We start from the raw sequence: 72,089 nt of genomic DNA, 5'->3' as shown, positions 1-72,089 counted from the left end.
GTGCTTATAGACAAAAACAAATAAGAGACAAAATTCAATTTATTATTCAACTAAACTGCAAATATATGAATTTTTTTTAACATTTATGAAACACTTCTTTAAATAAATAACAGTAAATTCTGAAATAGAACTATGTTTTAACTGTTGCATGTGCTACACAAAGCCATAGGGTCACTGACCCTAAAGAGATTCCCTCCTTGGTACAGTGATCTATTCAACAATTCAGTGTTACACCCAAAACTATGATACATACACTTTTCTTTCCTTTATATTTGACATCCTTGACCATGAAAACATAGCACTAGAACTTGGAATCACTTTTATGTCTTTATTAGTTCAAAAGTTATTGTATAAAAATGATTTTTTGGTAATGGCGGTTTTCTTCTGGATCTAGCTCCATAACATTTGAAGCTCAATCAAATCCGATGACACCTTACTGAATCAGTACAGATTCAGCTACAATTTGGTGTTAGTTGTGCATCTCTAGCTTCATTTGTCACCTCACACTGACACATTTTCTATTTTCCCTATATTTTTGCATATTCTGGATCACCAGATCTGAAATCCGGATGCGATCATCACCAAACTTTGTTGTTTGATAGAACATTTCACTATGTTACACCCTAATTTTTTTCAAGCCTTTCTGCCTTATTTTTGTGGAGTTAGAAACTAGAATGTCAAAATTCCCCCTATCCCGCAATGGTGAAGAATCCTTTAAAAAATTCCTGGATTCGGATCGTGATCTGGAGCACCACTAAAATTTAATCACTTGTTCCTCTTGTCATTTCCAACCACTCCACAAAATTTCATCAAAATCCGTTCAAAACGTTTTGAGTTATCCTGCTGACAAACAGACAGACAGACAGACAGACAAACAAACTCGACCGAAAACATAACCTCCTTGGTGATCTGGATCACCACTAAAATTTAATCACTTGTTCCTCTTGTCATTTCCAATCACTCCACAAAATTTCATCAAAATCCGTTCAAAACGTTTTGAGTTATCCTGCTGACAAACAGACAGACAGACAAACAAACTCGACCGAAAACATAACCTCCTTGGTGGAGGTAATAATTACTGAGTGACAGAAAACTAATGGCATTATTCCAACAACATTTCTGGACCACTCTTTTTTTTCCTAGCCACGAGAAACACTAAATAAGAATAGGTGAATGTGGAGATGTCCTCTATAATCACTTGTGCACACCATTCCAAAGGAATCTGTTAGTACGAAGGGTTCTTGCACGAGGCCCAACATGTGGCTTCTCTGTATGCATTCACAATTCTTGCAAGCAAAATGGGTGCAGCACTGAAATGCCTGTTTTTGTGTTGTTTCCATTCATTTTAATACTTATACAACACATAATAGAAAAACGTGAGAGAATTACATTAAATAAGTGTAACATCTATTTATTTATTTTTTTATCAGCCCTTCTATTTTACTTTTCATAGTAGAATTGCTGTTAACATGCACAGGCATCATCAAGTGTCTATCCAATTAGTGTATGTTGTTGTGGGGACAGTGTACATTTGTACATGTCATGTAAGTGTATTTTTCTCTTTGTGCACAGCATGCATGTGTGCACGTGCTCATCCTGTGTCATTCGACACCCACACAAGTGGGAGACCTGCGGTGTCATGCACGTTGTGGTGACAGAAACAGAAGTCATCTATTATGAAGAGAATAACAATTGCTTGAGTCATGAAATTTGCTGCTTCCCTGTAGGAGACAGGAGCATGAAGGTAAACAGTAGCACAGGCCAATATATACAGCCAAAGACCACAAAACAAGCAGAAACTGCTTGGTACTTCAATTGTGCAGATCAAGCAAACAAACAATATTGGTAAGGTTTAAGGTTGTACTGTGTTGGTCAAAATTATTGGCCCACATGATTTTTGAATACAGAGTTTAACATATGTTCACAAACAAATGCCATTTTAAATATTTGGTATCATAAAAATATTTAATAAAATGTAGAAATTTACTGAACAACAAGAAAAAAAAGCAACAGCAGTATTCCCTATTGTGAAATAAAACATACCATGCCATCCATCAAATACAGTTACAAAAATTTAACAGTTGGGTTGGCAGTCAGGCAAGTCAGGGGATGGACACATGAAGATTTCCACATCACTGAATATGTCTTGGACTTCATTTACGTCAGTCATTAAGAAATACAAATTTATGGTGCTGCATGGAAAAACTGTCTGGAGTAGCAGAAATAAGTCCTATATGGCCTTGAGGCTACTTCTCCTGTATGGGACGCCAGTCTGACACAGGTTACTTCCCCAGCCAAGACCAGCACCCATGGTGGACTGAGACCAGTGGTGGGCACAGATAACCAAAAAAATTAACTTCAATAACAGATAATCAGATAACTGAAAAGTTATCTTCAATAAAGATAAGACAATAAACCACCCAAAAATGTATCGGAAGTTACAGATAACCGATAAATTCCAATATTATCTCTGGCACATTTACAACTACTAGTAAAACAAATTTAATAGCTTATAATAATATTAAAAGTAACAACAGACACAAACAATGAGACCACACTTTTTCTTTCAACATTCTGCCCCTGCTGGAAGCTCTTGTTTACTACAGCACTCCCAGCACAGAGGCACCCCGAGAGCAGCCATAAGGCCAGCTCTCTACCAATTTCAATGCTCCGGTCAGGCGGAGGTCTTGAAAAATAAAGTCATGCTGAGTTATGGTTTTGATTTATAAATAACATTAATACCGATAGAATAACTCCATTAATGTTAATTCTGTCATTTGTACGAAGTTAAAATATAACATATATCTTTTAATGTTGAATAATGCACTAATTCTGAGGTTTTGTAACAAACAGACAGATCGCAAAGGATTCTGTTAAACACTGATTGGTTCAGGCATTCATTATGTAAACCAACACGTTAATGTGACATCTGTCATGGGTTGGTGTTTAAAGATAAATGTGCTTTTGTAAAATATTCAATTTTTTTTAATTTGTAAAAACAGGCATTTTTATGGAGCCCTGCAAGTGTCATCGCAAAATGTTTTGCATGTGGAGAGAATGTGCGCACGTTTTGTGATGTTGTAAAACGTGCTTTACACTGTGCGAGATGATTTTTCATGCAGGAATTTTTTGGACCAAGTTTCAGGTTAATCGTGCGTCCTGCATCGTGTAGTGTACATGGAGCAGTGATTTTCAACCTTTTTTGAGCCGCGGCACCCTTTTTATATTTACAAAATCCTGCGGCACACCACCAACCAAAATAATATTATAATTCTATTACCTCTGGCCACCAACCAAAATAATATTATAATTCTATTACCTCTGGTTTTGCGCAAAACCCAATTATCGCAATAGAAAATCGATACAGAAAACACTGCATTTCAAAAATCCTCAAGCATTTTGCGCTCTGATCTCAAATGTTTTTTTTAGACGTGTCGACACTTTTATTCACAATAATCTGCCACTCTAATATTCACGGAGCGCAGAGGCTGCCTTCAGCGAACCCAGTTGTGAGCGAGAAGGCCCAAGTCTGACCATGGTGACATCAAAGGAGGTCAGGCCGCCTTCCCTGCACACCTCCACAGCCAATGCGGTTTCTCCTTCCCCAGAGGAGCCATGCTCCGTGAGCAGCTGAGATTCACGCTGTAGTCAGCAACCCGTAACCATGGAGACGCACAACGCTATGTGCAAGTATGTCTATTATACTGTAGTACAGCGCTTTGCTGCCATCTACTGGAATAAAAGAGCATTACATCATCTGCCACACTATTACAGCACATACACCCGATAATGGTGATATTTGATAATTGCCCACGGCACCCCTGACGATCGATCACGGCACCCTAGGGTGCCGCAGCACCCCGGTTGAGAATCACTGACATGGAGTATCAAGCTGGGGTCAACATCTGACGACCACATCCTGATCGTCGATCATATGGTCAAATGAGAATCAAGCCTGTTTGATATTATTGTGCTGAAAAGCTACAAGCATCCAAACGCTTGCACTGTGCCTGTGCAAACACTGCAGAGCTGTCTTGTAATGTTATTATTATTATTTTGCTGTTGTTTTGTTTTGTTTTTAAACTTCATTTGTAAAAAAAAAAAAGCCATTTGCAAAGCCAAAAAGTTGATTTGACAATCATCTGATATAACCGGGGTCAAAATAAATAGAACACTGCCATCTACTGGTTCCCAGATGCTTAGTACTTAGGGCGAATACTGCCATGAACACTACTGGCCAGTAGATGGCAGTAGAGGCCTTGAAAACAAAATTCCAGATAATCCCTGTCTGCTACATTTAAAATGCGTGGAATTTAACAAACGCAAATATAAAACCAACTGTTGTATGGCTGGGGGGGCCTGGCTGCCTTTTTGTTTCTGTCTTTTGTTTTTCCTTCCAGGTGGCTTGCATTTGGGACTGAGTGGCTGTGTAGCTGAGTTTATCAGGACCTCACCCTGATCACCTGAGGCTGATCACCTGCGGCTCGTCAGGACTCACAGCTGTGGTGCATCTACATGGATTGGAACATGGTGGCATTTAAGACTGGAGTACACAGTGTGTATTTGCCAGAGGCTCGACCTTGTGACCAGACGGGTGAGATCGTCGTCTCAAGAGCCGTCTCATCATCAGTGGATGCAGAGAACGTCCAGGTTTGATGCATGGTCTGTGAAAGAGGAGGGGGTGAGGTCTCACGCTCGTCAGCACACTTCCTGAGGTACGTTAGATTTTGTGACTAACATTTATACAGTCAGTAAATGTGGTGTCCCTCACACCTTTATTATATTGAGCTGTATGTTGGTCGTTTAAATCAGCTTCCACTGCAGTGGAGTTTTGTGAACAGGGTGTTCTATGCCTGCAGGGTGGGAAGCTGATTTGCAATTAAGCCAGGAAGTGTTTGCTGTTTGTACACCTTTGAGTGGTCTCTCTGTGTGTTGAGTGTGGACTCACATAAGGATTCTTTCTTTCACAGACTCGGTTTGTCGCGGCCACCTGGGGGGTGTCGGCGGGGTCCTTGGGTCCGAACTGGTTCTGGCTCCGGACCGTTTTGTGCTGCTGGGAGCACACCGCAAATCCGCCACGCCAGACCGCGCACTTATTTGTTTGTATTTTTTCACAGCACTGTTATGTTCATTAAACTCTGTTATCCTTTGTACCGTGCTCTGCTTATTTTACTGGGTCCTTCAAACGCTGGTCGGTTCTCCGGGCTGCGTCCGACACATAACAGTAGTCTCTGGCCAAACATCACGGACCCAGCGGTAGCAGAGACGGTAACGCGCCGGGAAGGCGGCAGCAGATGTTCAGAAGTTATCCGGATCAGTTGCGGGTGCTCTCCGCCCGGATGGTGCGCGTTGGAGAACCCATTACTGAATACTGATTTGAGCGCTCGTGCAGCCATGTTCCTGTGTTTGTGCCTTATCCGAGGGTCGTGGTGTAGTGTGACTGGCGACGGCTTCGTGTCACACTTCGACCGGATAAGAGGTTTGAACGGGAGCTGCAGGAGTGGGTCTGTAATGGGTGAACGCGCACGGCGGAGCTCTGTGGCACGGGTCGCGGTGCTTCCTGTGTTACAGTCGTAGCCCCGTTTCTCCGGGTAATGATAGCTACTGCATCTGTTGTGTCAGCTCCAGTGTTATTTAGTTGAATCACATTTTTGGTTGTGTGTTACACGGCTCTCCTCTGATTCCAGCCGGGTGAGCCGTAGAGTCGGCGTTGCTGGAGTGGTGCAGTTTGGTTATGCTGGGCGTTTCCCAGGTAACCTCTGCACCCGGGAGGGGAGGGGGGGGGTTTGGGGTATTTTCTTTTTGTTCCCTCTCTTCTCCTCTGGCTCCAGCCGTGTGAGCCGTAGTGTCGGCGTTGCTGGAGTGGTGCAGTTTGGTTATGCTGGGCGTTTCCCAGGTAACCTCTGCAATCGGGAGGGGAGGGGGGGTTTGGGGTATTTTCTTTTTGTTCCCTCTCTTCTCCTCTGGCTCCAGCCGTGTGAGCCGTAGTGTCGGCATTGCTGGAGTGGTGCAGTTTGGTTATGCTGGGCGTTTCCCAGGTAACCTCTGCACCTGGGGGGGGGGTGTTTTTGTTTGTTGATTCCCTATTCCACCTCCGGCTTCAGCGCGCCTTTGAGCCGTCTGCCATCGGTGTGGCTGAGGTTTGGGGCAGTGGGATATACCCGCAGCTGGTGGCTGGTTTGGAAGTCGGAGGAGTGGCGCCGTTTTGTGCCGTCTGCCATAACCGCTGTTCCACTCCTCCCGGTTGGTTTCTGGGGTATAGTCACGGTTGGTGACACTGGACGTGCTTCCAGTTTCCACTGCGCCAAGGGGGTGGGGTTGGGGTTGTTTTGTTTGTATGTTTTTTTTTTTCTCTTTTTGTTTTCCCCCCAGTTTCCGCCCTCAGGGTTTGACTGTGGTGTCCTCTGGGGGGGAAAGGGCTGTGGGTCCATCTAGCCATGGACGGCCGGGGCTGGGTCCGCTGGTCATGAGGGGAGGCGTCTCCTGGGGTTGATGGAATGGTCCTCTGGGAGGCGCTGGGAGTCCCCGTGGGTGACATTGGATCCCAGAGGGACCTCGGCTGTGGTTATTACTCCTGGAGCTGGCGGGATGTCCTCTGGGGGGTGTTGGTCCCTACATGTCGTTAGGGAGGGGGGGTGTTGGTGTTTTTATTTGCTAGCTTGGGTTTGGGTTTTTCTTTTCTCCCCTTCCCGGGGTTTGGTGGAACGGTCCTCTGGGGAGGGGGGGGTGTTGGCTTTTTTATTTGTAAGCTTAAGTTTGGGTTGTGTTTTTCTTTTCTCCTCTTCCCGGGGTTTGATGGGACGGTCCCCTGGGGAGGGGGGGGTGTTTTGGTTGTTTGTGTTTGTCTTTTTTGTTTTATGACTAATCAGACTGTGAACATGGTTGGACAAAGGCTGACCGCACAGGTTCAAGAACTCCTGGCCACACCTGTGCTAATTGACTGATAGAAACAAGGGCAAAGATGCAGCCAGAGGAGAAGACATCTACCATTCTGTTAGATGAAGATTCTGTTGGAAGATGAATGCGGATACGGTTTCCAGCCATGGTCCCTGGAGGGGGGTGTTTCTCCTGGGCCAGGTTTGTGTGGTCGCCGGGAGGCTTCCCGTGAGGGTGGGTACTGTGTATGGCTGGGGGGGCCTGGCTGCCTTTTTGTTTCTGTCTTTTGTTTTTCCTTCCAGGTGGCTTGCATTTGGGACTGAGTGGCTGTGTAGCTGAGTTTATCAGGACCTCACCCTGATCACCTGAGGCTGATCACCTGCGGCTTGTCAGGACTCACAGCTGTGGTGCATCTACATGGATTGGAACATGGTGGCATTTAAGACTGGAGTACACAGTGTGTATTTGCCAGAGACTCGACCTTGTGACCAGACGGGTGAGATCGTCGTCTCAAGAGCCATCTCATCATCAGTGGATGCAGAGAACGTCCAGGTTTGATGCATGGTCTGTGAAAGAGGAGGGGGTGAGGTCTCACGCTCGTCAGCACACTTCCTGAGGTACGTTAGATTTTGTGACTAACATTTATACAGTCAGTAAATGTGGTGTCCCTCACACCTTTATTATATTGAGCTGTATGTTTGGTCGTTTAAATCAGCTTCCCACTGCAGTGGAGTTTTGTGAACAGGGTGTTCTATGCCTGCAGGGTGGGAAGCTGATTTGCAATTAAGCCAGGAAGTGTTTGCTGTTTGTACACCTTTGAGTGGTCTCTCTGTGTGTTGAGTGTGGACTCACATAAGGATTCCTTCTTTCACAGACTCGGTTTGTCGCGGCCACCTGGGGGGTGTCGGCGGGGTCCTTGGGTCCGAACTGGTTCTGGCTCCGGACCGTTTTGTGCTGCTGGGAGCACACCGCAAATCCGCCACACCAGACCGCGCACTTATTTGTTTGTATTTTTTCACAGCACTGTTATGTTCATTAAACTCTGTTATCCTTTGTACCATGCTCTGCTTATTTTATACTGGGTCCTTCAAACGCTGGTCGGTTCTCCGGGCTGCGTCCGACACATAACACCAACGTCTATAAATGCAGAGAATATATTCAAGAGAGTTTTAGGCACTAGAGTTTAATGCTGTTGTCCGTGGAGCCTGAACAGAGTGTCTGAAATGCATTTGTCCTGTCCTGACGTACTGAGATTACATCATCGTACCCATAATGCACTGCCGGGCATAGCATGTGCTCACAAAACCTTAAAAAATTAGCACATTACTTTAAAACTAAAACATATATCTGATATTTTGTTGTGAAAGTGTAGTGACACAGACCCACAACAGGGGGCGCAAATGACGGCCAATAGATGAGCCAAAAAGTAACAATTTAATGTTGTGAAACGTGCACAACGAATATACAGACAATCTCAGAATATAATTACAGTCAAATCACAAAGGTGACATGTGGGCAGGCTCGAGGATAGAAGACGTCTGTCCTGAGATGAACCGGAACCACACGATTTCCTCTGCCACCGAACCCAGAGAATACTGGAGCCGCCAAGTCCCGAATTCCCAGGTGATCACCGTCCCCGACTGTCGGATCTGGTACTGCTGGCGAGAACAAAGACAGTCAAGTGTAGGTGTGTGTACACCCAGTAACAACAACGGTGGGAATGCCACCTCCACCTCTCACTCAATATGCTGATGTGTTTGCAGTGATCCCTCAGAGAAAAAGAGTGCCGTCCTGCACTCACTCAGCTTCCACAAAACAAGGGACCGGTACGCCTGCAAACACTCACAATGTACAGATTACAGATAAACACAAAAAGGCTGAGGATATTACCTACAATGAAGTACGATATCTCGGCAACGAGGTGGAGATGACGTCTGGTCTTTATGGAGTGTGATGATGAAGAATGTGTGACAGCTGTCAGGAATTAATGAGTGACAGCTGTCACTCCCGGCTGTGTCCGTGGCGGCAGCGCCCTCTCGTGCCTGAAGCCCGCACTTCAGGCAGGGCGCCCTTGGTGGTGGGCCAGCAGTACCTCTTCTGGCGGCCCACACAACAATTTTCACTTTATAAAACTTCACACATGACTAATTTTAAATAACTTATCCAAAATGAGTTTGTTAAAATTGAACCATAAGTTAAAAATGTATGCCTCTGGATGACTTAGGTGATATTGCCAGCATATCAGTATGGTGTTAAAGGAAACTTTTTTGGGGGGGGCCATTTCTCCTTTGTCTGCAGAGGATTGAGATGCTTTTCATACAAGCAGTTTTCTTCTGTTAGCAGAGAGTATAACTGTGCATCTGTTACAAAACTTTTAACAGGTGGGTGCTGAACTGGTTTTCAATTTTAAAAATGCTTGTCACTGTTCGGCTTTGTTTATCGGTTTAAAAGTTATCGGACAAAAATTAATCATAAGATAATTGGTCTGATAATGGTTTTTAAAGTTATCTAAAAAGATAATCCAATAATGAAAACATTATCTTCGATAATTATCTGTTATCAGATTATCGGAAGTGTGCCCACCACTGACTGAGACAATGTGGATTAAATGTCTTGTCTTCTTGTTGGCAGGCTAGCTGCTTCTCAACTCAGCTACCTGCTCTAGAGCGCCTTGCTCTATTTGGTGTAGATGATTCTCAAAAGCAGAGTGACTGATAAAGAAGAGTGAGGGAAGCCACCAAGACACCTCTGACAACTCTAAAAGAGATGTAGGCTTCTGTCTATGTAATTGGAGATATTGAAAATAGAGCAGTGTTTGTCTGTTGTATCAACAGCTAAACAGTTTCATGGTGGGTGGAACAGAGAACAGTTGGCTTAAATTGGTGTCCAGAAATTTGCCAGTAGGAGAAGTGAAGGGCTTAAATACACAGGTGATGTAATCAGGGGAACAAGATGCATGTGTGTAAGAATGTTCTAGTGGTCAGGTGAATCCAAGAGGAGGGAAGAGATGCAAGAGAGAGAGGGAGTCATCATAGCAGACAGAGACAAAGGTGAAACAGGCAGGTCCAAAAGAGAGTGAGTGTACGGATGAAGCAGATGGAGACAAAAATGAGACAGGCAGGTGCAAGAGTGTAAGTGAACATATGGGGGAAACAGAGACAAAGAAGAGACAGACAGTTGCAAGAGTGTAAGTGAAATAAATACAAACAGTGACCACAGTCAGTGACTAATAAGATAACTAAACTCAACGCATGGCTAAAAGTCTTAAAGAAAATAAACAAAACAAGGTAACTGATAAACAGCATAACAGAAAACAAAACCTAAGACAACCGTATAATGTGCAGAACAAAAAAAAGGAATGAAACAAATAGACTACATTATAAAAAGCAGAAGATAAAACCAGAAGCAAAAGCATAACACAATGAGGAAAAAAACAAAAACAAAAACAAAAAAAAAAAAAACAATAACTGGACAGAAACTACAACTGAATAAACCACACGACTAAGGTAATACAAAATAAACAGAAAACAAAACCAGAGACTACAAAATACTGAACAGAAAATAAATGATGAACTCAGACTAACACCTAATGACTACAACATCGAACCATAGAAAGGGGAAACAAGTGAAACACCACCCCGGGACTGAAACCTGATAGTAGATACACAGGAGAGTTAACTTTACTGTACATTGTGTGTGTTTTCTTCTGTACTTAACTGGTAAGGTTCGACCTTACTCCTGTGAAGCACCTTGTTGTGATTTGGCACTATACAAATGAAATAAATTGTATTCTGTAAAGATCTATTTTCTGCCATTCAGTCAGTTTTCCACCTTGGTGGACGATAACACTGGTCAGCATTTTTTTTTTTTTTTTTGGATGGACTTTGAGAACTGATTTATGGTAATTCTGGGGTGCTGAAACCGAAAATGATCTCAGAGTTCCTCTATCACATGATGTTTCTTTGCAATCTGCATGTTCCATATTGAGGGACTATGTAAAAGTTGTTCATTTACTCATGAGTTTGACACCATTAATGCACAAAAGCAGCTTAAAAAGCAAAGTTTTTAAACCAGGTTTGCGAAATGTGAATAAGAGCCATAATATTGTTTATGGCACCGAACACGAATGCAAGACTACAGCTTTTGCTTCAATGCTTGATACAAGAAATATGTTTTCATATCTCAGAAACATATGACTGGCAAAAACTAACACCAGATTCTGATCCAGTACCCCCAAAATTACCTAAAAACCATTGAAAAACTCCATGTAAGAAAACTTTAATAATTCTATTCTATTGTATGTATTTTTTAATTTAACTGTGCTGTTGAATGTTTTTCTTGTTGTTCAGTGGTTTGGGCATTTAAAAAATATTCCAGTTACATTAACTTGTTTATTTGCTTTTATTTGTGAACATATTTTTGTTGTGTACTTAAAATTCTGAGATGCTGTGTCTGTCTTTGTGTACGTGCATTAAGTGCAGTAGTGTACAACCCCAATTCCAATGAAGTCAAGACGTTGTGTAAAATGTAAATAAAAACAGAATACAATGATTTGCAAATCCTCTTCACCCTATATTCAACTGAATACACCACAAAGACAAGATATTTAATGTTCAAACTGATACACTTTGTTGTTTTTGTACAAATATTTGCTCATTTTGAAATCGATGCCTACAACACATTCCAAAAAAGTTGGGACAGGGCAACAAAAGACTGGGAAAGTTGTTGAATGTTAAAAGAACACCTAACTGGAAAAATGTGAGTGTCATGATTGGGTATAAAATGAGCATCCCCAAAAGACTCAGCCATTCACAAGCAAAGATGGGGTGATGATCACCACTTTGTGAACAGCTGCATGAAAAAAGTAGTCTAACAGTTTAAGAATAATGTTTCTCAATGTTCAGTTGGAAGGAGTTTAGGGATTCAATCATCTACAGTCCATAATATAATCAGAAGATTCAGAGAATCTGGAGAACTTTCTACACGTAAGCGGCAAGGCCAAAAACCAACATTGAATGCCCGTGATCTTTGATCCCTCATTTGGCACTGCATTAAAAACCAACATCATTGTGTAAAGAATCTTACCACATGGGCTCAGCAACACTTCAGAAAACCATTGTCAGTTAACACAGTTCATCGCTGCATCCACAAGTGCAAGTTAAAACTCTACCATGCAAAGCAAAAGTCATACATCAACAACATCCAGAAATGCCGCCGTCTTCTCTGGGCCGGAGCTCATTTTAAATGGACAGATGCAAAGTGGAGAAGTGTGCTGTGGAATGATGAGTCCATGTTTCACATTGTTTTTGGAAATCATGGATGTTGTGTCCTCTGGACAAAAGAGGAAAAAGACCATCCAGATTGTTACCAGCGCAAAGTTCAAAAGCCAGATTCTGTGATGGTGGCCATGGCATGGGCAACTTACACATCTGTGGTGGCACGAACAATTCTGAAAGGTACATCCAGGTTTTGGAGCAACACAGGATGTCATCCAAGCAACATCTTTTTCAGGGACGTCCCTGCTTATTTCAGCCAGACAATGCCAAGCCACATTCTGCATGTGTTACAACAGCATGGCTTTGTAGTAAAAGAGTGCAGGTACTAGACTGGCCTGCCTGCAGTCCAGACCTGTTGCCCATTGAGTGCAAAATACGACAATGGAAACCCCAGACTGTTGAACAACTGAAGTCGTACATCAAGCAGTAATGGGAAAGAATTCCACCTGCAAAGCTTCATCAATTAGTTTCCTCAGTTCCCAAATGCTTATTGAGTGTTGTTAGAAGGAAAGGTGATGTAACACAGTGGTAAATATACCACTGTCCCAGCTTTTTTGAAATGTGTTGCAGGCATCCACTTCAAAATGAGCAAATATTTGCACAAAAACAATAGTTTATCAGTTTGAACATTAAATATCTTGTCTTTGCAGAGTATTCAATTGAATATAGGTTGAAGAGGATTTTTAAATCACTGTATTCTGTTTTTATTTGCATTTTTCACAACGTCCCAACTTCATTGGAATTGGAGTTGTAATATGACTAGCCTATAAAAATATATACTTTTATTTATTTATTTGGTAATATTTCTTTTACCTTAACCCCCCCCCCACCCAAAAAAAACAAAACAAAAAAAAAAACTGCCTTTGGTGGTGTCATTGTTTTTTTGTTTTTTTTTTTTTATTTATTTTGTTTTTTCATCTATACGTTTCTCAGAGACTGAGCAAGTGCACCTTGAGGCTTGTGTTTACTCATACCATCACTTACATCGGGAAGCTATTAAAAGATGTAAATTAGGCGGGGATACCTGCCTGAGGTGATGGCGGTTTGATGCATTACATAATGTGTAGAGCTGAAGAATCCAGTATTTGTCCCTACTTAAATAAAAACCTGCAGAACACAACCAACTACAAAAATGTCTATTAGTCTTTTTTCAGCATAATGATGCCAGGAAAGTAGCTCATTCCCTCCCTTAGTCAGAAGCATTTATTTACAGGACAGTCATAATGCTGTGGTTTTACCATGGCACCGATGTACTGGAGAACATGTACCTTTGGCTGGGGTATTTTATATTCAAATAACTCACAAATAAATTACATATCATGATGTAAAATGCAAAGAAACCCAACCAACCACAATCTAGAAAAGAATCTGGAGGAGATATAAGACACTACAACAAAAATCACACAGTGAAAATTACCTACACCAAATAGTGATTTTTTTTTTTTTAATACAAATATATATAAAAGGAGTGATGCCTTCTATCAGAACCAAGTCATTGCCATGGGCTCTGTCTGGCAAAGAATTACATTTCTCTGACTGGTCCACCTTTCTTACTGTGAGATTTTTTAGCACAGCACCAACTGTGCAGCATTTTGGTGTCAAGGATGGTTGAGAGGGCTCCCAGAGGTTCCTGCAAACCAATAACCCCGTGGCTGGTTTTGATTGTGCTCGAAAGAGCAGAGCAGAACAGCAGACACAAACCACAGGAGGTCTGTAAAGACCAGCCGCTGTTAGCGGTAAATTACACTTGGAACAAAAGTAGTCAGGCAGCACAGTGGATGTCTGATGTTTTGTTGTTAACAGGAAGCCATGCCCAAGAGTTTAACAGCCACCTTGGGAACAACACCTTTATTTATTTATTTTTTTGCATCTTACCATATAGTTTCTCCCAAACGTCTGCCTTTGAGATCCCTGTCTTCCCCTCTCATCACCTCCTACAAGCTGACTCCTCGCTCCTTAAAACAACCCGATTTTCCACACGATGCATTTTTCTTTTGTTCCGCGTCACTGCTGACAAAGATCACGCACCAACATCTTAAAATTTCTCTCCTGTTTTCACCTCTTACATGCCTCCATACACATGTTAATCTCTGTAGATCAAATCCACGAGAAGGAGTGATGGCATCACAGTCTGCTGACAGTTGTACAATATTAAAACACCTTGCCATACATCTGTCACCTGCAGTCCTTTGCGAGTTTCACATTATAATTGGTGTGTTGTGCCTGACTTGATTTGCATAATAAATCAGATGCAGAATTGGGGAAAATACCTGTTAACAGCTGTGTTGTTTCAAATTTGTCAGCTAACAAATTTTGTAAAAGTATATGTAAAAAGTTCAAGCTTTTTTGTGGCGTGAAACACAAGAGAAAATATTAATACTATATACTGTTATTAACAATAACAAGGTAATGTAGCAAAGTACTCAAAATGATTAAAGTAAGATAGTATAATTGAAGTGTAAAATTGTTATAATGTTATATTACATTATATTACATTATTATGTATTTATTTATTATTATTATATTACATTTTTTTTTAAAAATCGGTAATTTTTTTTTAATTCAACTCAGTGTCATGAAATGCAATGCACACAATTTATATGTCGAGCCAACTTTAAAAAGAAAAGTTGCTCTCTTTTCATTTTCTGGTAAGCAGCCTTTGTGTGGGACGTGTGTTGTGTGCTCGGCGTTTTTTCATTCTAAGGAAAAAGACGGAATGACTGGAGCATTCAGATTCAGATGGCTTTCAGTGACGATCCTATGGGCATCACACAGATTAAGGAGTGGTACAACCGGTTTAAAGACAGCCGCACAATGGTGGAAAGCGAGCCACGCTCCAGTCGACCATCAACATGCTGAAATGACTAGATCATTTCCAAAGTGAATGCTGTGGTGATGCGGGACCATTGTGTGACTATCCGAGAAATTGCGGAAGAGGAGGACATCAGCACTTTTTCGGTACATTCCACTGTGACAGAAGATTTGGCCATGAAAAGAGTGGCTGTGAAATTCGTGCCGAAGCTTCTGACAGCGGAGCAAAGTGCCTCTGTGATGAAGTCTCACAAGACATGTTGTGACATCCCACCTCTTCCACAATTTCTCGGATAGTCACATGACTGAAAAGTCACCGAAAGCCGTCTGAATCATCCGAATGTTTTCCACCTGGCTGTTGCCCAGTTTCTGGCAAAATTAGATGCAGCACTGCTCCAGTCGTTCCGTCTTTTTCCTTGGAATGAAAAAACGCCGACACACGTCCCACACAAAGGCTGCTTACGAGAAAATGAAGCAATCGACAGGCGTGGAAAAGTTCACGCATGCGCACGAAGGTTCAAGGTTTGCTCATGCAAGCACACATGATTCAAATCCATCAGTTTTTTTTTTTTTTTTTTTTAAAAAGGTCTGATACTTTTCTAACAGACCTCGTAATGAATCTTCACTGGAGCAATCCAGTTTGCACATTAAAAAACAAGATCAATCAGACATTTCTGACATCCTCCAATCCAGATCTGGATAACCTCCAAAATTCAGTGGAGTCTGCCATGCCCTAATATTTATCTGTGTTGAAATTTGGTGAGAATCCATGAAGTAGTTTTGACATAATCCTTTAAAGTGTATATAAAGTGAAATATTGATCCAGAATCCAGATTCGGATCCGGATCACCTCCAAAATTTAATGGAGTCTTCCATCTGTATTAAAAAAAACAAAAAAACATCAAAATCAGTGAAGTAGTTTTGACTTGATCATGCTAACAGTAATCCGTCAATGTGTATATAAAGTGAAACTTGATCCAGAATCCAGATCTGAATCACCTCCAAAATTTAAAAAAATTCTTCATTGATCTAATATCTATCTGTAGTGAAAATTTCGTCAACATCCGTGCAGTAGTAAATGGTGCATGGACTGCATTCATATAGCACTTTTCCATCTGCATCAGTCGCTCAAAGCACTTTACAATTATGCCTCACATTTACCCTGATGTCAGGGTGCTGCCATGCAAGTCTCTAACTACACACCGGGAGCAATAGAGGATTAAAGGCCTAGCCCAAGGGCCCTTAGTGATTTTCCAGTCAGGTGGGGATTTGAACCCATGATCTTCTGGACTCAAGCCCAACACCTTAACCACTAGACCATCACCTCCCCTAATCCTTATGGATTAGGGGAGGTGATGGCATTTAATCTAAAAACAAAAAACAAAACAAAACAAACAAACAAACAAAAAAAATCCGGAAATCACAATGTATGATTTTTTTTATTTTTTTTTTTTATATAATTTATTTGTATGTCATTGCTGCAAATAAGTATTTGATCCCCTACCAACCAGCAAGAATTCTGGCTCACCAGACCTGTTAATTATTTTTTAAGAAGTCCTCTTAAGGCCCTGTCCCACTGGCGTTTAGGAGGATTTGCGTATGAAATGAGGAGACAAAGGCTGAGCGTCCACAACAAAGGTGGGCGGAAATGACAAATGTCCCGGGGTGGATCAGCGAATACATGAGGAAGAAAAGCGGATATAACAGGGAACAGAAGCGAAGGCGACCATGGAGGCGTCCCCATGAGGGGCACAGCAGCCGTGATGCACTCGCTCCATCCGTGCCCACTCTGTCTGCATGCGTGACATACCATTTGCGACCGTGATGTGGCCATGCTGGGCACGCGTCATATCTGTTTTGCACGCTGTCCCGGTCCACCGTCAAGCCACGCCAACCCGTCGGTTGCGGATATCAGTGGATGACAGGGGATATACGGCGCTTTGGTTGTGTATGTCCTGCATATGTCTTCAGTATGTGTTCAGGCAGTGATGCGGATCTCATCCGCAGCAGGATTTTTGAGCCGCTCAAAAATCCTGGCTGCGGACATACGTGCCTCTGCGGATGATCACGGACGTGTTCGGATGGCGGCCGACTCATACAGGAATGTTACACGGTTATTGCAGTTGTTTGGCGGATGTGGGCCAGTTTTGTGCGCATTCCATCCGCAAATCCTCCTAAACGCCAGTGGGACAGGCCCCTTATTCTGCACTCTGTATCAACTGCACCTGTTTGAACTTGTTACCTGTATAAAAGACACCTGTTCACACACTCCACACACACATCACACTCCTACCTGTCCACCATAGCCAAGACCAAAGAGCTGTCTAAGGACACCAGGGGAAAAACTGTAGACCTGCACAAGGCTGGCATGGACTACAGGACAACAGGCAAGCAGCTTGGTAGAAGACAACAACTGTTATGATTATTTATTAGAAAGTGGAAGAAACACAAGATGACTGTCAATCTCCCTCAGTCTGGGATTCTATGCAAGATCTCACTTTGTGGGGTAAAGATGATTTTGAGAAAGCCCAGAACTACACAGGCGGACCTGGTCAATGACCTGAAGAAAGCTGGGACCACAATAACAAAGATTACATTAGTAACACATGATGCTGTCATGGTTTAAAATCCTGCAGGGCAACAAGGTCCCCCTGCTCAAGCCAACACATTTCCAGGCCTGTTTGAAGTTCACCAGTGACCATCTGGATGATCCAGAGGAGGCATGGGAGAAGGTCATGTGGTCAGATGAGACCAGAATAGAGCTTTTTGGAATCAACTCCATTTACCATGTTTAGAGGGTGAGAACAACCCCAAGAAAATCATCCCAACCATGAAGCATGGGGGTGGAAACATCATACTCTGGGGGTGCTCTTCTGCAAAGGGAACAGGATGACTGCACCGTATTAAAGGGAGGATGGATAGGGTCATGTATTGTGAGAGTTTGGCAAACAACCTCCTTCCCTCAGTAAGAGCATTGAATATGGGTCATGGCTGGGTCTTCCAGCATGACAATGACCCTAAACACGCAACTAAGGAGGGGCTCCGTAAGAAGCATTTCAAGGTCCTGGAGTGGCCTGGCCAGTCTCCAGACCTCAACTCAATAGAAAATCTTTGGAGGGAGCTGAAAATCCAAACCTGAAAGATTTGGAGAAGATCTGTATGGAGGAGTGGACCAAAATCCCTGCTGCAGTGTGTGCAAACCTGGTGAAAAACTACAGAAAATGTTTGACCGCTGTAAATATAAACAAAGGCTACTGTACCAAATATTTACTTTGATTTTCACTGGTGTAAAATACTTATTTGCAGCAGTAACATACAAATACATTATTAAAAAATCATACATTGTGATTTCCGGATTTTTTTTTTTGTTGTTTTTTTTAGATTATGTCTCTCACAGTGGACATGCACCTAAGATGAAAATTTCAGACCCCTCCATGGTTTCTAATTGGGAGAACCTGCAAAATCGCAGGGTGTTGAAATACTTATTTTCCTCACCGTATATAATAAATATATTTATGAATAACAACAGTTAATGCACAGAGTCCATTACTGCAGTAAGCCAGTTATTGCACTGGGTGCTGGTGCTGTGACTTCTGCATCCTGTCCACAGCTCTGGGGGAAAAACTGTTTCACAACCAGTTTGTGTGTGTGCTGAGTTCTCAGTCTACCTCAGATGAGGGTGGTGAAGTGCGGGTTTCCAGGGTTTCAGGGATACAGTAAGATGCCTGTGGCCCATTTTAGGAGATGGCTGGAGTGGCTGTCACTCAGCTTTAGAAGGGGACAGCCGACAATCCTCTCAGCCATCTTCATGACCCGCTGTCTTTTGTGTTTGCAGCAGTGCAGCTGGAGTGCCACACAGTAGACGTAGGTGTAGTGCCAATGTGTTGCATCTCAAAATGTTCAGAACAACTTCAGCTTTCTGAATATGAGACATATATTTGTCCAGACCACTGAGTAAATATGATGTATTAATAGAAATATGATTCAAAGTTGACCAGGATGTAACACAGTGTAGTTGTGTGCTAAAACTCAAATCAAAGAAGAAACGGCTTTTATGAATGATGCCAAAGCAGACACTTCTTCCTTCTCTCTCTTTCTCTCAACATGCAATTTGATGTTACATGAAATTAGGTAGTTTTGCAATTTCTTTTTCATTTCCAAAGCCTAGGTCTGGGGGCCATCAGGGCCACTGCTGCATGTTTCATAATGCCAATGGGCAAGAGGTGGGGTGCAGTCTGGAGAGGACAGGATGCCAGTTCTTTCATGAAGCACATATAGAAAAGCACCTACGGTCAATTTAAAGTTTGCAATTCACCTAACCTGCATCTCTTTGGATGTGGATGAAAGCCTGGAGCACCAGAAGGGAACCCAAGCAAACACAGGGACGATATGCAAACTCCACACAGAAAGGCCCCAAGTGGGAAGCGATCCCATGACCTTGTTGCTGACAGGCAACAGTGCAAATCATGAAGACACCATGCTGCCCATGTTTCATAACGCTTTATTATTATTTAGAACACTTTCCCATGAGAAAGTAGCTTGCTAAGATATATATGCTGCATGATAGTACAGCATTACCCATCTCAGCTCCTGACCAAAATGTTCATTTCAAATCACTTGGTGTCACAACAGGCTACTTGGTTTCCCATTTACAGTAAACATTCCACTATGCATATAATGTGTAACCAAGCAATGCATGTTCCTGCACACCCAAATTCAATTGGCAGTTTTTTTTTTTTATGTTAAATGTTTCTTTCCCACAGACAGGAAGAGAGAAACATTTGTGATGGACTATTGAAAAGTAAATTCTTTGGTATACTAAAAAAAAAAAAAAATGAATATTTACTTGAAAAACCTAAAAAAAACAAAACAAAAAAACAATTTCACTCAGGAATTCCAAGTAAGGTTTACAAGGAGAATTCTTCAATTGTTAACTGAATATTTTTATTGAATTTTACTCTGCCTTTATTCATAAAAAAGTTAAAATTTTCAGCTGTTCCCCTTGTTTTCACAGAAGATCCAATTTGCATCTGCATGTTGATTTGGAACAAATTCTACTCTGGATGCCCTTCCTGATGGACCTCCACATTACATGGTGAAATGTGGCAGGGGTGGGGTTTGAACTGGGAAACTTTTGCACTGCAACCAGGTGCACTAACCACTTAGCCACACCTCTGCCTACTATGGATTATTAAAAATACTTAAATTTGTCCTACAGTGAGACAAAAGAAATTCTGTTTAGAAAAAAGATGCATCAAGATGCATCGATGGTTGTTTTATAATGAACACGTTCATGAACTAACGATCCAAGATCTGCTGTGGTGCTGAGTGAAAACAAGGGTGTTGGGAAAGTGTAGTGACACGGACCCACAACAGGGGGCGTAAATGAACTGACAATGGGTGAGCCAAAAATACAACACTTTACTGTTGTGAAATGTGCACAACGAAATACAGACAAATGCAGAATTTGGATTATAGTCAAATATACGAAGGTGACGTGTGGGCAGGCTCGAGGATAGGAGACAACCATCCAGAGAAGAGCCGGGTCCCACACGATTTCCACCGCCACCGGATCTGGAGCACACTGGAGCCGCCAAGTCCCGAGTCCCCAGGTGGCCACCGTCTCCAGCTGTCAGATCTGGTACTGCTGGCAGAAGGCAGAGACAGTTAATGGTGGGTGTGTGAAAACACACCCAGTAAACAGTCAGCAAACGTCCTCTCCTGTCGGTAGGTGGGAAACACACCTCCACCTCCTGATCACAATTACATGCAGCGTCTGTGTGAGTTACTTATCCGGTGAGGAGCGAAATCTGTCATCTCCTCCACAGTTCCACCAACTCAGCCTCCAGCTGCAGATAAACTCTACGTACGCCTGCAAGCAATCTCAAGAATAACATGTATATGTTGGAATACTGAATTACTGCTGAAAGTTTACCTATTGGTTGTAGATATCTCAGCAGCGAGGTGGAGTTGCTGCCCGGCTTTTATGGTGATGTGGCTGTGGTGAAGATGAGTGACAGCTGGTGCTGTTGATGACAGCTGTCACTCCCGGTTGCTCCGGCGCCCTCTCATGCCTGAAGCCCGCACTTCAGGCAGGGCACCCTCTGGTGGTGGGCCAGCAGTACCTTGAGTGAAAACAAGGGGAACAGCTGAAAAGTTTAACTTTTTATGAATAAAGACAGGGTAAATTTCAATGAAAATATTCAATTGATAATTGCTAGTAAATGTTACTTGAGTTATTCTTTTAGATAAACTAATATATGCAAGTAAAATTTACTTAAGAATTCTCCTTGTAAATTTTACTTGGAATTTCTGAGTGAAAAAAAAAAAACTCGCCTAGTTTTTTCTAGTAAATATCACTCCAATTTTTTGTCAGTGTATTTATGGGTGAAAGTCATTGTGGTTGAACTTTTTTTCTCAGAGTGAAAGCAGAATTACAGCCTTTTGAGCTACATGTTTTTTTTTTTTTTTATCGTTTTAGTTTGCCTTTATTATTATCCAGAGCATCTACAAACACATTCTGTACATTATCTCCAAGAAGAGTTACTTACCATTTAGATGAAATCGAGACTGCACCAATAGATTGTTGAACAGGTCAGGACGAGTCTGGTCTAGGAGCATGTGCTGGTGTTGTACTTTGCCACATCCACAACGCCTTCCTCAATATCTTCCTGAATACAAAGAGTCACCAGTCCTGCTTTAGAGATCCCCTCAAACACACGCTCAAACTGCACATACTACCCTAGACTCAGCATCTTAAGTGCAGTAACCAGGGCAGGGTATCCACTGGTTCCCCAAACAAACACATTAAAATGTACTTACTCAGGTATTCACTTACAATGTGGCACAGCCAGATGTCACAATTTTGTTTTTAAGTTGAAAGGAAGAAGGCCAAGTTGCAGTAGCCTGAAATTTTCTCAAGCATAATTACTGCTATGGCACTGCTGACTCAGGGAACAGCCATGTGGACAGTGGTAATGCATAAACGTTGCCCTTTAATGACTGCAGGCATATAACCCCAGACTTTTACAGCTGAGTAACTATTTAGGACTGCAGCTGTACTGGGCTGCTGCCAGATCTGATGTGAGCAGTGTTAGCCAAAGTTTCCTGTGAAAAGAACATGTTCAGCAAAGCTTCCTTGGTTTAATAAAAGTTGAATTGGCTTTACAGCTCTGAAGATTATTGCTGTTGGAGGTCTGACAGCCATCTCCTTTCTGACAAAGTAAAGCAAATTATCTCTGGACAAAGGCTCATAAATGAGATCTCGAGATAGTTGCTTGTTACAACTCCAGGCGGATGTTGTTTCAGCACCGTGGACAGTGCTACCGTCTGCACACAGTATTAGGACCATGGACAGAGGCAGAGTTCCACCACATTGATGCTGCTCATTCTTTTTGTGCTTCCCTTCCTCCAGTTCAATGAGATGATCACAGATCATTTTTTGTATCAGAGCCCAGCCATGTGAATCACAGATTTTATTTACTTATAAGGCATTGAGTTACAAGAGAAATAAAGCAATTTCCTTTGACATATGACATTTAGCGATATTGTCTTGTCAGACAAATCTTCTTGAAAGCCTTATATTATTTTGAGATTACGTTGGGTCAGTGATAGAATGCGTGGTGCTGCTTACACTATACCATGAACCACACAATGAACTCCCTTTGGTCCTGGATGACAACCAACCAGGCAGACAACCTGTCCATCCCCACCTCTCAAAAGTAACTACCAATCTGCAGCATGGGTGTCCCCGTGGCCTTCTACAGTGGATGGGTTCTTCAACACTGAGGCACCAGCATGCTGGATCATGCACACATCGATGAATCACATTTAGGGTGCATGGATCACAAAACTCAGAACATGATTGCTAGTCATGCATCATAATTTGGATAAGGCAAAGGAAAATGGGACAAAGATAACTTTGATTTACATCTATGAAAGAACTTGAAATGAAAATAAGGAACATTTCTCCATGGTTCTAATGGAAAACAATTTGTCCAATGTTTAATTTATATTATTAAATAAAATACTCAACTGTTATATTAAACTGCATTACAAGCAATACTAGTGCATAAAAATAGTCTGTCAAAATAACAAAAAACAAACTAAACTAAAAACAGAAATATAATAACACAGACCTGAGTTTCTTCACTGGATGGTGAAAGGTTAATAATATTAATAATAATAATTTATGTGCAGTTCATATACATGCTGAATCATGCAGGGTGGTCCATACAAATCACCAATCACCTGTGTCATAGATTATTATTATTATTATTATTATTATTATTATTTCTGTATTTATTTATGTAATTAGTTCATTTATGTCGCACTTTCAAGTATTAAAAAAAAATTATGACATACTCTGCAGTAGGGGTATTCAACACATTCCAGAAAAGGCAGAGAGGGTGCAGGTTTTCTTTACAACCACCCACTCTGCTATGTGATTTCAGAGATTAACATCACTTTGAGCTGATGGAATCAGTTTATTAGTGAATTCACCTCATGGAGTCAGTGGTTGCAAAGAAAACCTGCACCCTCTCGGTCCTTTCTGGTACGAGTTGAATACCCCTGCTCCACAGAATAAAACATCATAACAATAAAATTTAAACAGGCCGTTAAGAAAATACAAACCAGCTGATTTCACTAGTTATTTCAGTTTCTTCACTTCTTTCCCCACTTGGGGTCACCACAGCAGATCCAATATGAATTTAGCACAGGTTTCATGCCAGATGTCCTTTCTGACCAACCCAGTTTCACGGCAGTTCGTGGGACTGGGTTACGAAAAGTATGGATTTGTGACAGGGGTACGAAAATGGGCCGTTATTTGTAATGGGAGCAAAAATTAATTTTGTGACAGAACACACAAAATGTGATTTTCCAGTCTGGCTGGGCTTCAAACCAGAGGATCATCAGTTCAAAACCCAGCCAGCATGGAAAAATCACTAAGGGCTCTTTGGCAAGATCCTTAAATCCCCTAGTTGCTCCCGGTGTGTAGTGAGTGCCTTGCATGGCAGCACCCTGACATTGTTGTGTCTGTGAATGGGTGAATGTGAGGCATAATTATAAAGCACTTTGAGCTTCTGATGAATATGGACAAAGCATTATATAAATGCAGTCTATTTACCATTACTTGCTGCTCCATCTCATTTATCCTCCTCCTCTGCTGCTACAGCAACTCCTGCTGAGTGTCAACACTTTCATTCAGCTCCTTCAGATATTCTGCTGCCCTGCCAGTGGTTTCTGTCTGACTTTCCATCTCTCCCCGACTGTTTCCCCCTCAAAACCAAACCACAACTTGAGTTTAACCACAATACAGAGGACAGGTGTGCCGTTTGCACCTTGCCATCAGTTTCACTCAGGTGATTCCTGCAAAAAGAAGTTCTTAAAACACAAACCTCTTAATGTCAGATGTATTTGAAATATCAGTAAATGAGGAGTGACAGAGTCCACACTGTGCGTGCTGCCAGCGGCGGTGACATATGCTGCCGTTGCCCATCACCCCATGCTGTCCCCGAGACTTTTCTTAAACACACGCTGGCTTTCTTCACAGTGCAAGTGATATTCCTGATCTTTGTTTCCCTAAGTAACCATTCATTTGAAACAAACTCATTCCACTGGCAGCCAAAATCCCTACAGTAAGAAATAGGGATGTTCACAAAAATCTATTTATATCAGAATTGGGATTCTTATCCTGAATGATTCAAAATCAATCAACTTTCAAAAATCAGTTATTAAAAAAGTGCTGTGTCCATTTTGATTCGGTTTCTTGTCACTGCCGTAAATGTAGAGTTACTGTTGCGCTTCCTTCTCAGCTTTCATACAAAGCTGAAAAGGTGCAATGGCAACACAAGGAGCTAAGCAGCGCACACTGCACCATGTTAGCCAGTTCTGATCAAGCAAAAATAATAACTAATGCCATAGCATCCTGACCCCATGAACCGCAATCAAATCAAACTGTGAGATATGAAAGATTCACACCCCTAGTAAGAAAGTATTTGGACCCGGCATCGGCATCACCAAACCACTCCGTCTAGTGACCTCATGTCTCCATAAGCTCGTCCCGGGTGCCTCTTGATGTCAAAGGATGAGGATCCAGAGAAAAGAACATTACTGTTGAGATAAATTACATTTTGACAACAAATAAGCCATTTTGATAAACCCTTGAGTGATTAGACTTGTGTGGGTGAAATACAAACAGAACACCCTAAGGCTCCTGTATTACATACTGTTTTACATCATTTACACAGCTTAATGGCTTTAGGGGAAAAGTTCATAATGGACTGCTTGAGAAATCCTCCAGAGTGTGCCTATTACACTGACGTATGATTGCAGTGCATCACTCAAACTGCCTGACCGTATGCCCCCCTCCTGTCCTGCCCCATGCCGAGCCCTGGGGCGCATTCTACTCCCTCGCAATATGGCCGCCCGGTGCGCTGGGAACACATGAACATCAATTAGAAAAAGGTTACCTTGCACTGCTGCTGGCTGCTTCTCTCCCTGGCTCCAAAAGAGTCAGGGAGTGAAAATGTGAGGAGAAGAGAGGACTTTTGTGGGCAATTTAACTCCACCCTCTTGACCACAATCTGCCGCACTGCCATCACAATTACATGCTCTCACTCTACATTTTCCTATTCCAGCCAACTGTTTTGTTTTCTGAAGGTCACCTTCCCACACCTTTGCTGCATCTCGGCTACCCCTTGAATAAAGAAACTGTGGATGTAGCATGGCACAGGTTAGATGTAAATATTTACTTGGGAACTACGGGGGAGCTGTGGCTTGTACAAAATGCAAAGAAGTAGATCTGAGTAATGGACTGCCAGGGGTTTCTATGGTATGATTTAATTAAGGATGCTGGGTTCAGGTTCAATTTTCATTCTACAGAGGAGTTGTGTTTATGCCATGGGATATTTACTATAAAAGTGGAGGTTAAAATCTTGAGCGTGGCTTCTTTGTTCATCAGATTAAAATTCTGTTCCGCCACCACCACAGGCAACTGGTAAAACCGGCATCAAAGTATTCATTACAGAAACTATCTTAGCAAGGTTAGGAGGAATAAACGTGGGTGCATCAAAGTGTGAGTGTGCATTTATGTTTATTCCTGTGAGCACATGTACATCTGTCATCCTGTTTTCAACCATCAGTGAGTTCTTTCAGATTAGATTAGATTAAGATAGAACTGTATTGATCCCTTGGGAAGACTCCCTGAGGGAAATTAAGCTTCCAGCAGCACTGTATAGCAGCACACAGGGTAAGAAGCACACAGTATCAAAAGTGAAAGTTAAAAAAGAAAATCAACACATTTTGGGGAAGGAAGAAGATCATATCTCCCTAATCTATAAAGCAATTAGCAGTGAGTGTGGCTGTATGTGTGGATACTTCATGTGTTACTATGGATTCAAAGGGGTCATAGTGTACACCTTTTTATCAAGTTACTGTACACTCACCAGCCACTTGATAACGCGCACCTGTTCAATTGCATGTTAACACAAATAGCCAATCAACTGATCACATGGCAGCAACTTAATGCATTTAGGCATCTAGACGTGGTGAAGATGACTTGCTGAAGTTCTAACTGAGCATCAGAATGGGGAGGAAAGGGGATTTAAGTAACTTTGAAGGTGACATGTTTGCTGGTGTCAGATGGACTGGTCTGAGTATTTCAGAAACTGCTGATCTATTGAGATTTTCCCAAAAACTGTCTCTAGGGTTTACAGAGAATGGTTGAAAAAAGAAGCTATCCAGTGAATGGCAGTTGTGGGGACAAAAATGCTTTGTTGATGTCAGACGTCAGAAGAAAATGGCTGAATGGGCAACTGCATGATGCTATCATGTCAATATAGACCAACATCTCTGAGAAATATTTGCAGCACCTTGTTGAATCTATGCCACAAAGAAATAAGGCAGTTCTGAATGCAAAAGGGGGTCCAACCCAGTACTCACAATGTGTACTTAATGAAGTGGCTGTTGAGTGTAAGTCGCAAGAATTTTTAAAAACAGATATTAAAGTCTGGAGCAAAAATTATCTATAGAAAAAATGTGTCACATCCAAAAAAGAAACATTTTGTAACTTTCCAAGAAACAACCTGTTTTGGGACCTGTTTGTTTAAGTGGAAATGAGCTGCTTCTCAATGTAGCCCCTTTGCTCTTGACAAAGTATTTTTTCTATTTCATACCCATATGTGAGCATGTCACATAAGTTTCACACAGGTCAGTATGTGTGTCTCCCACAGCAAGAAAGAGTCCACCTGTGCATGGAGAGTACTTTTGCTATGTTGCAAAAAGTATACAATTACCATATGATCTCGTAAAAAGGCGTGGATGCCCACAGTAACTATATTCAAGCTCTGTTGTTGTCTTTCCAAGGAACACATAAATAAGTTATTACAGCTTCTTGCTGTGGGTAAGATAGAAAATGGCTCAGATAACTCATAGTATCAGTTATGGGAGAGATCTTTGTAAAAACTGTAATGCTGGCAACTTTACTGATATCTATAAAGAATGTGAACATATCACAAAAGTAAATGATTTGTTAAAACTAACTAAATGGCATTTGTCATGTCAGTATATCAACAGCCATAATGGAGGATGCCATGACTGTAGTTGTGAGAGAGTCAGATACACCAAAGCAGCAGCTATACTATGAAATGGAACGAAATGGAGCCTGATCATCATGAAATGGTGGTAAAATGTAACGAAATGGAGGAGACTGACTCCAAATATGATTAAATATGATTCAATGAAGTACTTTTATTTAATTATTTTTAAGCAAAATGGAGTGAAATGCAGACTGATATTAACAAAACGTGGGTAAAACATATCAAAATGGTGCAGACTGACCCATTGACTGAAGTTTCATCTCTTGAACGCCATCTCACAAGAAATGAAAAAATAAAAAAACAAACGAAAAATCTTGTAAGCGCATCTCACAAGAAATGAAAACCAAACAATTAAATAAAACTACTTATTCTGAGTCAGTCTGGTTCACTCTGCTCCATTTCATTACATTTTACCCCGATTTCATGATGATCAGTCCCCATTTCGCTCCATTTTGTATTTTAGTACAGCCCCCAAAACACTATTATTCAATATTTTTATCCATCCATCCATCCATTTTCTTCCGCTTTACGCGGGCTCGGGTCAGCTCAAGCAAAGCCGCCCAGACCTCCCTATCCACACACACCTCCCCCAGCTCCTCCGGGGGAACCCCAAGGCATTCCCAAGCCAGGCGAGAGATGTAGTCCCTCCAGCATGTCCTGGGTCTTCCCCGGGGCCTCCTCCCAATGGGACGTGCCCGGAACACCTCTCCAGCAAGGTGTCCAGGGGGCATCCGGAAAAGATGTCCGAGCCACCTCAACTGACTCCTTTCGACATGGAGGAGCAGCGGCTCGACTCCGAGCTCCTCCTGAGTGACCGAGCTCCTCACCCTATCTCTAAGGGAGCGCCCAGCCACTCTGCGGAGGAAACTCATTTCGGTGGCTTGTACTCTTGATCTCATTCTTTCGGTCATGAGCCAAATCTCGTGACCAAAGGTGAGGATCGGAACGTAGAACGATCGGTAAATCGAGAGCCTTGCCCCCCTACTCAGCTATCTCTTCACCACGATGGTCCAATACAGTGACCGCATCACTGCAGATGCTGCACCAATCCGTCTATTGATCTCACGCTCCATCCGTCCCTCATTTAGACCCTGAGATACTTAAACTCCTCCACTTGAGGCAAGGACACTCCACTGACCTGAAGAGGGCAAAGCACCTTTTTCCGGTCGAGAACCATGGCCTCGGATTTGGAGGTGCTGATTTTCATCCCGGGCACTTCACACTCGGCTGCAAACCGCCCCAGTGCATGCAGAAGGTCCTGATTTAACAAAGCCAATAGAACCACATCGTCCGCACACAGCAGAGACGAGATTCTTTGGTTCCCAAACCAGACCCCCTCTACACCCTGGCTGTGCCTAGAAATTCTGTCTATAAAAAATAATGAACAGAACCGGCGACAAAGGGCAGCCCTGGTAGAGGCCAACGTGCACTGGAAACAGGTTTGACTTACTACCAGCAATGCGAACCAAGCTCCTGCTGCGGTCGTACAGGGACCGGATAGCCCTTAGCAAAGGACCCCGGACCCCGTACTCCCGGAGCACCCCCCACAGGGTGCCCCGAGGGACACGGTCGATCGCCTTCTCCAGATCCACAAAACACATGTGGACTGGTTAGGCGAACTCCCATGAACCCTTGAGCACCCGAGCACACATAATGGCAAATGCATACATTACATTGGTGTAGCTCATAAAGTATATATATAAAAACAGGAATTTACAATAAAAAAGCAAAAATTAATAAAATTACTGTCAAATTGTATCAACAAATAATGCAGCATTTCAACTGAGGATTCTCCATTCGTCAGTGTAGATCACTGCTTAGTGTCCAGGTCTCACAACCATACAGTAAGACAGGAAGCACCAGAACCCTAAAGACTTGAATCTTTGTTCTATTACAAAGATATCTCTCCACTGATCTCATGACTGCATGAGCTTTTCCCAGACGGTTCTTGATCTCAAAAGTTGAGCACCCAGAGTAATAAATAAACCTGGAGAGACTAAAATAAGGAGGACAACTTGCATTTTGAAGAAGGCCATGCAGATACCGAAGTTTCACCTGTCTGTAGCAGATGGGCAGTTAATTTCCAGAGGTTGGGATGAACCGGTTGTCTGCCTGGGTGGTTGCCATACATAATCCAGAGCAGTTCCATAATGTAATGTTCTGGGATTTGAGGAGGTTTAACATTATTTTTGTGTTACATTACAAAAGCATGTGTTTTAATGACTTGAAGACTGCATAACTATATTACCCTAGAGGAAATAATTTGTGAAACTTCTGCAGAAACTCCATTAATTAGTCTGTGTGACAAGTTTTCTGTCATGTGGACACTATACTTCCACTAATTTTATTTGAACTCCTACTCAAGCTCTGTCAGATTACATTGAAATCATGGCTAAAAAGCCTTTTCATAGATCTGGCCACAAAAGGATTGAGATATGGACTGCCAGTACAGGTTGTTCCCATTGTTGCTTTTAATCCATTCCAGTGCAAATTTGCAGTAATTTGGATGCCTGGTGTCACTGTGTTGCTTAGAATCGAATCAGTTTTATTTTACCCTCACAATCTTGTTCATCAGAATTTTCAAACTGTTGAAAAATGTGAAAGAATCCCAATGACAATCTCAATTCGTTCGTATTCCGTTTTGCTTTCCATCTTGATGGTTCCTCATCGTTTGCATAGTTCCTATACCGTCAGCATTCTGTTTGATTGTCGTTCAACTTCGTCCAACCTCCCAAGTCTGGTGTCTTGCACGAACGTTGACGATATCTGAACGGCTCAATAACTAAAGGTCAGACGAGTTGAACATGACTCGTTCATGTGTGGGATGAAAAGCAACGTTGTCATACAGAAATAGCGCCAAGCACATTTTATCAACTACTTTAACTATTTATGCATGTTTCAGCCATTTGTGGCTGGAATGTTCATGTGCAAACACGTTGTGAAGACAAACCTGTTGTCAAGACAACCAGAACCCTCACCTGCAGGTGCTGTGGACAGCACAGGCTGGATGCAAACCTGAGCAGGTGCTGGCTGCGCTTGGTCTAATACCCGCTGTCAGGTAACATCACAAATGTTTCTTTTTTTGATTTTGTTTAAAGCATCAAGGTCACCGTTTGCTTTGTTTTTCTTTTGTTAGTTTTGGTTTTGTTTCATTCTTTTATGCGCTCTGGACTCGCAGGCTTTTCGGTGATAGGAAAAGTGCACCCTCATTCATCCACCTTTTCTCAACAATTTGTGACGACCGAGGTGCACCACAGAACGCCAGAGGAGGTCTTCCCTACTCTATAATACCTCCCCCTTCTGCAGGATGAATATAACAAACACTTATTCAGAGTTATTCAGTTAATCAGTTATGTGCAACATTGGCAAACATCTTGTGAAAATGTCTTCAGTCTTTTCACATAAATTTGTTGTACCTATAAAAAAAAAAAAAAATCACTATTTAGTACTCTGACAAAAATAATTTCCTTTGGGATAATAAAGTTCATATAGAGCTTTTCCATCTATATTACAAGCTCAAAGTACTTTACAATGATGCATTGCATTCACTCATTCACGCCAGGGTGCTGCCACGCAAGGCACTCACTACACACCAGAAGCAATTTCAGGATTAAGGACCTTGCCAAAGGGTCCGTAGTGATTATCTGGTCAGACTGAGGTTTGAACTGAGGATCCTCTCATCTGAAACCCAATGCTTAACCACTAGACCATCACCTCCCCGTACTGTACAACAGTTAACATATCTAGTTATCCTTTTTTGCAATAAAGATATTTTGTTTCATATTTTGAACTCATTTAGATCACTTTGTCAACCATGACATTAGAAATATATGTTATTTGCAAAAAAAAGAAAAAAAAAGAAGAAGAAGAAGAAGAAGAAAAGCCAATTTTTTTCTATATTTCAATTTGATATTTAAAATATTTCAGCCATGAAATCTTCAGAGTGTAAAGGATTTTTGTGGTCACAGTACTCATCATTTTCATCATTTCTTATTTTTGTCATTAATCTGATAAATGCAGAGGAGCCTTTTTTTTTCACAATGAATAAGTTTTGTTCTATCCACACGGCAGACACAGTGGCAGAATGTAACTGGCTGGTGCCATTATGCATATGTATGCACATTAAATTTATTTATGCTTTAATTTATTTGGTATTTATTGTGGATTCATTCTTGTTTTTATTCCGGTCTTTTTGTTCTCCTTTTTAGTTTTTTTTTTTTTTCATAGATTTTTTTATTATTGAACTTGTAAATATTTTATCTGTTCTCTTCCCAGTGTGTGTAGTTTGCATCTACTCTCCGTGTCAGCCTGGGTTCCCTCTGACTGTCTCTGGCTTCCTCTCACTTCCAAAAACATGCAGAATAGGTGAATTGGGAACTTTACATTAACTATAGGTGTGCGTACACGTGTGAATGTGTTTGTGTGTCTGTATGTGGCCCTGTGGTATACTGGCGTCCTGTCCAGGGTGTATCCTGCCTTACTCCTTGGGACTGCTGGGATAGGCTCCAGCCCACCCCAAGAGAGCCTTAACTAGACCACAGATCAAGCCATACTTAATCAGTAGCCTTGGCTGTAACATCCTGATCATCAATTTGAAATATTTAATGGAAAGCAGCTTTTAAAGCTGGAAACGTCCCAATTAGAGCAGAATATTCTAATAACAATGTATAAGAAATGTTCCCATGTTGACTCAGGCAAATGTGTTGTTTCACATCCAATGGATAAAATCTTCTCTTGTTATATTTGTACCCCGACTATAGAAAAAGAAAAGAGAAAGGAGAGAGATATCAGATAAAACAGGGCTGTGAAAACTCTACGGATCTGCAAAATTCCGCAGATTTCATCATGGGGGGGTTAGTGTTTTACTCTGTAAACGTGATCATCACTAAGTTTTTAAAATGTCTATTGCAAGAAAGTGTTCTTTTTTTATGACATCATCTAAGTTTTATAAGGCCGCGGCAGTCCGCGGACACTGATCTGTGTGTTACAGATACAAATCAGTGTCCTCGGGTCCACGGAGTTTCAAGGAGAAAAAAGCCTGGCTGTTGCGACAGTTGCCGTAAAGCAAGACTGGTTGGTTGCTGCGACGATGCTGTGTGTCTCCTGCGTGAAGCTTAAGCTAAACGTAGCATGTGGACATCGCAAACCTTTAGAGCTCTAAAGTTTTTAAAAAAAGACTTGTGCAGCACATCTGTGTCATGGACCAACGTCAGACAGAGAGAAGATGACGAGAAAGACTTTGAAAAGTCTGATAAGGACAAAAATCCGTGGAATTGTCGCTGGCTTCATCAACACACCTGAAAGCTAAAAGAAATGGGAAAAGTGAACTGTGCCCTCCGAAAAGACAATAAGAATTTTTCTCTTTCTGGAAAATAAACATTGTGCTGTTTAAACAGGATTTCAGACAAGATTATGTGACTTTTTTCATTAATCTAGACTTCTTTCATTGGGAAAAAAGACAGGCTTTGAATGGATTTACATGAATTTACACAAGAATATAAATGAGTTTTTATTAATGTAGACTTTTTTCATTGAAGAAAGACATTGTGGCTTTGAGTGGATTTACAGGAATTTACATAAGAATATGTGGCTTTTTTACAATAAGGTATGCTATTGATATTTTACCACAATTTTCAAAATATTCTCCAAGCTTTAGCTGTGGTTTTTGAAATGCTTTAACAGTCTTTTCAGTCTTCATGAATTTCATGTAGTTTAATTGTTCTGAGTTAATGATAATTTGGTTTACAAAAAAAAGGAAAATCCAGTTTCCACGTCATATTCTGTTATTTCAACATGATCATTGATGGTTCAAATGAAAATTTGACTACATGATCATTTAAATATGCACTAATTTTGAGACCTTTTGTTCCAGGAGAAGCTGAAAATGTATCATTAGATTAAAAAAATAGATTCTGGGATCCCACGGGCCCGAGACCCTGGCTCGTGGGGGCCCCGAAGACCCCCTGCAAATTATCCTCAGATTTCACAATTTTCATTTCACAGCCCTGATAAAAGCTGAAATTTGCTATTTTAAAGATGCGATGGACAACATAAACTAAGGTTTGTGACACACTTCCAGTTTCAGATAATACTGCTTGGTCATTTCTGGTGAAACACTTGTTAATGATGTTTATGGCTGTTTCTGAATGAGTATACACAGGAACATATTTAAAACAGAATGCTGACAAAAACAGGAGAAGAAATACTCAGAGTACTGCTGTGTCCCTCTTTGTTCACCAGCTTGCTGCTGGTTGTCTGCCTCCTTTTCCCTGCAAGTGGAGGAGGCCGGCGGTCTCCTGTGAGTGCTTTGGGTCGGGGAGGGGTCCACTCCCACAGAAGCACCTGCTGCTCATTGAGGAGAAATACATACACTCAACAAAAATATAAACGCAACACTTTTGGTTTTGCTCCCATTTTGTATGAGATGAACTCAAAGATCTAAAACTTTTTCCACATACACAATATCACCATTTCCCTCAAATATTGTTCATAAACCAGTCTAAATCTGTGATAGTGAGCACTTCTCCTTTGCTGAGATAATCCATCCCACCTCACAGGTGTGCCATATCAAGATGCTGATTAGACACCATGATTAGTGCACAGGTGTGCCTTAGACTGCCCACAATAAAAGGCCACTCTGAAAGGTGCAGTTTTGTTTTATTGGGAGGGATACCAGTCAGTATCTGGTGTGACCACCATTTGCCTCATGCAGTGCAACACATCTCCTTCGCATAGAGTTGATCAGGTTGTCAATTGTGGCCTGTGGAATGTTGCCACTCCTCTTCAATGGCTGTGCGAAGTTGCTGGATATTGAAGCGAAGTTGCAGGAACTGGTACACGCTGTCGTATACGCCGGTCCAGAGCATCCCAAACATGCTCAATGGGTGACATGTCCGGTGAGTATGCCGGCCATGCAAGAACTGGGACATTTTCAGCTTCCAAGAATTGTGTACAGATCCTTGCAACATGGGGCCATGCATTATCCTGCTGCAACATGAGGTGATGTTCTTGGATGTATGGCACAACAATGGGCCTCAGGATCTCATCACGGTATCTCTGTGCATTCAAAATGCCATCAATAAAATGCACCTGTGTTCTTTGTCCATAACAGATGCCTGCCCATACCATAACCCCACCGCGACCATGGGCCACTCGATACACAACATTGACATCAGAAAACCGCTCACCCACACGACGCCACACATGCTGTCTGCCACCTGCCTTGGACAGTGTGAACCAGGATTCATCCGTGAAGAGAGCACCTCTCCAACGTGCCAAACAACAGCGAATGTGAGCATTTGCCCACTCAATTCGGTTACGACGACGAACTGGAGTCAGGTCGAGACCCCGATGAGGACGACAAGCATGCAGATGAGCTTCCCTGAGACAGTTTCTGACAGTTTGTGCAGAAATTCTTTGGTTATGCAAATCGATTGTTTCAGCAGCTGTCCGAGTGGCTGGTCTCAGACGATGTTGGAGGTGAACATGCTGGATGTGGAGGTCCTGGGCTGGTGTGGTTGCACGTAGTCTGCGGTTGTGAGGCTGGTTGGATGTACTGCCAAATTCTCTGAAACGCCTTTGGAGACGGCTTATGGTAGAGAAATGAACATTCAATACACGAGCAACAGCTCTGGTTGACATTCCTGCTGTCAGCATGTCAATTGCACGCTCCCTCAAATCTTGCGACATCTGTGGCATTGTGCTGTGTGATAAAACTGCACCTTTCAGAGTGGCCTTTTATTGTGGACAGTCTAAGGCACACCTGTGCACTAATCATGGTGTCTAATCAGCATCTTGATATGGCACACCTGTGAGGCGGGATGGATTATCTCAGCAAAGGAGAAGTGCTCACTATCACAGATTTAGACTGGTTTGTGAACAATATTTAAGGGAAATGGTGATATTGTGTATGTGGAAAAAGTTTTAGATCTTTGAGTTCATCTCATACAAAATGTGAGCAAAACCAAAAGTGTTGCGTTTATATTTTTGTTGAGTGTACATACATACAGTCTCCAATAACACCAGGAAAAGCTAGATTTCTTGCTAGTTGCTCTTTGAAAAAAGTAAATAGAGGGGTCTAAATAGTCCCTAAATTTAGTGACAAAGTCATCAAGTAGGCAACACTGCTGGTGAAACAGCCTCTGTTAGTGGCAGCCAGTGTGGGCACAGTTCCAATAATCAGATAATTATCGAAGATAAAGTTTTCATTATCGGATTATCTTTTCAGATAACATTTAAAACCATTATCGGACTAATTATCTTCCAATAAATTTTTGTTTGGAAACTTTTAGATCGTTAACATGATAAACAAAAGTGACAGTAGTTCTACCCTCTCCAAAAAGAAGAGAGCTGCTTCTAGAAGAAACAACTCTATCCTCTGTAGGCAAAGGAAAACTGGTCACCAAAAAAAAAAAAGAAAAACTCTTTTTTTTTGTTGTTTTTTTAACCCCATACTGATACACGGCCAATATCACTCAAGTCATCCAGAGGCATACAATTTAACTTATGGTTCAAATTTTAACCAAACTTATTTCGGACAAGTTATTTAAATTAACGGCACTTCTGAAGTTTTATGAAGTGAAAATATCAGATATATGTTTTAGTTTTAAAGTAATGCACTAATTTTTAAGGTTTTAGTGTGGGGCATGCTGTGTCCTGGTGCATTATGGGATAGGGTAATCTCAGTGAGGTAATCTTGGTACATTCACGACAGAAGAAATGCATTTCAGACACTCTGATCAGGACAACAGCATTAAACCCTATTCTCTGGGTTTATAGACGTTATTGTGTTTGTTTGCTTTTTTTTTTAAATTCCACACATCTTAAACGTAGCAAGTAGCAACACAGATTATCTGGAATTTTGTGTTTGCAAGTTTTCAAGTTCTCTACTGCCATCTACTGGCCAGTAGTGTTCATGGCAGTATTCAAACTGAAGCAGGGCTGATATTTTCAAACCCCACGTCGGACTCATGTTTCCAGAAGCAAAACTTAAACAAAAGCTTGTTTTCAAACTTAATTTACAAAAACTGCACTTTAACCGCTACACATGGACAACACCATTAACATAGCATCATAAAACTATTTTTATATTGTGCCTAAAACTCTCATGAATATATTGTCTGGGTTTACAGATGTTATTGCATTTGTTTTATGTAAACATGGGTGGATCACAGGCTGCCCTCCATTATTTTCAATGGGAGCTGCTGTGAGCTACGCTCGCTTCCTGATCATGTCGTTCTGGGGGAAAGTGAAGTTTGCTCTTTAACGTCTTGATTATTGTTCTTTACAACACTGTTTGTCCTCTTTGTTCCAGACTAATATATATAAGATGTCTGAAATTCGGTTTGTGTTTATTAAATTCCATGCAGATTAAACGTAGCAGACACGGATTATTTGTTATAATTGTTTTAGCAAGTTTTCAGGGTATCATGCATGCAGTCTCTTACTAATGTGATGAAAACATAAAAAAATACATATTTGTAGTATAATATTAATGTACAGTTGTCATTATGTGGATTCTTTATATGTGTTTGACTGCAGTGACTCTCTGGCGTGCAAGGGATTATGGGATACGTCAATAGGGTGAATGGCAGCATTCTATTTGACACCGGTTATATCAGACGGTTATGTAATTACAACTTGGCTTTTTTTTTTTTGAAAATGCCTTTTTTTTACAAATAAAAAAATGGCATATTTTACAAAAGTACATTTATCTGTAAACACCAGCACATGACACACCTCACATTAACGTGTTGGTTTACATAGAATGAATCATCCAATCAGTGTGAGCAGAGGCACATTTTACCCAGAATGCCATCTGTCTGTGTTTGTTACAAAACTTCAGAATTAGTGCATTATTCAGCATTAAAATATATATGTTATATCTTAATGTTGCACAAATGACAGAATTGACATCAATGGAGTTATTCTATCAGTATTCATTTTATTTATACACCAAACCATAACTCAGCAGGGCTTTATTTTCCAAGACCTCCACCTGACAGCAGTGCTGTGATTGGGTAGAGAGTTGAGCTGTGTGGTTCCTTTCAATTGCGTCTGTGCTGGAAGCCATGTAGTAAATAGAAGCTTCCAGTAGGGGGGCAGGATGCTCAAAGACAGAAGTGCTTACTCATTGTTTGGGTCTGTTGTTGCTTTTGATGCTTCCAAAAGTGATCGTGGTGTTAAAACTTAAAATTAGTTTGTTAGTAGTTGTCAGTGTGCCGGAGACAATACTGGAATGTATCAATTATCTATAACTTCTGATACATTTTTGGGGGGTTTATCGTTTTATCTTTATCAAAGATAACTTTTCAGTTATCTGATGATCTGTTATCGAAGTTAAATTTTTGGTTATCTGTGCCCACCACTGGTGGCAGCTTGGAGATTTTGTCCCTGGTCAAACAGGCTCTTTTAGCAATAGCATGGACCTTCTCTACCTTGTCAAGCTGCTTCTCTTAGCGGTAGCTTGAAGTTTCTCTTCCTGGTAAAACAGCCTTTGTTTGTGGTAGCTTGAAGCTTCTCTCGCTATAGTCAAACAGACTCTGTTCGTGGTAACTTGAAGCTTCTCTCCCTAGTCAAAGTGCCTCTGGTCGCGGTAGTGTGCAGTTTTTGTCCCCAGACAAACAGTCTTGGTTCGAGGTAGCGCGCAGTTTTTCTACCTGGTCAGACAGGTATAGCCATAACATGGTGCTTCTCTCCCCACTGAAACAGCAGCGCAGAGTTTTAGTCGCCAGTCAAACAGCCTGTGTTAGTAGTAGCGTTCAGATTTTCTCCCCAGGCAAACAGCATCTGTAAGCAGTAGCATTCTTTTTTCTCCCTGGTCAAACAGCCTCTGTTAGCCATATCGTGGTGCTTCTCTCCCAGTGCAGAGTTTTAGTACCCAGTCAAACAGCCTCTGTTAGTGATAGTGTTCAGTTTTTCTCCCTGGTCAAACAGCCTCTGTTAGTGATAGTGTTCAGTTTTTCTCCCTGGTCAAACAGCCTCTGTTAGTGATAGTGTTCAGTTTTTCTCCCTGGTCAAACAGCCTCTGTTAGCGATAGTGTTCAGTTTTTGTCCCTGGTCAAACAGCCTCTGTATGCAGCAGTGTTCAGTTTTTCTCCCTGGTTAAACACCCTCTGTTAGGTGCAGCATGGAGCTTCTCTCCCCGGGCAAACAGCATCTGTAAGTAACTGCATGATTTAAAACTGCATGCTACACAAGAGATTTTATTTAAGATTAGTTATAATGTGGTAGAGAATGAATTCAGCCGGACGAAGTACACAGACAGAAGTGTGACCAAAAGCAAGCATCATTTGTTTCCTTAACATACTGTATGTATGTATGTATATATATATATATATATATATATATATATATATATATATATATATATATATATAATAAGTATTTGAACACCCTGCAATTTTGCAAGTTCTCCCACTTAGAAATCATGGAGGGGTCTGAAATTTTCAACTTAGGTGCATGTTTCACTGTGAGAGACATAATCTAAAAAAAAAAAAAAAAAAAAATTGGAAATCCCAATGTATGATTTTTTAAATAATTTATTTGTATGTTACTGCTTCAAATAAGTATTTGATCACCTACCAACCAACAAGAATTCTGGCTCACACAGACCTGTTAATTTTTCTTTAAGAAGTCCTCTTATTCTGCACTCTTTACCTGCATTAATTGCACCTGTTTGAACGTTACCTGTATAAAAGACACCTGTTCACACACTCAATCAATCACACTCCAACCTGTCCACCATAGCCAAGACCAAAGAGCTGTCTCAGGACACCAGGCACAAAACTGTAGACCTGCACAAGGCTGGGATGGACTACAGGACAACAGGCAGGAAATAGACAAGGGGCGCAAAAAGTGTTGGGGGGCATGCATAATTGTAATGCTAATTAAAGATTGTTGACGCTCATGCACAATGGTAAATAAATAAAATAAAGTAAATTTGTCGTGGCCTATTATTTTATTCTCAGAGAACATCTGAGACAAAGTGCACTATCTTGACAATCTATCGTACATACTCTAAGGCAGACTGCGAGTATGCATTTGGGGTGTGTCCAACTCCAATTTTCTATTTTTACAGTGTGTAACCTGAATGCATAATGAAGTGTAGGGGTTGTATTTACAGTTGTGCTCATACATTTACATACGTTGACAAAATGTTTGCTCTTTTGGCCATTTTTCAGAGAATATGAATGACAACACAAAATCAATTTTTTTTTCCACTCATGGCTAGTGGTTGTGTGAAGCCATTTATTGTCAAACAGCTGTGTTTACTCTTTTTAAATCATAATGGCAACAGAAACTAACCAAATGGTGCTGATTAAAAGTTTACATACACTGGTGATTTTGGCGTGATAATATGCACACAAGTTAACGCAAACAGGTTTGAATGGCTACATTAGTTAATCATCCTCACCTGTGATCTGTCTGCTTGTAATTTGTGTGTGTAAATAAAATGTCAGTGTGTTTCTGGGCTCCTGACAGACCCTTGCATCTTTCATCCAGTGTTGCACTGATATTTCTGGTGTCTGAGTCATGGGGAAAGCAAACTGTCAAAGGAGCTGCGAGAAAAGGTAAATGAACTGTATAAAACAGGAAAGGGATATAACAAGATATCAAAGCACCTAAGATTGCCAATCAACAGTGTTCAAACTCTAATCAAGACATGGAAAATGAGGGATCAGGGAGACCAACAGAGATTTCAACAACAACTGCCAGGAAAATCATTTTGGATGCACAGAAAAACCCACAAATAACTAGCTGAAATGCAGGACTTTCTGAAACAAAGTGGTGTGGCTGTTTCAAGATGCACAATAAGGATGGACTTAAGAAAAATTTCTTGCATGATCAAGTCGCCAGAAGAAAGCCATTGCTATGCAAATGGAACAAAGTATCCTAATTACCATGCACCAAACAGACAGAGAACAAAGTCCTTTGGAGTGATGAGACCAAAATTGAACTTTTTGGTCACAACCATAAACGTTACATTTGGAGAAGAGTCAACAAGGCCTATGATGAAAGGTACACCCTTCCTACTGTGAAACACGAGGGTGGATCATTGATGTTTTGGGGACATTTGAGCTACTAAAGCCCCAGGGATTTGGTCAAAATTGATGACAGGATGAATGCAGCATATTATAAGTAAATACTGGAAGACAATTTGCACTCATCAGCCCGGAAGCTGTGCATGGAATGTACTTGGATGTTCCCACATAACAACGATCCAAAACAAAAGGCCAAGTCGACTGTCATTGGCTACAGCAGAATAAACTGAAGGTTCTGGAGTGGCCATCTCAGTCTCCTGACCTTAATATCATTGAGCCTCTCTGCGAGATATCAAATGTGCAGTTTATGCAAGACAACCCAGGGGTTGACAGGAACTGGAGGCTTTTCGCCAAGAAGAATGAGCAGCTTTACCATCAGAGAAAATAGAGAGCCTGGTCCACAACTACCACAAAAGACTCCAAGCTGCAATTGATGTTAAAGGGGGCAATACACTGTATTAAGAACTGGGGTATGTAAACTTTTGATCAGGGTCATTTGGATAGTTTCTGTTTTCATTATGATTTAAAAAGAACAAACACAGTTGTTTGACAACTGTGTGTTGTTTGGCAACTGGTGCATTGCTGTTTAGATGGAGGACTAAAGTGAGAGTTTTTTTGGATTGTACATTGGAGCAGCCACCAAAGCTCCCTTAGATAAAGCAGTGGAGGGCATTTTTCCTGAAACACCTCCTCCTCCATCTTCATGCACCTGCAGGATGCAGGAACAGTGGGTGTTCTATCCCCATCTGATGATACATGAAAGACATCAGCTGGATGGAGACGGAGGAGGTGGTGTTGCAGAAATGATGTGTGAACTCATGGAGGAAGAAAACATTGGGGGAAAATTGTACAAACCTTGTTTTTAGTTGTTTTTTTTTGTATTTTGCAACACTAATGCACATTCCTGCATGAACAAGTCAAGTGTGCGGGGTGTTGAATGTATCATATCATATTATTGTGCCATACAATGGTAAAACGTTGCACTCAATGTTAGGTCTGACAGCACCACATTTTAAAACAAACACACCCATGGGTGCGAGCACGTGCACCAGCACATTTGCTAGTTACATAACGTGGCCGCTGGGGGTGAAACTGTACTGGTTGAAACTATCCGTGACACTTCCGCTGCACTGTCTACTGCTTTGCAGTGGTTGTAACTTTATATTACTAAAATCAACGAAGGAAGTGAAGTTTTTTTTTTCACAACGCAAAGCTGGTTGCTGATGATTTTACTTACTAATATTAATTCATAAATATTAGCTGTGGTTTGCTGTGTTTTGATTGAAGTTGGTTAACCCTCTGGGGTCTGAGGGCATTTTTTGGACAGTTCACTCACCTGGCATCCCTGCATCCCACAATAAAGTTTTATGTCTCTTTTTTTCAGGCCAACCTGTGCTTTCATAATATATATGCTTTTGTTGTGTTTTACAAGTGTAATAAAGGTTTACAATAAAAAATAAGGAAGGAAAAAGTAAAGCGGAAAATAATTTTCCACACACATTTATTCAAAACACACAGCAAACTATAATAAACAACTGTTTTGACACTTTATAAAGGTAATTTGAGGTCTTGTGTGAAAGACTGTACAACAAAAAGGTTCAAACAATGAACACAAATGCATATTTTAAACAATATATACAAAATGATCTATGTGTTTTTTAAATTTATTTTTTATTTTTTTGTCTTCATGGTAAAAGCAACAGAGCTATCCAGTAACATTCACATGCAAACTAGTGGAGCAATCCTGATAGTTACACACTCTTTGTTTGAGCATGTGAGATTGTCATCAGAGGCTCTCCGTCTGCTTTCAGTGATCGCTGTGCTTAATGGCGCAGAGCGCATTTGGAGCCCAATAGTATGTACTCATTGGAGCACCCAGGGGCCTATTCAAATGGGCCAACTAGTAACATATCACTCCTGAAAATGATCTTTGGCTTCTCTGCCCTACGATTGGATTTTGGAAAACCATGTGATGGTGAACCAATTCCGATTGAACACTCACATTACGCACGTCATCACACAGCTTCTATGAAGAGTATAAAGATCGCCTATGGCTGGGTCGAAAGTCTGCGGAGTTAACTTTTCAGCAAAAAAAAAGTACGTTTCTATCTCATATCATTAAAAAAAGTTATTTATAATTTAGTAAAGCTTGGTGTTAGCCATTGTATATGACGGTGTCGGCCCCAGAAGGTTAAAGTGTGATCTGTGTCATTCAAATAAGAATATGGCTCAAGAAATATGAAGATAAAATAGATTTTGTGAGCCGATTACATAGCTGCCTTCTCGTATACCTCCATATGTTTGTACGGCGGTGGTTTGATATTTGTTATTCTGATCAAAATAAATAAATGAAAAATATCATGAAAAAAGGCTCACTGCTTGGGTTTGTTACCACACATCCAAAGACACGGAGCTGTATGAGGCCTTGTTGATGCTGCAATAAATGCTGCATACATACATTAATTCTTCCTCCGCTGATGTGCTGTGCAAACGTCCTCTAACACATCCAGCTGAAGCACAGAGCTCCCGAGGGAATGAGGATGTGATGGTGGGTGACTGCCTGGTCTACCTGTATCTTTATTTTTTTTTTTTTTTTTTTTTAAATGGTGGGGGGGGCTGACTCAATAGGGAACCAAACAGGTGACTGGAAAACTCTCCCTACCAGTGTTGCCACAGTAACTTTGAAAAGCTACTTTATTAGTTATTTTATACAATTACATTTTACAGATGCTTTATACAGTGACTTCAGTAGCAGCTGCGAAAAGTAACTAGTATTCTAACTTGGTTATTTTTAAGGTTGAGTACTCAGAAAAGTATCTATAAGCTACTTTTCTAATTAGTTACTTTGCTGATTACTCAATCTTAAGAGTAACCAAGTTAGATTACTAGTTACCTCATGAGTGTAGGCATCTATATAATACAATATCTAAAATTGAAGTCTGTTATCTGTAATTTTTGGAGTTGCTCTTGTCATCCCGGGAAAAATTGGAAAATGTAACCCAACAGTAACATTACTTATTAGTTACAAGTTGTCAGCAGCTCTTAATAAAGTAACTGCATAAAGGTGCTAATAAAGTAACTGTACAAAGTAACTAAAAAAGTAGCTGTGGTAGTTGTGGCAACACAACACAATCTCACAGCATGGCATGATTCAGCAGCACGAAATACGAGGTCTGTTAGAAAAGTATCCGACCTTTTAATTTTTTTCAAAAACCATATGGATTTGAATCACGCGTGATTGCATCATCGGTTGCGTCATTCGACTGTGAGCAGGCTTTGTGTGAGCACTGGTCCACCCTCTCATCATTTTTTTATTGCGAATAAATGTCTGAATGATTTGGAGCTTTGCTGCATCAATTTTTTTCCAGAAACTGTGAGACCTCCAGGTGGACACCGTTCGGTAAATTAATATGGCTCAGACCCCGCTGAAACAACCAGATCATTTCCAACGTGAAGGCTTTGTTGATCCGGGACCTCGTCTGACTTTCACAAAAGGCAGAAGTCGTGGACATCAGCACTTTTTCGGCACATTCCACTGTTACTGGAGTTTTTTTCATGGAAAGAAAAGCGGAGGGATGCGCCATGGAGCCGTTCATTAGGCGGGACAAAACCACCTCTGTGTTGGTCTCACAGGACAGCTTTCAGGTGGATTTCAGATGGATTCCGGTTGCTTTTCAGTCGTGTGATTATCTGATTGTGATTGTGCATGAGCTGGACATGCCCGAACATGTCCTGGAAGGCTTCATCACGGCGTTGCTTTGCGCCATGCAGCTCCACCGCGACGCGCGGAACTCCTCTGCACGTCTGTCTCAATGTGCCGAAAAAATGCTGATGTCCACGTCTTTTCACAATTTCTGTGCGAGTCAGACGACATACCGGATCAAGACAGCGTCCAGTTTAGAAATGAACGGCACATTCCACTGTTACAGGAGTTTTTGTCATGGAAAGAGGAGCCACTCCTCTTTGCATGGCGCAAAGCAACGCCGTGATGAAGCCTTCCAGGACATGTTGGGGCAGGTCCAGCTCATGCACAATCACAATCGGATAATCACACGACTGAAAAGCAACCGGAACCCATCTGAAATCCACCTTTAAGCCGTCCTGAGAGACCAACACCGAGGTGGTTTTGTCCCGCGTAATGAACGGCTCCGTGGCGCGTCCCTCCGCTTTTCTTTCCATGAAAAAACTCCTGTAACAGTGGAATGTGCCAAAAAAGTGCTGATGTCCATGACTTCTGCCTTTTTGTGAAAGTCAGACGAGGTCCCAGATCAACAAAGCCTTCACGTTGGAAATGATCTGGTTGTTTCAGCGGGGTCTGAGCATGTCGATCGGCGCTGGGAGCGCGCTGCGCTCTCAGCAGTTGTGGGCCGTCCTTAAAGCGGCAGTAACACTCCTTAATCTGTATAATCCCCATAAAATCATCCCTGAAAGCCATATTAATTTTCCGAATGGTGTCCACCTGGAGGTCTCTCACAGTTTCTGGAAAAAAATTGATGCAGCAAAGCTCCAAATCATTCAGACATTTATTCGCAATAAAAAAACAATGAGAGGGTGGACCAGTGCTCACAGAAAGCCTGCTCACAGGCGAATGATGCAACCGACAGGCGTGAAAAAACTCACGCATGCGCACGAAGGTTCAAGCTTGGCTGATGCAATCACTCGTGATTCAAATCCATATGGTTTTTGAAAAAAAAATAAAAAGGTTGGATACTTTTCTAACAGACCTCGTATACATTAATCTATTGAAACATGATATTGTCATGAAACAGAATGCATTATGTCATCAACATCCACTATTTTATTTTATGTTGTTTTTACAGTAATTTAATTTTTCAGTCACTGAATTTGTGGTCATATTCTTAACAGTGCTTGACATCCGTTTTGTTTTGTTTTTTTTTTTTAATTCTGCATGTTTATATGAGAAAGCCACTCAAGAAGTGAGGTGGTGGTCAAGAAGTTAAATCAGTGTTTTTGCAACAAGCAAATTCTCGGTTCAAATTCCTGTCAGACTGGAAAATCACATATATCCCTCGGGCCAGGTACTTAATCCCCAAGTTGATCCTGGTGTGTAGTGACTGCCTTGTATGGTAGTACCCTGACACGGGTGAATGTGGGGCATCACTGTGAAGTGCTTTAACCATAAATGCAGTCCATTTAACATTTTCTGATTTTGCAACATTGTGACCATGAAGGCCCAGAGAGAAGAACAGAAGGTAGAAAAATCAGACAAATATGAAAAAAAAAATTGAAGTTGCATCTGAAACAACCAATACATTGTTCGCAATGGTGGTATAATTGACTAGACAATCACAAGATGTAGATCAGAGTCCTAGTGCAAAATCCATCAGAATATGTAAATTGCGGTCAGATGGTGCTCAGACTGCACATGGACTGCCGTCGGATAGGTGTTCCCATCTTGACGATGGCGCCCATAGGGTTTTGAACATGTGCAACACACTCAGGGCTGCCAGCGGATTGGGACCAATTGTGTGGACTCTCTCAGATGGCTGTCACAACGTTTTTCAAACTGCAACTGGACACTTTTCAGATGTGGGCTATGTGTGACGGGGTATAAGTGTCACGGGGGGCTGGAGCCCATCCCAGCAGCATCCCAAGCTCTCTGAGCTTGTCCAAAGTTAGTGTCCCAAGAATGTGAATTTGAAGACCCTGGCAGTAATAGGACTGGACGTATGCTGAGCACAGACAGACAGACAGACAGATGGACGGACAGACACAAAGCCTTCGCAATATCTGATGCCCATATTTTGAGTAAAAATTGTATATTATCTGAATGGTAAGAACCAGCTGTGATTCAGAGTCGAGTAGTATATGCAGAAAAAGGTGAAAGAGAAAAATAGAAGGATGAAAAAAAGAAATTACCCACTCTCACCGCCAGTAAAAGCAGGTGAATCTGGGGACATATGTACACACTAAAAGTGTCACTCCTACAACTTAATGAGGAGGGAGTTCTCACTGCACATGAGGGTTTTACCATTTAAAATTGATATATGTGTTAAATCTACGTCAATGAGGCCCAGGTGTGCAGTCTACTGATAACACCATAAAGCGATACAAGTGTGCACACCGCCAATGAATAGACACACACACAGTGACAAACACAAAATAGGAACATGTGCATGCCGACGGAAGGAGAGACAGGCGAGAAATCCACTGATGGCTCGTCGCAGTAATAGAGGCATGTGGTTTTATGACAAGAAAATTCTCTCGCACATTCATCACACTGCAATTTCATTGCGCCTACAGTAATGCAAATGGATGGCATTGTTATTGTTAGATGGCAATCTATTATAAATATGGTAATTATATCTGCATTATATGTCATTTATAATCTTTCACCTCTTTTTGTTCCCACTTTTCACAATACATAGCCTGCAGCTGCTGCGTGGGAATGCGTGTGAAACCACCAGAACATCTTTCACAGTACCTACAACTTTCACACTTCACAGCAGTGAATCGAGTTCCAACCAAACGCTGCATCCAATCACCTAAAGAACTTTGATAAACACCCCACTTGTCTTGGCAATGGGTCCGCTTGATAAAGTGCATAGAGTCAGACTCATCGGTATTTGGACAGTTGTGAAATTGTTTTTGTAATTTTGCCTCTGTACACCATCACAATAGAATTGAAACGAAACAGTGAGGATGTTCTTGCAGTGTAAACTTTTAGCCTTAATTTGAGCAGTTCTACAAAAAATACTTTGCACATTTTTTGTGACTTGTGGCCTTTTGTATACACAGTCCCTCCATTTTCAGCACCTGTAAGTAATTGGCCAAGCTAAATATAAGGAAAAATTGATATGCATATTTTTCCATACTAATCACACTGTACTCTATGTCAGTGTCTGTCATTTACATAATACATTTATTCATTATTATTATATTATTATTATTATTATTATTATTAGGGCCCGAGTAGGCAACGTCCTACAAAGACCCTATTGTAATTGTGCTGTTTATTATTATTATTATTATTATTATGTATTATTATTATTAGGGCCCGAGTAGGCAACGTCCTACGAGGACCCTATTGTAATTGCGCTGTTTATTATTATTATTATTATTATTAGGGCCCAAGTAGGCAACGTCCTACGAGGACCCTATTGTAATTGTGCTGTTTATTATTATTATTATTATTATTATTTATTATTAGGGCCCGAGTAGGCAACGTCCTACGAGGACCCTATTGTAATAGCACTGTTTATTATTATTATTATTATTATTATTATTATTATTATTATTATTATTATTATTATTATTATTATTATTATTATTATTTATTATTTATTATTTATTATTAGGGCCTGAGTAGGCAACGTCCTACGAGGACCCTATTGTAATTGCGCTGTTTATTATTATTATTATTATTATTATTATTATTATTATTATTATTAATATTCTCACTCTTGAAATCGAAATTTCGGCCTCTTCCCATGCTCAAAAACTCACCAAACTTTCCAAAGTCGTCCAGCCGGATCCAAAATTCGATATTTTAGGGGCCTCGCACATGGTCGCAGAAAAATTGGGAAATAGCGCCCCGTAGAAATTTTCAAAAACCCCTCCGCATTGGGCTTTTTTCGGCGTAGCCTCACGAAATTCGGTACACATATTTACCATGCCAGGATGCACGAAAAAGTCTCTTACTGTCATGGTGAAATATCGACAAGAAGTCGGCCATTTTGATTTTAAGTTTCGATTTTGAGCAAATTTTGGCCATTTTTGGCCATTTCCACTACTTACATTTGAACGAACTCGTCCTAGGGATTTCATCCGATCGTCTTCAAATTTGGTCAACATCATCACAACACAATGGTGATCAAAAGTTATCAAAAGATTCTAATTAAGTCAAAAGGCGTGGCTGCTAGGGGTCATCAAACTGGCGAGCTTTTCGGAGCACTCCATTTCACTTCGAACGGCTGTCATGCCCACATACGAGGTCTGTCCGTAAAGTATAGGTCCTTTTTATTTTTTTCAAAAACTATATGGATTTCATTCATATGTTTTTACGTCAGACATGCTTGAACCCTTGTGCGCATGCGTGAGTTTTTCCACGCCTGTCGGTGACGTCATTCGCCTGTGAGCACTCCTTGTGGGAGGAGTCATCCAGCCCCTCGTCGGAATTCCTTTGTCTGAGAAGTTGCTGAGAGACTGGCGCGTTGTTTGATCAAAATTTTTTCTAAACCTGTGAGACACATCGAAGTGGACATGGTTCGAAAAATTAAGCTGGTTTTCAGTGAAAATTTTAACAGCTGATGAGAGATTTTGAGGTGATTCTGTCGCTTTAAGGACTTTTCACGGTGCGAGACGTCGCGCAGCGCTCTCAGGCAGCGTCATCAGCCTGTTTCAAGCTGAAAACCTCCACATTTCAGGCTCTGTTGATCCAGGACGTCGTGAGAGAACAGAGAAGTTTCAGAAGAAATCGGTTTCAGCCTTTTATCTGGATATTCCACTGTTAAAGGAGATTTTTTTAATGAAAGACGTGCGGGCGGATTGCAGCGTCGGCTCGCAGCCGCCGCGACGCTCCGTCACAGGAAAAACACCTCTGTTGGAAGCCTTAAGGACAAGTTGGAACATCTCCAGCTGATAAACAATTTCTCATATACTCACTCCACTGAAAGCCATCAAAAGCCAACTGGATTTTAACAAATGGTTATCAACACGGAGATGTTTTTCCTGTGCCGCCGCACCGCGTCGGCTGCGTCTCGACGCGCGGACCCGTCCGCACGTCTTTCATTAAAAAAAATCTCCTTTAACAGTGGAATATCCGGATAAAATGCTGAAACCAACTTCTTCTGAAACGTCTCTGTTCTCTCACGACGTCCTGGATCAATAGAGCCTGAAATGTGGAGGTTTTAAGCTTGAAACAGGCTGATGACGCTGCCTGAGAGCGCTGCGCGACGTCTCGCACCGTGAAAAGTCCTTAAAGCGACAGAATCACCTCAAAATCTCTCATCAGCTGTTAAAATTTTCACTGAAAACCAACTTAATTTTTCGAACCATGTCCACTTCGATGTGTCTCACAGGTTTAGAAAAAATTTTGATCAAACAAAGCGCCAGCCTCTCAGCAACTTCTCAGACAAAGGAATTCCAACGAGGCGCTGGACGACTCCTCCCACAAGGAGTGCTCACAGGCGAATGATGTCACCGACAGGCGTGGAAAAACTCACGCATGTGCACGAGGGTTCAAGCATGTCTGACGTAAAAACATATGAATGAAATCCATATAGTTTTTGAAAAAAATAAAAAGGACCTATACTTTACGGACAGCCCTCGTACTTCATCGTAGATCCTTCAACCTTGATGGACATGATGAGGGCTCCGCCCTGAATGTCTACATATCTTACGTTCCCACCTCCACCATAGCGCCCTCCGGTGGTGGCGGGAAATGTACTATTTTTATTTAAGAGGTCCTGATGTCACATACTTAACCCAATCAACTTCATTCTACTTCTAAAACATGCAGAACAAATTGGTGAACGTAGGCGATGAACGCCGTGAAGTTACGAGTAACGGTGTCCATGTGGCGGCGTGCCGAATGTTGCCCATTCGCAATGAAATTACGTTCTTCCTTTTGACGGCTTTAATTTTGTCACATCATCATGAAAATTGATACACAGGTCGAGCACGACAACCTCTTACAATTCATAGGGGCGACGCCCATGGGCGGGGCAAAGTGCCTCAATAGCGCCCCCTTGAAAATTTCAAAAACCCCTCCCAATAGGGGTTTTTTTGGAGTAGGGAGATGAAAATTGGTACACATGTATGACTTGCATAGACGTACAAAAAAGTCTCTTGCACCATGAGTCTACTCCAAACAGGAAGTCGGCCATTTTGCATTTTGTTCTCTTTTTGAAATGATTTCCACATGTTGTATTTGAACGAACTCCTCCTAGGGATTTTGGCCAATGCACTTGAAATTTCTTTGACAGCATCCGAAGATGATACTGACCAAAAGTTATCGAAAGCTTTTCTCTATGTTGAAGGGTGTGGCCGCTATGGTGCCGCCATTTTGACCCTTTGCCATGGAACATCAAGTCATGATAACTCCTTCATGCTTTGCCTGATTGACTTGAAACTTCACATGTATGATGACGGTTGGCCCCTGAACACACCCAGCCCCTCTGTTTGTACACTGAGCGCCCCCTAGTGGATGAACAATCAACATTTCATAACTCCTTGATGCATTGTGTGATTTGTTTAAACTTTTAACTGTGTGATGAGTGGTTGCCCCTGCATGCACATGCCCACATGTGGTCACAAGGGCACCCACTGGCCTCGGTAGGCGGTTGCTTGGAACGAGGGCCCGTATATGACTGCTTGCAGTCCTAGTTATTATTATTATTATTATTATTCTCACTTTTGAAATCGAAATTTTGGCCTCTTCCCATGCTCAAAAACTCACCAAACTTTACAAAGTCATCTGGCCAGTTCCGAAATTCGATATTTTGGGGGCGTCGCACATGGTCGCAGGAAAATCGCGAAATAGCGCCCCCTAGAAATTTTCAAAAACCCCTCCTCTTTGGGCTTTTTTCATCGTAGCCTCACGAAACTCGGTACACATATTTACCATGCCAGGACGCACGAAAAAGTCTCTTACTGTCATGGTGAAATATTGACAGGAAGTCGGCCATTTTGATTTTAAGTTTCGATTGTGAGCAAATTTATGTCATTTTTGGCCATTTCCACTACCTACATTTGAACGAACCTGTCCTAGGGATTTCATCCGATCGACTTCAAATTTGGTCAAAATCATCACAACACAATGGTGATCAAAAGCTATCAAAAGCTTCTAATTAAGTCAAAAGGCATGGCTGCTAGGGATCGTCAAACCTTTGCGAGCTTTTCGGAGCACGCCATTTCACTTCGAATGGCTGTCACGCCCACATACTTCATCGTAGATCCTTTAAACTTGCTGGACATGATGAGGGCTCCGCCCTGAACGTCTACATATCTTAAGTTCCCACCTGCGCCATAGCGCCCCCCCGGTGGTGGCGGGAAATGTCATATTTTTACTTTAAGAGGTACTGAAGTCACATATTTAACCCCATCAACTTGCTTCCACTTCTAAAACATGCAGAACAACTTGGTGAACGTAGACAATGATCGCCGTGAAGTTACGAGTAACGGCATCCGTGTGGCGGCGTGCCAAATATTGCCCATTCGCCATGAAATTACGTTCTTCCTTTTGACGGCTTTAATTTTGTCATATCATTATGAAAATTGAAACACAGGTCAAGCACGACAACCTGTTACAATTCATAGGGGCATCGCCCATGGGCGGGCCAAAGTGCCTCAATAGCGCCCCCTTGAATCTTTCCAAAACCCCTCCCCATAGGGGTTGTTTTGGAGTAGGGAGATGAAAATTGGTACACGTGTGACTTGCATAGACGTACAAAAAAGTCTCTTGCACCATGAGTCTACTCCAAACAGGAAGTCGGCCATTTTGCATTTTCTTCTCTTTTTGAAATGATTTCCACATGTATTTTAACGAACTCCTAAAAGGGATTTTGGCCAATGCACTTGAAATTTCTTTGACAGCATCCGAAGATGATACTGACCAAAAGTTATCGAAAGCTTTTCTCTATGTTGAAGGGCGTGGCCGCTATGGTGCCGCCATTTTGACCCTTTGCCATGGAACATCAAGTCATGATAACTCCTTCATGCTTTGCCTGATTGACTTGAAACTTCACATGTATGATGACGGTTGGTGCCTGAACACACCCAGCCCCTCTGTTTGTACACTGAGCGCCCCCTAGTGGATGAACAATCAACATGTCATAACTCCTTGATGCATTGTGTGATTTGTTTAAAATTTTAACTGTGTGATGAGTGGTTGCCCCTGCATGCACATGCCCACATGTGGTCACAAGGGCACCCAGTGGCCTGGGTAGGCGGTTGCGCGGAACGAGGGCCCGTATATGACTGCTTGCAGTCCTAGTTATTATTATTATTATTATTATTATTATTCTCACTCTTGAAATCGAAATTTTGGCCTCTTCCCATCCTCAAAAACTCACCAAACTTTCCAAAGTCGTCCGGCCGGATCCGAAATTTAATATTTTGGGGGCGTCGCACATGGTCGCAGAAAAATCGTGAAATAGCGCCCCCTAGAAATTTTCAAAAACCCCTCCGCATTAGGCTTTTTTCGTCTTAGCCTCTTTAAATTCGGTACACATATTTACCATGCCAGGACTCACGAAAAAGTCTCTTACTGTCATGGTGAAATATCGACAGGAAGTCAGCCATTTTGATTTTAAGTTTCGATTTTGAGCAAATTTTTGCCATTTTGGGCCATTTCCACTACTTACATTTGAATGAACTCGTCCTAGGGATTTCATCCTATCGTCTTCAAATTTGGTCAAAATCATCACAACACAATGGTGATCAAATGTTATCAAAAGATTCTAATTAAGTCAAAAGGCGTGGCTGCTAGGGGTCGTCAAACTTTGGCGAGCTTTTTGGAGCACACCATTTCACTTCAAACGGCTGTCTCGCCCACATACTTCATCGTAGATCCTTCAAACTTGCTGGACATGATGAGGGCTCCGCCCTGAACGTCTACATATCTTAAGTTCCCACCTGCGCCATAGCATCCCCCGGTGGTGGCGGGAAAGGTCCTATTTTTACTTTAAGAGGTCCTTATGTCACATACTTAACCAATCAACTTCATTCCACTTCTAAAACATGCAGAACAAATTGGTGAATGTAGGCGATGAACGCCGTGAAGTTATGTGTAACGGCGTCCGTGTGGCGGCGTGCCGAATATTGCCCATTCGCCATGAAATTACGTTCTTCCTTTTGATGGCTTTAATTTTGTCACATTATCATGAAAATTGATACACAGGTCGAGCAGGACAACCTCTTACAATTCATAGGGGCGTTGCCCATGGGCGGGGCAAAATGCCTCAATAGCGCCCCCTTGAAACTTTCAAAAACCCCTCCACATAGGGGTTTTTTGGGAGTAGGGAGATGAAAATTGGTACACGTGTGACTTGCATAGACGTACAAAAAAGTCTCTTGCACCATGGGTCTACTCCAAGGAAGTCGGCCATTTTGAATTTTCTTCTCATTTTGGCGTGATTTCCACATGTTGTATTTGAACAAACTCCTCCTAGGGATTTTGTCCAATGCACTTCAAATTTCTTTGACAGCATCCAAAGATGATATGGTGCGGCCATTTTGACCCTTTGCCATGGAACATCAAGTCATGATAACTCCTTCATGCTTTGCCTGATTGACTTGAAACTTCACATGTATGATGACGGTTGGCCCCTGAACACACCCGGCCCCTCTGTTTGTACACTGAGCGCCCTCTAGTGGATGAACAATCAACATGTCATAACTCCTTGATGCATTGTGTGATTTGTTTAAAATTTGAACTGTGTGATGAGTGGTTGCCCCTGCATGCACATGCCCACATGTGGTCACAAGGGCACCCATTGGCCTTGGTAGGCGGTTGCGGGGAACGAGGGCCCGTATATGACTGCTTGCAGTCCTAGTTATTATTATTATTGTTATTATTATTGTTGTTATTATTATTATTATTGTTATTATATTATATTATTCATTATTATAGTATTAATTTACATCATACTCTATGTCATTTACATAATAGGAATGTCACTTTCTATGGCACTTTCATGGTCAACATGCTTTATAGCAATACCTCACTTTCACACATCAGGGTGCTCTTATGCAAGGTACTCGAGGTTTTTAAGTCCCACTTTATCTTAATCTTAATCTTTTCTCTAAGGCATTTCAAAATTGTTCATGTTCTAGTCAGTATTAGTCATTTTTGTTTTATCTGTGTTGTATTTTAATAATGTTTTATTTGGAAAGCACTTTGTTATCTTATTTGTTCGCTTAAAGTACTCTATAAATCAAGTTGGATTGGATTGGATACTTAACTGCAAACCAGAAACTACTTGTTGGCTAAGGACCTTGCCCAAAGCCTTTTGTGATTTTCCTTTCTGACTGGGATTTGAAATGAGGATGATTTTGGTCCTAAGGCCACCTTTTTAACCACTCCACCATCATATCCTATGGAACGTGTCTCTGAATAAGCAGTTGTCCAAAAAAATAATAAATAAATACAATAGCAAGGGAAGCCACCAAGTCACCAATGCCAACTCTGAAGTCACATGCCTCTGTGGTTATGACTGACAAAACTGTGCATCGTGTAAATTTTTGTCTGTTTCTTTTGTCTGTTAGTAATAGTGAGTTAAAAAACCCATCACAAAAATTTGAATCATTTCGTGATGGGAGCCTAAAAAAAAAAAAAAAAAAGTGAGACTGGGCTGTTTAAGACAGAGAGTGACTCATCTTTCTTGACAATCTTTGTCAAGCTGGCATGTGAGAACTTTCCACCTTGTGCCAATAATGATGATGACTTCAAAATAAAGGTTTAGAAAATTTATCGCCCAAATTTTCATAATAAAGGATACACATTCTGCCATGTGCATGCCATGTTCGAAAGCTGAGGCCGATCTGACGAACATTCAGAAACATATGCGAGCCACACACACACACAGACACATCTTGTTTTATGGATAGACAAATAGTTTTTTGTATGTTAAACCTCTTGAATTAAAACTAAGTATCAACAGTACAAGCAAATCTTGTTTTGTTTTGACTCCATTGTGGTGGTGTACAGTGGAAAAATGACAAAAATGGTGTCACTGTCCAAATACGTATGAACCTAACAGTGTACTGAGTGATGTGTTTAGATGTTAAGAGCTTGGAAATGAATTTACTGTACTGCTCTGACAGGGCTGGTGACAATTTCTGAGAATGGAAAATTAGCATACATCTTTCAGTCTGCGTGTTTGATTAGCAAAGACGAAGATATGACAAGTGGAATGATGTGAGATGTGATTAGGTTGCGTCAGGAGAATTTACACGCATGTCTGTTCAGCATTAAATGGAGTGCTTCTGCCTCCAACTGTCTCTAGCCATCATAGTGGAAGACCCTAATTGTGTGAAGGACAAAAGCGGCGTGTACCACCAGTGGGAGATAACAGTGATTTATGAGGGCCTGTCACCACGGCGGCAGGTAAACATGCACTCTGTGGGTCTGTCCGTGATCTCGCCACCATTCTGCACCCACAAGGAGAAGCTGATAGGAGTGAATGGCATATTCACTCATGTATTGTCCAACAGGATGCGCTGTAGCGTTGACATCTCCAGGGAGTGATGGAATGGAGAAATAAATGAAAGGATTAGAGATGTTCATTCAAAGGAAAGGACAGATTTTTTTTTCCTTGGATTTAGCCATTAGATATAAAGGAGGTTTTAATCTTGCTCAAAGCATTGTTGTTGAAACCTCATAGTGCAAGTAATACTGAATTAATATCCTTAAATGTTCAGAAATTCTGTTCAGGTATGAAAATTGAAGCAGATCACTGAGACTTAGTGGGATCAGAGCTTGGCTTCAATAATAACTTTCTGTTCCTGCAATTTCAAACTGTCATCACTTGTGGTCTGGTCTCAAAATAGCAGTACTCAATGTTACAGCGACATGCATGATGTTGTATTTAGTCAGCCCTCACTGTCTTAATCAGCCTCCGTTGTCTTCAGTTTGAGTTGACAGTATTGATACAATAAGAAGATCTTTTGGAAAAGTGAATAATGACACATAATCCTTGTGTGTTTGCTGCAATATCCAGTGGTACAGCACTTTCAAACAGATTCAGGCATGACTATATTCCAGTCAGTTCACAATGCCTTTACTGTTGAGTTTATCCACTGAGCAAAGAAGGCATTAACCCTTTGGGCTCCAAGGGCATTTTTTGGACAGTTCACTTGCCTGGCACAAATGTTTTATTATTGCTGTTAACAGCTCTCCCTGCATCCCACAATCAGGTTTTATGTCTCTTTTTTTCAGGACAACCTGTACTTTCAAAATATATATGCTATAGTTGTGTTTTATAAGTGTAATAAAGGTTTACAATCAGAAATAAGAAAGGAAAAAGTAAAGAGGGAAATAATTTTCCATACACATTTATTCAAAACACACAGCAAACTATAATAAACAACTGTTTTGACGCTTTATAAAGGTAATTTGGGCTCTTGTGTGAAAGACTGTACAATAATACAACAATAAACACAAATGCACATTTTGAACAATATATACAAAATGGTCTATGCATTTTGTTTCTTCATCTCAAAGCAATTTCTGTCTGCTATTACACAAAGGTCACATCACAAACTTCTGCTATGAAGTTGACTGTGTGTTTGTTCTCTCCTACACTGAAAGTAACATTCACCCTTCGAGGCTCATTCAGTTTGAGGAGTGGCCCCTCCCCCCCTTGCTCCATTGATATGGTAAACAGTGCTTTACGCTGGAACAAGAGAGCTTGCCACAGGCTTATCCAGTAACATTCACAGGAAAACTAGTCAAGCAGTCCTGATACCCACACACTGTTTGAGCATGTGAGATTGTATGAGAGGCTCTCTGTGTGCTCAATTTCACTTTCGCTGTGCGTAATGGTGCAGGGCGCATTGGAGCAGCCAGGGGGCTATTCAAACAGGCCAACTAGTAACACATCACTCCTAAAAACAATCTTTGGTGTGACACGTGAGGTGAATCTGCCCTACAATTGGATTTTGGAAAACCATGTGATGCTGAACCAATTCTGATTGGACACTCACATTGCTCACATTATCACACAGCTTCCTGGTTATGAAGGCATGACATGTACTCATTAAAAAAAAAAATCATGTCAAATTACTAGTATCCTCCTGACTACCAGGACATATATGTCCTGGTAGTCAGGAGGATCATGCAGACAAATTTTCTAAATCAATACCTACAATTTTTTTTGCATATCTACAGCTCCTCCTCAAGTGTTATCTCAAAATGATTTTTGGTCATGTATAATCTGTTATACAAATTGTTAAAAAACTTTGGACCATACAGACTTTATATCACCTCGAAAGGCGACCCAAATTAACACCCAGGAATTATTGCATTTTTATTATACGAGACCTCAGGATCCCAACTTCGGCAGGGGTGGTGGCCAAGTGGTCAATGCACTTGGTTTCAGTGCAGATGGTTCCGGGTTCAAATCCCACCCCTGCCACATTTCTCCATGTAATGTGGAGTTGCGTCAGGAAGGGCATCCGGTGTAAAACCTGTGCCAATTCAACATGCAGATCCACCTTGGATTTGCTGTGGTGACCCCGAGTGCAAACAAGGGAGCAGCTGAAGGGACTTACTTACCTCAGGATCCCAGCTAAAGAAATGATGAAGAACTTGAAGGCGTGAGATAAAACTGTGACACCATCCACCTTAAGGACCCCTTCACACATAACACTATTGGAGCCGACTCATGCACAAAGGAGGAACTGCATGCCATTTGTGAAAAATTGTAGCTGCCTCCAACGCATTGTACACCTACACGCTACAATTACCAGCGGTTGAAAGATAAAGTGTGCCTTGTGAGAGCCCATTCAATCCCTCTCGTGGCAGGTGTCAGCCAAATTGAAGGTGACACACAGAAACATCCAACACCGCTCGCTTGGCACTTAGAAAATGTATGGGCATTCATGCTGTTAGCATGAAAATAGTGGGCAGACGATCACTTTAAAGCTCACAGTGAAATTTGTCTAAGTGCCCCCATGAGTATATCATTGCAAAAGCAACACACGTGTCATGCCAGAGTATTGGCTCCCCCGTAACACGTGCCGTGCATGTGTATTGCGTGTATGCTGTCCCAGTGTTCATCCCAGTTCACCAAATCGTTACTAGTGCATGGTAACTTGGGTGTTCATAGTCTTAACAGCTTGAATCATGTTTAAACATCTTTAAATTGGGTATTCCTAGTGAGTACATCTTGAAACTTGTTTGATCATGTTCCTTTGGGGTAAAAGTTAGAAACAGAATCAGCATTTGTTGCGGTTCTGGCTGAGGGCATACCCGGGCTTCATGCAGAATTCATGCGCAATTTGACCACATTCGTACTGTGTGAAGGGGGCCTAAGACATGTTGTCATTTTTAAACATATGTTTGACTGTAACAGCATTAGTTTCTTAATAAGAATGTTTGTTATTGTGTGACAGGTTCAGCAATTTACAGTTTAGTGAAGACTTTGTGAAGACTTTGCCGTGATTCTTCTTCATGCTAAGGTAGTTAACATGTCTACAACTTCCAAGCAAAGGAAGTGTTGCAGTGACCCAGATACTGTATTTTCTGTTATATATGCGGTTGCTTCGCTTTACCACCTCAAAACTGTAACATCAATACTTTTATCAAAAGAGTGTACCTTGCTTATTTCGGAGTACCTCTTGGTGACCAAGTCAAAAATTGGGTTCCTCACCAAGTTTGCACAACTTGTGTTGAATCACTGAGATCCTGGTATCAAGGAAAGAATGCTAAGCTCAATTTTGGTGTGCCAATAGTTTGGAGAGAACTGAAAAAAATACATAGATGACTGCTACTTCTGCCTTGTAAACGTCAAGGGATTTAATAAGAAAAAACAAACAACACTTGCAATATCCCACCATACCATCTGCTACATGACTGGTTCCTCACAGTGATAAAAAATCTGTAACCATTTTCACCAAGCTCCCAGACACTGAAAAGGATGAGTTTACTTCTTCCACATCTTCATCCACTTCTGATGATGAAGAAGAGGATATAGCACATGAGGCATAGGGCCACAGATGAAGATGAAGAGGATATAGCACATGAGGCATGGGACGCAGATCACGTTTCTCTGTGTAGCAAGTCTGAATGGAATGATCTGTCCTGACTGTAACTACGACACACTGAGAATTTGTGTGTGTAAATTAGAGCTTAATCCATTCTGTTGCATGAAGTCTCTGTGATGTTCAGTCACTGATCTATTCATAGAAACATGATGAAAAGTGCACTTAGACACACTGATGAAGGTGATTAAACCTCAGCATCTGAGTGCTTAGGTTATCCACACAAAGCATTCACAGTAAAACATATAAAAAGTAATGTCCAAAAATTCATACATAACTCACATAATCATCTGCCAGAAGGCTGTGATCACATGACCCCTCTGTCCCCAAAATCCTGATATTCCTTTGTTTGTAACCTTGCTTTTGAACACTGAATGAGAAATGCATGATGTGTATGCACGCTGTAATTCATAAGATTATGCACAAATATCATGCTTAAAGGCCCCTTCACACATAGCGCGAAGTTTGTTAGAATATGGCGAGACAGCGCAAAACAGTTCGAATTAGTGCGCCACAAAACAGGCAGGCAGACATGACGGGCAGGCGTGTACGATCCCAGTGCGAGGGTTCGTGTACGCGATGGTGTCTTTCAAGCAGGAACACAGTGCGAGGTGCACCACATCGCACCACCGATATGGAATAAATAAAAAATAAAAAACAGCTGGTACCTTTGGAACCACATTGCACCACTGATGTGGTTCATGGGTCATCTGTAGATGACCCATGGTCACAGACATACAGTCATGAAATGACAAGAATGAGAAGCAGTTCACTCTTCTCATGTCCACATCTGCTGGAGCACGTCCACCCGGCCCACGCTTGTGGTTCTGTGCGACACGCGTGTCTTGTGGACAGCGCGCCAGAACTGAGACCACGTCATATGGAACAGAACTCACGTGGGTGACGTGCAAGTCAGATCGCCCGTTGCGTGTTATGATCTGACGGTCTGTTCAACCTGTCAATGGGCTGCAGCGAGGGAGCACGCGCACGTAAAAAATGAATTTCATCCATTTAGGAATAAGGCTGTAAGATAACAAAATGTTGAAAACGTGAAGTGCTGTGGATATTTTCCAGATGCATAGCATGAAAGATTTAGCTGTTTAGGTCTGTTTTTCAGGGTTTCAGAAACAAACAAACAAAAAACCACCCAAAGCTAAATTTATACAATAAAAGTTAGTGGTTATCACTCACTTTATCTAAAGGTTTATTGGTTTAGTGTTAAGTGTTTTATCTGCAGATAAAATGAACTTTAAAGTGAACTCTGCCCACCTCTGTGTTCAAGCAGCAAGCCGTGTGACTTTAGATCTCTGAATGGATTGAAAATTTGAGTTAAATAAATGTAAACAATTTTGTTACTATCACTTCGGTCTCCGTTCTCATCATATCTAAATGTTGGGTCTGTTATTGAAGCAAAGAGCAAGCTGGTGGCGACCACAGTAGTATCCAGTCTGCTATTCTGTTGGTTTATTGCTGTGATAGTTTTGTGCACTGTTATTTCTGTCTGATTGACTCTGCTCTCTTTCTCTGTTTGAGGTGTTAACTCTGGGTTTCTTGACAATGGATGATCGCAGTTCAGTGCTGCCTGAGCCGTATTCTCTTAATCATATTGGATTTATGTTAGGAAAAACCAGATCAACATGTGCATGCCTGAGCAAAATGGGAACAGCACATGAAATTCTCATTGAATGCAATTCAATGTAAAATAAGTAACAACTGCATATACAGTAATTGTGGATAAAGAATTGGGTAAGGTGGCACTGTGGATTAGTGGTTAGCACTGTTGCCTCACAGCAGTAAAGTCATGGGATTGCTTTTCGCCTGGGTGTTTCAATGTGGAGTTTGCATGTTCTCCCTGTGTTTGTGTTTTTCCCTCTGGATATTACGGCTTCCTCCCACTTCCAAAGATGTGCAGTTTAGGTGAACTGAGGACTCTAAATTGACTGTAGGCGTGAACGTGTTTTTCTGATGGGCTAGCGGCCGATAATGGTAATGGACGCATTCATATTGCGCTTTTCCATCTGCATCAGACGCTCAAAGTGCTTTACAAATAATGCCTCACATTCACCCCAATGTGAGGCTGCTGCCATACAAGGTGCTCACTAAAAAGCGGGAGGAACTAGGGGATTAAGGACCTTGCCCAAGGGCCCTTAGTGGTTTTCCAATCAGGCTGGGATTTGATCCGAGGATCCTCTGGTCTCAAGCCCAACACTAGACCATCACCCTTAATTGTGAAGAGGCTATAGAAAATGAAAGAATGAATATCAGCAAGCTGTTTTTAATCTAATTATTCATTCATTCATTTACAATACCTGCTTAAGCCTATCAAGGGTGAAATTGTATACCATTAACTTATCATATTGTTCTGTGAAGGTAGTCACCAATTCTACTACATAATACTGCATGTTTTGCAGAATTGTTGTGGCAACAGCAAGTACCAGGGTTTTTGTTTGTTTGATATGTTTTTTGGAAAAAACTACAGATTGTTACAGTGTAGATGTGCCTGCGCAGTGTACATATTCCCCACTTTATTAAAGCTATTTCTTGAAGTCCCTAATATTGTAATGACTTAATGTCTGCATATGTTACCTGTGAAACTGATACTGTCCTTATTTGCCTTAATTGCCTTCTCAGAGAAATTTCTGAAATTAATTTTAAAAAGATATGCTTTTGAAAAACTTAAAAGAGATCATTTTGTCTTAGCATGAGAGACATGCTGTACCAGCCAAAATTAATAATGGTTAAAAAAAGGATTTCTGGATGTAACCACGGCAACAGCACAGCATGTCATTTCCCCTAGATGAGGGAAGAGATGAACAAATTCTGCTTCCGTGGCATTTCTAGACTATCTGAAGCAGCAGCAGGCAGCATGACGATGAGAAAGTCTCCATTGTCTTTTATCTTACTGTGCCATTCCGATGCCTTTCTCCCTAAGACACTCGCTTCATTCACCACCGAGCAACATGAAAAGCTGATGTAACCATGGGAAAGGTGAGACACCGTGAGACATGGTGGGTGGGTGCATTCACATAGTATAGCACTAATCTCATTTAAGTTTTGACCTTTTAAGTGCATTTAAGAGATTACCACAGTGTGTTTCTTTGACCTGCAGGTATGCTCAAATAATGGGTCCGCTTGACCACAGTTCTAAGAAATACGCCAACGTAATCATGAGGTAATTGGAGGAAATACCTATTTTATTGCTTTAAAACCTTGAAAGTGGATTTCTGATCACTTTAATTGTGTTTGCAAAGCTTTCCTGACACATTGGGGGCATGCTTGATGTATAACTCATTTTCTCTAACCTCTGAAAGAGTCATGATAATGGACCTTGTTGCCAGCCGATTCAAAGGTTGTATGAGTGCTGTGCAGAGTGGAGGCAGAGTCTTTGATTTCTTGTTGGGAAATTCTGGTATCTGTCAGGATTATGAGCTGGACTATACGGTTGTATGCAAAAGTTTGGGCACCCCTGGTCATTTTCATGATTTTCCTTTATAAATCATTGGTGTCTGGATCAGAAATTTCACTTAAATATATCATATAGCAGACAAACACACTGATATTTGAGAAGTAAAATGAAATTTCTAGTATTTACAGAAAGTGTGTAATAATGGGCCAAGAACAATCTCGGATAAGCTGGAGCGAAGGATGGTGAGAACAGTCATATTCAACCCACAGACTTGATCCAAAGACCTACAACATGATCTTGCTGCAGATCGTGTCTCTGTGCATCGTTCAGCTATACAGCGCACAGTGGTGGGCACAGTTCCGATAATCCGATAACAGATATTATCAAAGATAATGTTTTCATTATCAGATTATCTTTTTAGATAACTTTAAAAACCATTATCAGACTAATTATCTTCTGATACATTTTTGTCCAATAACGATAACAGTGACAAACACTTTTAAAATGTAAAATCAGTTGAGCACCTACCTGTTAAAAGTTTCTTAACAGATGTATAGTTCTATCATCTGCAAACAGAAGAGGGCTGCTTCCATAAGAAACCGCTCTATCTTCTGCAGGCAAAAGAAAACTGGTCTCACAAAAAAAAAATAATCTTTTTTTAAATCTTTATCAAAGATAACTTTTCAGTTATCTTATTATCTGTTATTGAGGTTAATTTTTTGGTTATCTGTGCCCACCACTGACAGCGCACTGTGCACAAGGAGATTCTGTAATGCAGAGGAAGCTTTTTCTGCATACACGCTACAAAGAGAGTCACTTGAGGTATGCTAAAGCACATTTGGACAATCTGGCTTCATTTTGGAATAAGTTGCTGTGGACTGATGAAACTAAAATTGAGTTATTTGTATATAAGAAGGGGCGGTATGCATGGCTGAAAAAGAACACAGCATTCCAAGAAAAACACTTGCTACCTACAGTAAAATTTGGAGGCAGTTCCATCATGCTGTGTGGCTGTGTGGCCAGTGCAGGTACTGGGAATCTTGTTAAAGTTGAGGGTCACATGGATTCCAGTCAATATCAGCAGATTCTTGAGAACAATGTTCATGAAGCAGTGAAAAAGTTGAAGTTGCACTGGGGCTGGATCTTTCAACAAGACAACAACCTTAAACACCGCTCAAAATCTACTAAAGCTTTCATGCAGAGGAACAAGTACAATGTTCTGGAATGGCCATCTCTGTCCCTAGATCTGAATATTACTGAAAATCTGTGGTGTGATTATAAGGGGGATGTCCATGCTCAGAAACCAACAAACCTGAGATGTTTTGTAAAGAAGAATGGTCCAAAATACCTTCAACCAGAATCCAGACTCTCAAGCCACAAGAAGCATTAGAGGCTGTTATTTCTGCAAAAGGAGGATCTACTGAATATTGATGGATTTTTTTTTTTTTTTTCTGTTGGGGTGCCCAAATTTATGCATCTGCATAATTTTGTTTAAAGAATTATTGCAGACTTTCTGTAAGTCCTATAAACTTCATTTCACTTCTCAAATATCACTGTGTTTGTCTGCTATATGATATATTTCACTGAAATTGCTGATCCAAACAATCAAGCAATTTATAAACGAAAATCATGGAAATCATCAGGGGTGCCCAAATGTTTGCATACAACTGTATCTGTTCAGTGGATAGGATGTCTAGGTTTGTAACTATTCTGGAAAGATCCAGGCTTTCAATAATTTACCACTGTTGCCATTGTGCTCATTTAGAGAACTTAATCTTGTGAAGCATCTTGATGACTTATGTTGTAAATTAAGAAACTGAATGGAACTGAATTGACTTACTGGAGTTAGCTGTCACCAGTCTGTGTTTTTGTTGAAAGCATCAAACACCTTCAGAGATTCATTTATCTCAGAAATGACATTTAGCTCTTTTGGAGCTTGGCCTGTGAGCTGGAGAGGTTTCTGGGAAGAGCTTATGGACTAATGAGGTTGGAGAACAGGGCTGTGTGGAATCTCAACAGGAGGTCAATGCCTTTGATTCCTATTGGTTCTGTTGTATGGCTGGGGGGCCTGGCTGCCTTTTTGTTTCTGTCTTTTGTTTTTCCTTCCAGGTGGCTTGCATTTGGGACTGAGTGGCTGTGTTGCTGAGGTTATCAGGACCTCACCCTGATCACCTGCGGCTCGTCAGGACTCACAGCTGAGGTGCATCTATATGGATTGGAACATGGTGGCATTTAAGACTGGAGTATACAGTGTGTATTTGCCAGAGACTCGACCTTGTGACCAGACGGGTGAGATCGTCGTCTCGGGAGCCATCTCATCATCAGTGGATGCAGAGAACGTCCAGGGTTTGATGCACGGTCTGTGAAAGAGGAGGGGGTGAGGTCTCACGCTCGTCAGCACACTTCCTGAGGTACGTTAGATTTTGTGACTAACATTTATACAGTCAGTAAATGTGGTGTCCCTCACACCTTTTTATATTGAGCTGTATGTTAGTCATGTATCGGCTTCCACTGCGGTGGAGTTTTGTGAACTGGATGTTCCATGCCTGCAGGTTGGGAAGCTGATTAGTAATCAAGCCAGGAAGTGTTTGCTGTTTGTGTACACCTTTAAGTGTTCTCTCTGTGTGTAGAGTGTGGACTCACATAATGGTTCCTTCTTTCACAGACTCGGTTTGTTGCGGCCACCTGGGGGGTGTCGGCGGGGTCCTTGGGTCCGAACAGCTTCTGGCTCCGGACCGTTAGCGCTGCTGGGAGCGCACCACGCCAGACCGCACTTTCTTTTGTATATTTTGTATCACTGTTATGTATTAAATTCAGTTAGCCTTTGTACCGTGCTCTGCTTATTTCATACTGGGTCCTTCAAACGCTGGTCGGTTCTCCGAGCTGCGTCCGACACATAACAGGTTCCAGTAGTAATCGGTGGTTGTATGACCAGGGCCAGTATTCACAAAGCATACTAAGGCTAAAAGTGGATCTTAGTGATGTCATATTAAGAAAAACTTAAAATTCCTCAAATTTTTAGACATTTCTTCAGGCCCCTTCACACATAGTGCGAATATGTGCAACTCCAGGGCGACACCCGTCGGAGCAGCTGGTATGTGCGCACCACGGAACATGCAAATGTGCAGGCATGCACAATGCTGGTGCAACGGTTCATGCACATAGGACCACAGTGCCATCAGCTGCACGATGTGGTGTGAAGAAAAAATAAATAACAAAAAAAAATACATGCTGCGATGGTTCCGTACACGTGGAAACACATCAGCTTTTCTAAAGCAGCTGCATGATGTGTAACCACATCGCGCAGCTGAAAAAAAAAAAAAAAAAAAAAAAAAAAAATATATATATATATATATATATATATATATATATATATATATATATATATTGCCGACACGCATATCTTGTGGACGGTGCACCGCAGGACACCGAATCATGTGGAAAAGAGCTCATGTGGGTGACGTGACAGTCAGATTGCCTGCTGCACATTATGATCTGACAGTCCATTTCAACCTGGGGCAGCCTGTCCATGTGCACACTTAGTCCATCTCCATCCAAACACTGTACTGTCCAACAGGGATGTCCAGAATGACAGATCTCCAAGGCCACTTATGTCATAGCCACACCTCCTGTCAGATCAGCACACACACCAAAGCCACACTCATGGGCACTTAGACAAATTTCACTGCGAATACAACAGTGATTGTCTGCAGACTGTTGTCGTGCCAAGAGTGCGAATGGTCACACGTTTTCTAAGTGCCATGTGAGCAGTGTTAGATGTTCATGCGTGTCACCTGGAATTTGGCCGACACCTGCCACGAAAGGATTCAATGGGCTCACACAAGGCACACTCTACCTTTCAGCCGCTGGTGTACGCAAATAGTTGTAGCAACCGGCATATGAGGCATTGGAAGCAGCTATGAAATTACACGGTTATATGATGGTTGCATATGATTCCTGCTTCATGCGCACTTAATGCGCAATTTGACCAAATTCACACTATGTGTGAAGGGGCACTTAGAATTTTCCCTTAGTAACATAAAAGATATTCACAAAGCATCTTTGGCCTTAAGAGAGCTCCTAAGGTGCCAAACTGTTAAGAGGAGGGAGGAGGACTTTTAAAAAGCCTAACAGTGACTTAAATAGACAAGACGCCAGAAAGACAGAGCGGAAGGAGAGACATTCTGCCTATATTGAATGGCAGTGATTCAGTAACACACTACTGACTTGATGGTGCAGGGATAATGTTTGTGACTTACCTCATCAGGAATGAGCTTACTTTTCCCACCCAGCGTAGTAACGCAGTAACACCTGAGATGAAGGTCATCACAACATTGCGATACCCAAGTACAGAAAATACTGTAACATTCATACATTTATTTATATCAAAGTAAGCAATGCCAGCAGCCGTAGCTTAAATTCACCTTTTTTGAGAAGGACTTGGCTTGTGTGTTGCGATCGCCACTCTCGCTTTGGGTTGCAGCACGTATCAGCACTTCTCACACTCATCGCTTGTGTGCAATTACCAGTATGGAGAGTAAACATAACAATAAGCTAATCAATATCATAATAGGCATGTGAATGAGGTATTTTCAAACATTGTGAAGCTGCGTAGCAATTCATTTAATTTTAATGAGTTTCATCATCATGTAATTAAATTCTTTTCACGATTACACATTTCTTAATGCAGTTCAGGTTATATGATCAGTTCATTTTACTTTCAATTCACAACTAGGAGCGTGGAGCGCATTTGTTTTTTCTCTTTCCCTTTTCGTGACATCTGACTGCGTCATGCCTAGCAATGCGGTCAACCCCGCCTCCTCTCCGCCTGATCTCAGACACTTCCTGGATTACTCTTAGGCTAAGATCCCTTGCTAGGAATCTTTAGGCTAAGTTGGGAGCTCTCGTAAAGGACTCTGAGATGCTTTGTGAATACAGGCCCTGAACTTTAACCACTGGATTTCTGTGATACAATATTTCTCTGGAGTGTCCTTGCTTTTAAAATAGAAGTCACACATGCAAACACAGCTAAAGCATACGACATGCAGCGCGTGAAAGCATCAGCTGTGAAACTATGTACAACCGCAATTCCAATGAGGTTGGGACATTGTGTAAAATGTAAATAAAAACAGAATACAATGATTTGCAAATCCTCTTCAACCTATATTCAATTGAATACACCACAAAGACAAGTTATTTAATGTTCAAAATGATAGACTTTTTTTCTTTCTGTGCAAATACTCATTTTGAAATGGATGCCTGCAACACGTTTCAAAAAAGCTGGGACAGGGGCAACTATGCTCAAAGAACATATTTAGAACATTCCACAGGTGACCAGGTTAATTGGAAACAGGTGAGTGTCATGATTGGATATAAAATATATAACCATTTATCTACTTCAGCCAAAATAAAAAGTGTGTTGCCTTTGCCAGTTAATTTCTTATGTGAAGCACTTTGTGATTTCTATCTTGAAAGGTGCTATATAAATAAACCTTACTTACTTACTTACTTACTAAAAGGAGCATCCCCAAAAGGCTCAGCCATTCACAAGCAAAGATGGGGCAAGGATCACCACTTTGTGAACAACCGCATGAAAAAAATAGTCCAACAGTTTAAGAACGTTTCTCAACAGTCAATTGCAAGGAGTTTTGGGATTCCATCATCTACAGTCCATAATATAATCAGAAGATTCAGAGAATCTGGAGAACATTCTGTTGGGAAGGTGTAGTGACACGGACCCACAACAGGGGGCGTTAATGAACGGACAATGGATGAGCCAAAAAGTAACAATTTAATGTTGTGAATTGCACAACGGAATACAGACAATAACAATAGAGGAGTACAGTCAATCGTATGCAAGGTGACGTGTGGGCAGGCTCGAGGATAGAAGACGTCTGTCCAGAGAAGAGCCGGATCCCACACGGCTTCCACCGCCAGCGGATCTGAAGAACACCGGAGTCGCCAAGTCCCGAGTCGCAGGTGGCCACCGTCTCCAGCTGTCAGACCAGGTACTGCTGGCAGAAACAGAAACAGTTAATGGTGGGTGTGTGAAGACACACCCAGTACACTTCCCTTGATCAGTTCCTCCAGGAGGGAGAACCTCCACCTCCAGAAACAGTTTCACCCGTGCAGCTCCTGTCAGTCTCTTCCCTGGAAGGAGTGAGAGGTGAAAAACGTCGCACTCCCACTATCTGCCAGTCCAGCTTCAGACTGAGTCCACAGGAAAACGGCTGCACACAGAACAATGTTTAGATACAACAAAATTACCGCAGAGAAGGTTACCTCGAGTGGTAGCTGATTTCTCGGTGAGGAGGTGGAGTTGCAGTCCGGCTTTTATGGTGATGAGTTGAATGAGTGACAGCTGGTGCTGATAAGTGACAGCTGTCACTCCCAGCAGCTCCAACGCCCTCTTGTGCTTGAAGCCCGCACTCCAAGCAGGCGCCATCTGGTGGTGGTGGGCCAGCAGTACCTCCTCTTCAGCGGCCCACACAACACATTCAACATGTAAGCAGCAAGGCCGAAAACCAACATTGAATGTCCGTGACCTTCGATCCCTCAGGCACCATTGCATTAAAAACTGACATCATTGTGTAAAGGATCTTACTGCGTGGTCTCAGGAACACTTCAGAAAAACATTGTCAGTTAACACAGTTCAATGCTACATCTACAAGTGCAAGTTAAAGCTCTACCATGCAAAGCGAAAGCCACACATCAACAACATTCAGAAAACCCACAGCCTTCTCTGAGCCCAAGCTTATTTCAAATGTACAGACACAAAGTGGAAAAGTGTGCTGTGGTCTGATGAGTCCACATGTCAAATTGTTTTTGGAAATCATGGACATCATGTCCTCCGGGCAAAAGAGGAAAAAGACCATCCAGATTGTTACCAGAGCAAAGTTCAAAAGCCAGCATCTGTGATAGTATGGGGGCTGTTAGTACCCATGGCATGGGCAACTTACACATCTGTGATGGCACCATCAATGCTGAAAGGTACATCCAGGTTTTGGAGCAACACATGCTGCCATCCATGCAACAGCTTTTTCAGGGACGTCCCTGCTTATTTCAGCAAGACAAGGTCAAGCCACATTCTGAACGTGTTACAACAGCGTGGCTTTGTTGGAAAAGAGTGCGGGTACTAGACTGACCTCCCTGCAGACCAGACCTGTCACCCATTGAAAATTTGTGGTGCATTATGAAGTGGAAATATGACAACGGAGACCCCGGACTGTTGAACAACTGAAGTCGTACATCAAGGAAGAATGGGAAAGAATTCCACCTACAAAGCTTCAACAATTAGTGTTCTCAGTTCCCAAACACTTATTGAGTGTTGTTAGAAGGAAAGGTGATGTAACATAGTGGTAAACATACACATGTTGCAGGCATTCATTTTTAATGAGCAAATATTTGAACAAAAACAATAAAGTTTATCAGTTTGAACATTAAATATCTTGTCTTTGTGGTGTATTCAATTGAATATAGGTTGAAGAGGATTTGCAAATCATTGTATTCTGTTTTCTTTACCATTTTACACAATGTCCCAACTTCAATGGAATTGGGGTTATATTGCAGACTATGATCTTTCAGTTTGAGAGCATGATTTCTTAAAATTAGCACTTTCTAAGGCACAAGACTTCAGGAGCTGACGCATGTAATGCATATCACAGAGTGTGATCCAGTACCAAAGTCCAACAACTGGGCACAGCCATATATCACTTGGCAAGTGCAGATCAATGGCTACATTTGAGCAATTGGCTTTGGGCATTGGGACCCAGGGCAGTTCTGTGGAAAGGTGCATGCAGAAATTGTGCACTATTTGATGTGAGCACCACTGAAAGGTCTGCTCAGGTTTGGTTAGTATGCACTGCTGCATGTGTTGCTACATCCACCACACCAGGGACCCACCTTGAGTCCTGGATAGCAGCCTCCCAGGCAGACATCTGGTCCATCTACTGTCTAGAAAGTAACCATTTATCTACTTTAGCCAAACCAAAAGTGTGTTGCCTTTTCCAGTTACTGAAGTCCTCAACAATGATGCATCTACATGCAGGGGCATGCAGAGAGAAACGCACCACATAGCCAAAACATCATACATGATGTTATCTCATAATTTAAGTGTTTTGTCTGTCTTTCATACCATTACTGTTAATTTGATACAAAGTTCTTCCAAACGTACTCAAGGATCCTCCCGAAAAGTTCATGGAATTGTTCGCATAGTTAAGGCCAGTACATCTTTCCTTGCTCACAAAAGGCACATAAGCCACTGGTCTCTACAATGCTACACAACACCCAGCTTATGCAAGCAATGAGCCAAAACTCATCCTTGTTGGATGGTAGAATTCACTGGGAACAAATCAGAGACTCTAGCCCCAGTGTTGCATCGTGTTCACAGTACCTGTGTCATTGGGAGCCTGTGAATTTTCACAGCATCCCGGAGAGAAGACCTGACTCAAACACAAAATCAACATAGGCTGCACAGAAACATTGCCAATTTCAGTGAGTACTTGCAGACCATGGGATGTGGATGATGGTTGGCATCTTGGGTGTGAAGTCAGAATGCTCTGGTTACTGAGCAGTAAGTACCTGGAACTGAAGATTGTTGAAAAAGCAGTTTATTTTAAAAATGTATTTCACCATTCATTAGTTTGCTGAAAGACAGCAGGGATTAGGTCACGGATCGACAACAAGGGCCGAGACAGTGCAGGTTTTCTTTGCAACCAATCATCTCAGCAGGTGGATTGCTAATGAGCTTCTCCCCTGAACATAAACACCTGATCGTCAATGAAATCACCTGCTGAGACACCTGATCATTAATGAAATCACCTACTGAGGTGATTAGTAGCAAGGAAAACCTCAGTCTCTCTGCTATTCATGGTACATGATTTCCCACCCCTGGATTAGGTGCTTGGATGCTCATTCTGTCAAATCCCTATACTGTATCATGTTGCAGTGTTAAGATTACCTTGACTGTTAGAGCAACTAACTGTCTGTAGTGTAGGGCATGCAAGTTTAATAGCTCATAAAACTAACTAGTTCATAATGTAGACTGTGTGTTTAAAGATACAATTAAATGGCTATTTAGAATGACCTGAAATTAAATAAATAAATAAATAAAAAGGTAAAAAAAAATCTTTAAAACAAAACATGGCGTCTCTTGGCCACCAAGCAATCACAGGCTTGGAGAGCAAGGCCAATATCTGGCCCAATTCAGGGGTGGTTGACGGGCTGTCATAGAGAGCAAACCTCTGCCAACACCAGTTTCCAATTCCACAAATGTTTACCTCGGAAAAGAGTTTCAAGGTCAAAGTCCTGTTAGAAGTAGCTTTTCATAAGCTAATTTAGATGTATATATTTA

General features: G+C 41.5%; 1 long non-coding RNA gene across 1 annotated transcript; it reads left to right on the top strand.

The window, feature by feature from the left end:
• The first annotated feature begins 40,343 nt into the window (after window positions 1-40,343).
• On the top strand, window positions 40,344-58,709 carry LOC117524379. Its single transcript, XR_004564758.1, has 3 exons — window positions 40,344-40,353; window positions 42,793-42,801; window positions 58,605-58,709. It is a non-coding gene; the product is annotated as an uncharacterized LOC117524379 (long non-coding RNA).
• The last annotated feature ends 13,380 nt before the right edge of the window (window positions 58,710-72,089 follow it).

This window comes from Thalassophryne amazonica, chromosome 14 (genome assembly GCF_902500255.1).
Source record: "Thalassophryne amazonica chromosome 14, fThaAma1.1, whole genome shotgun sequence".
NCBI lineage: Eukaryota > Metazoa > Chordata > Actinopteri > Batrachoidiformes > Batrachoididae > Thalassophryne > Thalassophryne amazonica.
The sequence above is the reverse complement of the archived record's forward strand: the minus strand, read 5'-3'. Positions and strand labels throughout refer to the sequence as shown.